This window comes from Marmota flaviventris, chromosome X, assembly GCF_047511675.1.
Source record: "Marmota flaviventris isolate mMarFla1 chromosome X, mMarFla1.hap1, whole genome shotgun sequence".
Classification (NCBI taxonomy): domain Eukaryota; kingdom Metazoa; phylum Chordata; class Mammalia; order Rodentia; family Sciuridae; genus Marmota; species Marmota flaviventris.
Window position 1 is genome coordinate 73,687,862 of NC_092518.1, and position 72,089 is coordinate 73,759,950.

General features: G+C 38.2%; 3 protein-coding genes across 3 annotated transcripts; 2 read left to right on the plus strand and 1 right to left on the minus strand.

Moving 5' to 3' along the window:
* Positions 1-1,920: 1,920 nt before the first annotated feature.
* On the minus strand, positions 1,921-5,016 carry Rpl36a (ribosomal protein L36a). Its single transcript, XM_027933791.2, has 5 exons — positions 4,938-5,016; positions 4,415-4,520; positions 4,141-4,208; positions 2,367-2,489; positions 1,921-1,998 (listed from the first exon to the last, which is right to left on the minus strand). The coding sequence occupies exons 1-5, from the start codon at positions 4,938-4,940 to the stop codon at positions 1,978-1,980; spliced, it is 321 nt and encodes a 106-aa protein (XP_027789592.2). The 5' UTR covers positions 4,941-5,016; the 3' UTR covers positions 1,921-1,977.
* Positions 5,017-9,116: 4,100 nt separating this feature from the next.
* Positions 9,117-41,474, plus strand: Btk (Bruton tyrosine kinase). The gene is made up of 19 exons (XM_027934527.3): positions 9,117-9,262; positions 16,876-17,046; positions 17,567-17,665; positions 19,902-19,970; positions 21,948-22,029; positions 28,851-28,979; positions 29,419-29,486; positions 31,264-31,451; positions 31,859-31,921; positions 32,488-32,542; positions 33,062-33,141; positions 33,312-33,439; positions 34,159-34,233; positions 34,760-34,931; positions 35,436-35,652; positions 37,128-37,192; positions 38,065-38,183; positions 38,722-38,879; positions 40,959-41,474. Exons 2-19 carry the CDS (start codon positions 16,906-16,908, stop codon positions 41,028-41,030), a joined length of 1,980 nt encoding a protein of 659 aa, XP_027790328.1. The 5' UTR covers positions 9,117-9,262; positions 16,876-16,905; the 3' UTR covers positions 41,031-41,474.
* Positions 41,475-42,089: 615 nt separating this feature from the next.
* Timm8a (translocase of inner mitochondrial membrane 8A) lies at positions 42,090-47,714 on the plus strand. The gene is made up of 2 exons (XM_027934533.2): positions 42,090-42,368; positions 43,995-47,714. The coding sequence occupies exons 1-2, from the start codon at positions 42,237-42,239 to the stop codon at positions 44,154-44,156; spliced, it is 294 nt and encodes a 97-aa protein (XP_027790334.1). The 5' UTR covers positions 42,090-42,236; the 3' UTR covers positions 44,157-47,714.
* The last annotated feature ends 24,375 nt before the right edge of the window (positions 47,715-72,089 follow it).

Here is a 72,089-nt window from a genome sequence, read left to right on the forward strand (position 1 = left end):
GTCATGCCTTCAGAACAAGAATTCAGAAATTTGCAATAGCAACTCATCACCTACTTTTTCAAAGAAAGAAGGTGGAATATGTTGGGAGCCACTCTGGAAACACACGCCCTTAAGTCCTGAGCAAGATATACTAAACAATTACTGCACACCACAATAACTTAGGCTTTACCGCTGCTTGGATAATGAGGCATGGCTGCAGGAGCAGGCGTTACATGGTGGGGTTGAGTTACACTCACCTGTTCCTTTGTAATCCTACCCCTTGCCCCTTTTTTGGATAGAAATTCTAAGAAACAGCATTCCCCAATAAAAGCCAACTGTAGAATGTGTGCTCCCTCTCTCATCAGCCTCTTGTGACTTTCTCTTGCCCCCATTGTTGGAGCCTGAGGCTGGGAGCTGGGGAAGCCGTCCTGAAGCTCATATAAAAAGGTATTCTGTGTCTGCATGGTATTTGGGGTCATCCCAAATTCACCGAAGTGACTTTGGTTCAGTTGCCCGCACTTAGTGGGGGCAGCACTCACCCATTGTGAACATTCATGCAATAGTACCAAAAGGACCACCCAAAACAAAAATGCATGCTGGAATAATTATGCCTGTCATGTGATTTCACCAATTATTTTCATAAAAATTGAGAACATTCAGTTGATAAAAGCTGGAATAACATTGTTAAACACAGGGTTGAGGTTGTGGCTTGGTGGTAGGGCACTTGCCTAGCACTGGGTTGGATCCTCAGCACCACATTAAAAAATAATGTAAAGTACTGAGTCTGTCTTCAACTAAAAAAAAAATATTTTAAAAAGTTGTTAAACACACTCATCAATGAATAGATATACTATCTATAAAATGATCTTCCCACTGATAAAACTGCCATATTTGTTTCACTGTAAAGTTCTGCTGCTGAAATACAAAGAACTAATTTTAATCAATAAGACTGAAACATAGGAGTAAAAGAATGTGTAACTTCAAACTATGTTGAAGTACTTGTTAAAATGGAGAGAATATACTTGGTTAAGGTTTCTTTTTTTTGTTTCAACCAGAGATTGAACCCAAGAATGTGGCTCTGAGCCACATCCCCAGCCCTTTCCATGTTTTAGGCAGAATCTTGCTAAGTTGCTTGGGGGCCTCACTAAATTGCTGAGGCTATGAATTTGCAATCCTTCTGCCTCAGCCTCCAGAGAGGCTGGGATTATAGGCATGCACCACCATGACCTACTACTTAAGGTTTCTTAAGGCTATTAATACACTGGAAAGTTTGTAATATTTTACACTTATCCCAACATGATAAAAATGTCTACTTTAAAATGTTAAAAGGGTAGCCTCACCAAGTGAGGTGGCACGCACTTGTAATCAACTACTCCGGAGGCAAAGCAGAATGATCCCAAGTTCAAGGCCAACCTGAGCAACTCAGAAACACCCCATTTCAAAATAAAGGGCTGGGGCTGAGTGACAGAGCACTTGCTTAGCACGTTAAGAAGCCCTTTGTGCAATCCACAATACAGTCCTCCCAAAAGTTTAAAAATAAGATGGCATGTCAAAATGATTAATTGGGGAGTCTGGAGACCTAATATACATTATACAACACATACTCTGCCTAGGGTTTTTTTTTCAGTGCTGGGGATTAACCAAGAGCCTTACATGTGCTGGGCAAACAGCACTGTACAACTGAGCTATATATCCAACCCCCCAAAATCCTTATGAAATGTGTAAGTACCAGAAGTATGAGATTATTTTTATCTCGGTAAACTTTTTCTACTTCGATTAAATGAGAACCAATAACTTTTGCTTAACAGCAACTGGGATCCCATGAACACACAAAGTGCCAAATTAAATAATCACACATTTGATATGAGCTCAACCAATCAGTCAAAATGTAGTACTCTAAACCATAATCACAAATTTCCCAGAACACCAAATGCAACCAAATTAAGTGAAGATAACCTCAACATTTTATTATCTTCATAACAAAACAAACGATGAAGCTTAGAACTGGATCACTTGGCCCTGTAATGAAACAGAAAAAAAAAAATGTTGAGTTTTGTATTTTGGAAAGAACCACCACTCCATCAATAATATCTTTTCTAAGAGATAATCATGCTATGTATGTTGAAGCAAGTTTCCTCATTCTTCCTTTCCTACTTACAGCAAAACCAACACCAAAAATCTTACACTGAAATCTGAAACTTTCTAAGTATGATACTTAACAAGTGTTAGATTTCAAATACTGGGTTTAAGGATGCTCAACCAGTTAAATCTATGTAAATATTCCCAAATCTAAAAAAAATTCTGGTCCTAAGCATTTCAGACAAGGGATACATAACCTGTACTGTCAGCTATGGATAAACATAATAGAGCTATAAATAAGATTATACCTTTCTCTTCTTATCTCCTCCCAGTTCAAAATGCTTGCATCTCTTAATAGCCAGCATTCTTTTAGATCTGCAGTTAGGCTCAACACACTCAAGCCTCAGCACAATCTTCTTTGTAGTTTTAGCCTGGAAAAAAAGCCAGATCATTCATAAATCATTGCAGAACATCACTTTCTGGCTAGGTATGGTGGCACACACCTATAATCATCACAACTTGGGAGGCTGAGACTATAGGATTTCGAGTTCCAGAATAGCCTCAGCAACTTAGCAAGACCCTGTCTCAAATTTTTTTAAAAAAGGAGGGATAGAAATTTGTTAAGGATGCCCAGTGGTGAAGCATCCCTTGGTTCAATCCCTTGAACCAAGGAATAAAAAAAAGAAAATTAGGGCTGGGGTTGTAGCTCAGTGGTAGAGAGCTTCCTAGTACCTGTGTGGCACTGGGTTTGATCCTTGGCACCACATAAAAATAAAACAAAATAAAGATACTGTGTCCCTCTACAACTAAAAAAAAAATTTAAAGAGTCCATGTTTATCTTAAAAAATAAAAAAAGAAAATTACTTTTTAAAAAAAAATGAATATGTTGGGTTCAACACTACTTAAAGCTTTGCAAATGATAGTTGCCATTTGTCTTTGGCTATAAGGAGAAAGTAATATAGTAATAGCAAAAATGGCAGGTTATCCAACTGTCATCAAGTTCTACTAATATCCATCACATCAAATATCCTACAGAGCTTATTAGACTCTCATTATGTCACCTTGAACTTCTGGCCTCTCAGCAGAATGCTGCATAGTTCATATATATTTCATATAATCAAAAAGGAGTAAACCAAGTTTTGTAACTATGTAATAACACAACTTTTCTAATTTATTAAATAGAGTAATATCAATTCTCTTAAGATTGTTTACATCTAAAATTCATGCACATTTGATTGAGTTATCTAACCAAGCTACACTCTCCACTAATAAAACTTTTAGCCTTCCCCTTTAGTCAGAGCTCTGCTGCTCATCTGCAGTTCACAAAAGATCAAGACCTAGACAGAACCTAAACAAGTTATATAAAAGTGAAAAGACATTCAAGTGTTCTTTTTACCAGCTTGTAGTCACACCATTTATTGAACTCAAGTTACTCTTTTAATATTTTCTGGAACCAGGCTGGATGAAAAGAAATGTGTTAAGAGATGCAGTGCCGGAGCAAATCCTATGTTCTAGGCACTGTGCTAATAAAGAAAACTCAGCCTGAGAATAATATATTATTCACAAGGCTAATGGAAGCCTAAATGACTATTGTAAAGTTTGAAGGCTTCGTGAAAGAGGTAGCAGACTGAGAAGCCAAATGACTTTTTTTTTTTTTTTTTTTTTTTGCAGTGCTGGGGAAATTGATGAACACTGGGCTTCACCATGCTAAGCAAAGGCTCTTCCACTGAGCTATAAACCCAGCCCCAAATAACAATTCTTACTGCACTGAAGAGGTGAGAATTCAGACCTGATGATGCAAAGAGGCAAAATGAATGGACTTACTGATGTACTAAAACTTCAGTTCTTAGGAAACAGGACATAATCCTTGTTTTTACCTCTTCCAAAAGAGGACAAAAAATGTAAACAATCAGTGCAGTCCTATGTCTGTCAGACATCCGGCTCCACTGCCTAGTACATGTCACTGCAGGCATTTGCAATAACTTTGCTGAGATTAATGCTATGTGTGTGAGGTAGAGATGACAAATGCAAGATCCTTACCACACATAATAAGGTCCATGTCAATTCATAATCACCACTAACCTTTTTCCTGAAAATTGGCTTGGTCTGCCCACCATAGCCACTCTGTTTCCTGTCATACCGCCGCTTTCCTGGAAAAAGAAGTTGTTTGTTATGGTACACTAAAGATCATAAACCACAACAGACACATGGAAAAAAGTCCTTTGGGTTTTATCTTGAGCTTCCCAGATTAGTGCCTATGTGAGGGCCAGGTGGCGGAAAGGACACCATACTGGGCTCTCCGCACACCCCTTCATAAATACAACATCAACCCCAAATTAGGCAGAAGCCATCTTACCCTGTGCATACAGAGAATCCTTGCCCTTCTTGTACTGTGTCACTTTATGGGGTTGGTGTTTGCCACATTTCTTACAGAACGTCCGGCGGGTCTTAGGAACATTCACCTAGTAAACACACCATTCACAAAACGTATCAGACCAAAATGGCCCAATTGCCTCACTGACTCAGCTGCAGCTGAGGAATCCCACGCCAACTTGATTCTAACTCCTTGCTAACACGCAACGATCCTGTGGCTGCAAAATGCGGTCCAGTCCCATGTGCTTCAAGCACAGCAACCTCCATTAGGCCCCAAACAGGGAAGAAAGCTTATTAACCTCACCCACGGCTAAGTCTACCTCATAGACCCCATCACTTCAATTTCAGCTCCCAGAGCCTGGTCTCTTCAGGATCTATCCCAGTAATGCTGGGTTTCATTGGGATATCGGGGCCACGCAGGGGCCTGGAGCCACCACAGGACAGTACCGTCTACTCGGCGGTAAGGATTAAGCTGGATGTTACCGGGTCCAAACCCAACGTCCTACCATGTTTGCGACAGCGTTATCGGCAAGGAAAGAAAGAAAGAGGGCCGGAAACGGAAGTATATAGGTGGTTCCGGCTCGCACTTTCTCGTAGGAGTCAGAGAGAGCGACGAAAGAGTATCAGGTTCATGGTGCAGCGACCTCTGGCGGCTGAGAGGACTGGATTCCTAGCCGAGGGTGGGAGCTTCAAGGAAGGGCTGGCTCTCTTCTCCTCAATTTCCTCCAGCCTCCTGACTTTGCAACTTTTCATTTTTGGCGGGCGTTGCTACGTAGTATCGTTAAGTGAAGGAAGCAGGGCTCTTTCCAGATTTTCTGGCCTCCCTTTCCCTGAGGGAAGCCGAGACTAGGGTAGAGTGGAGGGGCCCTTCATCTCTGCATTTTATTCCTGTTCCACCTCAGGTATGCTGGGAGCATGTTTCACAGTGAATGGTTCAAAGAAGGAATTGGAAAGAGCCAATTGCGCCAGTTAATTTATCACGTGGTCAGTAGGTCTATTCAACAAATGTTTATTGAATGCCTATTCTGTGTCAGGCACTGTCAAGGGAGGGACACAGTAATATACTCAGAAATATAAAATTATGGATTGAGTTCTTCAAAGAAAAGGAACAATGATCCATATTAAAGCAACACTTTTAGCTGATGGAGTTAGTTGGCTGCTGTAGGTTAGGATAAGTGAAATTGAAATTGTTCAGCTCCTGCAACAGTAGTTAGCAGGAGATGTACTCTAAAAGTTTCAAGGCAGTTCAGCAGAGGAAGGCTGAGGGTGTTGAGCTTCAAAATGGATTGTCTCCTACAATTCTCATAGTAATTCTAGGTTAACAAATTGAGGCCATGTAATGTTAAGTGATTTACCCAATGTCAACAGTATTTAATAGATCCAGGATACAAACCTGAGTAGTCTAACTCCAGAGCCTGGGTTCCTTTACAATTAGGCAATACCGCTATTGTGGCCTGCTAATTATAATACCTAACAATTATGGATCACTTATGTGCTAGATATTCTCCCAACCACCTTGCATACAACCTCTTGAAAACCACCACAGGAGTCTTGTGCCATTATTAATATTTATCAGGCGAGAAAACTGAGGTATAAGGAGCATTAAACTCACTTACCTGAAATCACACAGGTGGTTATTTTTTAAGCTGGAATGTGATCTTAGGTCATCTAACACTATAGCCTTGCACTTAACTGCTATACCACACAGGTGAAGCAGGGATGTCAGAAGGGTAGAGAACAGTAAGGACAAAGAGTTGGATTGGGATGCAGGAGGAGGTGGCAGTGGATTAGGGTATAAGGAACTATGAGAGCCTAAAGTATCCTGTTTGCTCCAGGAATACCAATGAGTCCTGAGCTGACTCTCTAATCACTCCTTTTTTTATGATCTCAGGACTAAGTTATTAAAAACATTACCATTACCTGCTACATTTTTTTTTTAAGTTTCTTTGCCAAACTGCCAGCTTGAAACCTCACAGCATCTTCTCTCCAGACTTTAAAGCAATGATACCGGTCTTTAGGGAATTTCTAAAGGTTTGTATGTCAATTACATGGAAATATGAAGATAGCAAACATGGGTCCTCTTCTTCTAATCAACCTTTGTTCTATCATTCCCTATGTGGCTTGACTTAAAGTTTTTTTTTTTTTTTTATTGCTGTTGTTTATTTTAAAATATTTAATTGAAAAATTACATATATTCAAGATATCCAGTGTGATTATTTGCTATTCATATAAATTGTGTAATAATTACCAGAGTCAAGTTAACACATCCATCATTGCCATTTTGTGCATGTGTAGGAGGAAGAACACTTAAATCTGTTATCTTATCAAATTTCAAGTAAACAGTATAGTATTAACTATCATCACATGCTATATATTAGAGCCCCAGAACTTATTCATCTATACATCAATCCTGATCTCTGTTTTGGAAATGATCTTGTTCATTAATTTTCCCATAAAGTGAGGCACTCTGAATTTAACACAAGACTGTAGGTGTGGCCTGGTCTTGCAGAATAGGTAGCATGTTCACTTTTCTCTTTCTTAATTCTACAAGGAAATCTAATGTTACCTTGGGTTTTTGGGCAACCATCTAACTGATGTGACATATCTCTTGATAAGTATCTGCAAAAACCCTGAACCATTTTTACAAATGTTACTGCTCCCCTAGTTTTACTTGGAGTCATTTTCTTGGAATGGGAGGATGGTAACTGGGAATTGAAACCGGCAGCACTGGGCTGGGGATGTGGCTCAAGCGATAGCATGCTCGCCTGGCATGTGTGCAGCCTGGGTTCGATCCTCAGCACCACATACAAAGATGTTGTGTCCGCCGAAAACTAAAAAATAAGTATTAAAATTCTCTCTCTCTTTAAAAAAAAGAAACCAGTGGCACTTTACCACTGAGCTATATCCACAGTTCTTTTTATTCATTTGTTTATTTTAATTTTGAGACATGGTCTTGGTGAAGCTGGCCTCCAACTTGAAGTCCTCCTTCCTCTTTCTCCTGAATTGCTGGGATAACAGGTGTGCACTACTGTGCCCAATTTACCTGAAGTCATTTGAATTTCAAAGTTTACACTCAGTTATGGGGCATCACCCTTAGGCCTGGTAAAATACCCTTTGTTGAATTTGACTTCTCACACCAGGTGGTCAAGGATCTTTTTGGACCTGAGTCTGTAATCCCAGGTAGTTCATACAAACTTGCACTACTCAGCACTATTCAGACTAGATAGGCTACTTTATCTGTCTTTCTCAAAGAAATATTGATCAGGATAGCACCAAGAACCAAACCTTAATATTACATTGGGAATCTGAGGTGACACTTAGCCATTCATTTGCACTATTTGAGTACAAGTAGTTTGATATGGACAAGTGTGCTAGGGGAGCAGTTATGGGCATTGGGTGAAGAGCCTAGGTTCACTTTGTCCTTTCCCTAGTCCTCCTCTCTGTCTGGATTTCCGTTTTGTGCATATCAACTCCCAGTTCCCATCCCAAGATGAACCTGGGCAAAAGATGAGGCATGTGATAATAAGCAGCATCTGGCTGAAGAAAAAGTGAGGCAAGGTAAAATGCAGTAAGTACCTGTGGCCAACACTTAGGCAGTGAATGGAGCAGCTATTTCAGGAGACTAATGAAAGAATATATATATAATTTGTCAATAAAGTAGGGAGATCTGTACAACACTCACTGCCCATCTGTCTTGTGCAGATATGAAATTAATCATCCTACCAAAGTTTATCTTTTTAAAATACTGTTGCCTTAAAAATTCTGATGGACTCATGGGAACTGTGATCCGTTTCTACATTAGGGTACAGCACTACAGGGCAAGAAAATATGGGAGTGCCACATAAGTTAAGGTGGGCAAGCAGATCAGTTACAAGGGGTTCTGCCATCACCAGGGTCTGCAGGCAACACTGTTTGCATTTCCTCAGAGAATCTTTAGGGAGAAGACTGTAGGTGGAAACATAGCCTGGGAGGCTTCTGTGGAAACATCCAGGCTTCAAGTAACACACACAAGTCTTGTTTCCTGTTTTATAGGATTAAAGATAAAAGTGTTATTTGTTAATCCTTGAGGCCAAATCTTAAATGGAGAAAATCAACATTCATGGAAAATGGGGAAGGGCATGAGTCTTTGTGTGGGTTTACATCTTGGCATTTTTATCTGTAGAAAAAAAAGTGCTTTCTTAGAAAATGACTCAGCAGGGGAAGTCTTGTCTGTACCTTTGTCAGGCTGCGTACTTTTGGGTCCCTGTCTGAGCACTCTCCTTCCTTTACTATAGAGTTTAATTGTGTGACCCTGAGTCTCCTGCCTCAAAGGAGGTAGACTCTAAAGACACCCCTCTTGGCATTCCCTTTGTTCTGCACCATCTTTGGCACACACACACCCCCAAGCCTCCTTTCTCTGTGCTATTTCCATAATCCTTTATCTCTAGGAGGGCAGCCTGATGATCTGTCTACTCATCCCAGCCCCTTGTAGAGTCTCAGTGGCCCTAATAATGTTGAGAAATGTTCTTTCAGAGCTGGACTCAAGATAGTAGTGTCAGAGGTCCCAACCAAATGAGGGGCGGGGACAATTGTGGGGGTGGAATAAGGACAGCAGCAGGGAACCAGATACCATGCTGCTGAGAAGAAGAAAAAAAAGACATTGGTTTAAGTCAGGAAACAAAAAAAGGGAACTGAGTGGCTGTGAAAGGGTGGGGTTTGCTCAGACTGTCCTTCCTCTCTGGACTGTAAGAATATGTCTCCAGAGCCAGTGTCTTCAGAGATCGAGTGCCACCTTCCAAGTCCTGGCATCTCAATGCATCTGGGAAGCTACCTCCATTAAGTCAGGACCAAGGTGGGTCTGGGGAATGGCAGGGGCTGTACAGCAGCAGCAGCAAGTACCTCTCTTGGGACCCCTTAAGACCAGAGAGAAAGCATGGCTGATGCCATATATTTGCTGGTAGAATAGGCTGGTGGAGGGTGGGAGTGTCATCAGCACAAGGCCCTAGCAGTCTGTTCCAGTGATGAGAGGGGCTATATGGGTCCTTTCCGGAGAGGGCTGTGGGGGGAACAGGAAGAGAAAAAAGTTATCTGAGGTGACCATCTGAACAGGTAGCGAATGTTGGAAAGGAACACCTCTGCAAAACATGCTGGAAAAGAGATATTACAGTTGGCAGTAAGGTTAAAAAAAAAAAAAACTTTGGTCAAATATCACTTGAAGACTTCAAATATATATTGGGTCAATGAGGCCCTTAGATGAAATTCTAAGAGGCAACCTATCTAGGAAAATGGTAAATGCTCACATGCACAATAGGCAGTGCAAGCTGGGGAAAGGCCCTGGCTAGACTAAGGTGCTAAGCTACAAGCCTTGGTCTGCATCAAGCCAAATATCGCCAGGATCAGATCTGGCTGGTTGAAAGGATTGTGTGGATGCTGTACCAACCTCATGGTAATAGTGGATAAGAGACTGGACCAGAATAAAGCAGCCTCCACCTCAGCCCAGGCAGTGTGGCCAACCCTGAAAATCATGGTGAAGATTTATCTTCCTACCATTGCCTACCATGTGCACAGCGTACTTTTCTCCTGTCTTCATTATTTATCCTCTCATTTCCTCTCCATTTCTCCTTTCCTTCTTCTTCTCTTCCTTTCTCTACCTGTATTCTCTCTTCTTTACATCCTCCTTTATTTTATTCATCACCATATCCCTGATGTAGAGTCAGCACTTAATAAATAATCGTTGAATTGAATTGAATTTTACTTGCCCCTTTCTCCTCTGGCTCTTTACCATCCCCCCCCCTTTTGCCTAGTACCCTTCCTACTGACTTATTGGAAGTAGTTAATGTATAAATAAATGTAAATACATTAAAACAGGGCCTGATAATAATAAGTACTCTATCTCAGCATTTGCTATTATTTTTATTATGCCTAGGGCCTGCCAATGTCTTCACAAATCATATCCAGAGCAAGTAGTTTAGCATTTAGAATAAAAGGTATTGCTGACCCTGATCAAGACATTCTTGGAGGGGTTGTCAGACCTCCAAATGGAATCACAATTTCCTGGCTACCCAGTTCTCAAAGACAAAAAATTCCGTGTGTGCATTTCCAGAGACAGGACAGCAGCAAAGTCCAAAGGCTGGGGTAGGGGAGTTTATACAGCTCAGGGGATGTCTTCTTTGCTGTTAGTTGTGTATTAGTTCTGCTCCTTCTCTCATTTTGTATGCCAAGCCTCTGAAGCAAAAGTGCTACATCCTCTCTGGAGTCTCAGTTATTTGATAAAAGTGTCACCCTCAAAATAAGCCATAAAATATAGATATTTGTGGAAACTTAAAGCATTACACCTAAACAATATTTCTTAGGGCCTGCCCTATCTACTCTATTCTGGCCCCTTTATATTCATGCTAAACTACTGCTTGTGTTAAAGTCTAAATTCCAGTTGTGTATGGCTATTGGGGTTTTTGTTTAGAATCCTTTGTAAATTCCTTATGGTAAGAACTAGTGTAACTTTCCATCCACTTCTAGGGTATTCGTGCAGTTTTAAATTATCACTATGATTTATTATTTCCATTCGAGCAAATTTCCTATATAGTTTCCTTTCAGTGGACTAGACCATACCAGGAAGTCGCTTAGATATAAGGGGAAGATATGGCTTTTGAAAACCAGTTTGGTTGTTCTCCAAAGAGTCATCAGATACCTGATACTTTTCCCTCAGTAATGCTGAGATCTGATTGCTAACTTCTGAGAATAAGGGAGAACTAGGTTTTTCAGTGAGGCAGTACACAATAAGAAGATAGAGACCTCGACTCCAAAGCTGCTTCGTTAGCATGAAGCCATCAAGGGAGAGGGGAAGGTAGAACTCCTCTGAGGACCCTGAAACAATTGGGCCACGTGTGACTTTCAGTTTCTATGGAGATTCATGTTCAGTGACTGTGGGGGATTTGAGAGCATTACAAACCTAGAAGCTTTAATCCCACACTTTCATCCCCACTCTTTGAAAGCCCTCACCATAAACCTCCGTGAAATGAAAATAAACTACAGTCTATTAACTGTATGGAAATTCTAGACTCAAGAGTAATTAAATTGTAGATAGGTGTAAGATTGGAATATACTAGAACTGGAGATGATTGACTTAATGAAAAAAACAAGTTAGTCTGCTATAAAATCAAAATTTAAAAAGTGATTGCAAATGGAGCAGAAAAGAGATAAGGATGGGGGGCTGGGAATATAGCTTAGCTGGTAGGGTGCTTCCTCACATACACAAGGCCCTGGGTTCAATCCCCAGCACCACATACAAAAAAAAAAAAAAAATGAATGTTTGCTGGGCACGGTGGTGTATGCCTTTAATTCCAGCAGCTCAGGAGGCTGAGGCAGGAGGATTGCAAGTTCAAAGCCAACCTCAGCAAAAGCAAGGCACTAAGCTACTCAGTGAGACCCTGTCTCTAAATAAAATACAAAATAGGGCTGGAGATGTGGCTCAGTGGTCAAGTTCCTCTGAGTTCAATCCCCAGTACCCCCCGCCTCCCAAAAAGAAACAGATCTTATTTAGAAACAGATATGTTGAATAGATGATGGATAGATAGATTTTTTTAAAAAAAACAAGCAAATCATAAATAGTATGTGCGATGATTTCAAATATAATAAGAAAATGCACAGAAAAAAATATAAAGAAATATGCCAAGAGATTATTGCATCTGGATAATAAGCTGATAATTGATTTTTTTTTCTTTTTAATACTCCTGTGCTTGAAACTTGTCTATAATGAATGTATTATTTTGATATGGAAGGACAAACAAATAAAATGTTTAAATCAGCTGGGTGTGGTGGTTTTCACCATAATCCCAGCAAGTTGGAAGGCTGAAGCATGAGGATCACAAGTTCGAGGTCAGCCTGGATAACTTAGCAAGAGCTTGTCTCAAAATAAAAATAAATAAAAAAGGCTAGGGATGTAACTCAGTGGTAGAGTGACCCAGTTCTATATCCAACATGCCACAATACACACACATACACACAAACTGGGGGATAAAAAGGCCAAAGAGGCACACAAGATGGAATACCCTAGCAGTGACCCTTAGTACAGAGGGACAAAACTGAAAGTATGGCATCAATCTGACACTGACTGTAAACTTGTGGATTGAGTGTCTGTCTCTTCTTCCAGGATCACTTGCCCAGTTGTTTCTAGTGCAGGGTAAAAGAGATGATGAATCACTGAGATTAAGAAATTTCCAAAACAACAGAATAAAAATGTAAAATGTCAACAACATAAAATGGTATGGAAAGAATCAGAACCCCCAGACCTGTTGGAAATGACTATTGCAGATCAGAACTTTCCTGGTTAGCATGCAGCCCCAAATCTAACATAATGTCAAGCAACAGGAGAATGGGAAAAATGGACTGTATTCACCAGAAATATTTTATGTGCATAAAAATTAATTTAAATGAGCTGGGTGCAATAACCCACACCTGTAATCCCAGCATTTCAGGAGGCTAACACAGGAAGATCACAAGGCCAGCCTCAGCAACTTAGTGAGATCCTGTCTTACAATAAAAAATAAAAGGGTTGGGGATGTAGCTTAGTGGTGGAGTGCCCTGGGTTCAATCCCAAGCAACCCTCCTCCTCCAAAAAAAAAAAAAAAAAAAAAGAATTAAAATGTGTGAATTAGAACTACATGATATAAATAAATCATAAAACTTTATATTGAGAAAAGAAGACAAGTGATGGAGAATACATACCATTTAGATATAAAATTTAAAACAGAAACCAATACTAAATATCTTTTGTGGATACGTACACATGTAGTAATAATATAAAAACATGCCTAGGTATGACAAACATAAATTCAATATATTGCAAACCTAGGTATGACAAACAATATTCAATATATTGCATGATATAGCAGGGGTATAGATGGTAAGTTTAGACAAGTCATGTAATCTCTCTGAGTCTCGGATTTCTTATCTGTTTGTTGTGAAGAATAAATGAAATAACACATGTGAAATGTCTGTCAGGGGCTAGGGAGTTGCAGATGCAGAGCTTGCCTGCTGTGTACAAGGCCCTTGGCTCAATCTCCAGCATTGCAAAAATATAAATAAATAAAAACAAAATAAAATGCCTGACAGGTAGATGGCGCTCAGAGAAATAGGAGTTCTGTTCCATCCCTCTACAGAGAGAAAGGGAATGACCAGAATCTTTCTGGCCAATTAAGTATACTTTAAAAGAAAAATAAAGAGAAAACATTGCTTCTTGGAAATTCTAATTAAGTAGTTATTTGAAGTACTATTGTACTAGATATTTCTAACTATCCTCTCATGGACTCTCCCAATCATAAGCAGGCTATGTAAGTTTTGGAATTTTACTCTAGTGTTGTCCTTAATAGTGTTTTCTCTTATAAGCAAGATAATAGCCAATGATGGTTTAGTTTACTGATTGTGTAACTGCCATTTATATTAATTCCTTGGTATAGGGCAGTTATATGATGGCTGAACTCATATTTTAATAAGCTTTGTCTTTCTGAATTCTGTTGCAAAAGGTGGCTATGTGAAAATCCTTGCATTTGTAGTTTTTTTTAAATCACAATACCTTTATTTTATTTATTTTTATGTGGGGCTGAGGATCAAACCCAGGGCTTCACACCTGCTAGGTGAGTGCTCTACCTCTGAGCCCCAGCCCGCATTTGTAGTTTAATACAAAGAACATTGCAAGGTGTTGTAGAGTATGTCTGTAATCCCAGCAGCTGGGGAGGCTGAGGCAGGAGGAGCACAATTTCAAAGCCAGCTTTAGAAACTTAGTAAGGCCATAAACAACTCAGTGAGATCCTGTCTCTAAATAAAATATAAAAAAGGGCTGGGGATGTGGTTCAATCCCTGGTACAAAACAAACAAAACATTATCACACTGATGGGGCTGGGGTTTTCGCTCGCCTAGCATAAGTGAGGCAGTGGGTTCGATCTCAGCACCACATAAAAAAATAAATAAACAAAATAAAGGTATTGTGTCCATCTACAACTAAAAATGAAATTCTAAAAAAAGCCATTATAACTCTGATACTGATACTCTATGCTTTAAAGAATTTTGTCTTTCTCCTCTGTCTCCTCTTTTTTTCTCTATATTAACAACCATGTGTGTGTGTGTGTGTGTGTGTGTGTGTATGAGACATTATGTCACCTCCATTTCCATCTCACCTCACACCCCTTGAATGAGGTTCAGGGTAAGCCCTACTATGCATAATTTATGGTCAAATTGACTGTACACTGCTAATATTTTAGAGGAAAAAAACTGGGACCTTCCACAATGAGTACCCATGGATGCTCTGCCTTCTAATGCAAAACCAACCATCCAGAAGACATAAAGATGGACGTTTATATTTTTACATTATTGGTTGATAGACTGGTGGTGCCTACAGAAGAACCACCACACTTTCAAGCTACATGACTCTGTACTAAATCACAAGGGATAGGAGAAAAGTATCCAAAGAAGGAGATACCAAACCATGGAAACCCCAGTAATACTCTGGTTCAGTGATCTAGATGTTGATGCCATTTCACTTCTTTCTCAGAGGGATGATAGCTAGTGAAAAGCTTACTTACTTCCTCATACTTAGACCAGCACTAAACCCTATCCCAACACAGACATTTGAGATGGAAGGCTTCCTCTTGTACAAACCGGATTTATTCTAAAAAAGAAAAAGATAAAAGGTAGCATCCAGAAGGACCTGTCTTAGAGGAAATAAGAGCAGAAGCTGAGACTAAAGCAGATGCTGAGTCTCAGCAGGAATGTATCCATTAAGATCCTGCAAAAAAATTAAGGGTAAAATGTTAGATGTCCTTTATTTGGCTATAAGAAGCACAACTGTGGTTTGTTGGGATGATTTTGATCCCATTTGCAGTTATGCTACTCAATATTTTTAGGGTTTTATTTTGTGTTCTGTAATTTAGGTCTTTGACTGTGAAGAGGTACTTAATTATAACTCACCATGAAATAAATGTGATGGTATTATAGGGAACTCAATGAATTAGCAATTCCCGAGAATAGAGTATTATTACTTGGTCACCACTGCTTCTGGGTAAATAAAGAAACTTGAGAGGAGGACTAGTGGTTTTTTTTTTCATCACTCACTTAGTGCTCCATTTTTATGACAGTATTTTTTTCACTGTACTTTTTAAATAAAGATTTGGAATTAATAATAAGATTGTCCATAACTTTAGGTGAAGAACGGATGTAAAGTTTTTTTTTTTTTTAAGAGAGAGAGAGAAGAGAGAGAGAGAGAGAGAATTTTTTAATATTTATTTTTCCCTACATCATATCACATATCTTTATTTTATTTTTATGTGGTGCTGAGGATCGAACCAAGTGCCCCGCGCATGCCAGGTGAGCGCATTACTGCTTGAGCCACATCCCCAGCACCCTGTACAGTGTTTTATGTGAATAAAAGAAGTAGGGGCTGGGGTTATGGCTCAGTGGCAGAGTGCTTGCCTAGCACATGTGAGGCACTGGGTTCTATTCTCAGCACAACATAAAAACAAATAAATAAAGTAAAGGTATTGTGTCAGTCTACAACTAAAAACAATTTTTTAAAAATCATTTTAAAAAACAATTGGTAGATTTGAGGGACTTCCTTTGCTTTTTTTATATTTCATGTACCTGAACTGAATCTTTCTGGAATATTGAACTTTTGGGAAGGTTAACCACATTATTGTTCATAAATGAACACTGCTCGCTTCCATGCCACTAGGACGGTTGCATTACTTTTGCATGATGCTGTCTAAAATAACTAAGGAAAAAGGGGGGAAAAACCAAAAGAGAAAACACAACTGTTCCTCCACCAAAAAAATCTGTGTTTTCAACTTGAGAATAAAGTATCTACCTTTTGTAACTCAATCAGTGGGTAACGTACAAAGTCTGTTGGGTGACAGCATGTATACACAACTACAGGTATACTCTCCATGTCCTTATTAGACTCCTTGGTTGACAGACCCTAGTGGAACAATATTTGAAAAATTATACTCACTATCTAGGAAACTTGGAACCAAAAGGCCACTATCTGCCTCCATGGAGTTCTGGAACTTGCATTATACCTTTTGGGAACATTAGGGTCAACAGCTACACAGAGACTTTTGCTGTTCACAAATTCTGTACACATCATAAAAAGGTGACTAGTGTAAAGCTGCCTCTTGACATTACCAAACACACAGATACATGTCATTTGACATCTAATGCATTCCATTGATTTATATAAGAACCCCATTTTTGTGAACTCACAATGTAAAATCAACCCCCCCAATTCAGTGTGCATCTATTATTCCTGAGGATTGACAGACCTTAGGGACTGTGTAAGGAGGGTATTAAGGTGGAAATAAGCCTCTTTGCTAGTAATGCATACTTTTGTTCCATTTGCAATACATAGCTAGGCTGAGGGGGAACCAGGAGGGATGAGAATTAATGCACTGGAATCTCAAGAACTTTCATTATCAACAGCACACAAGTGAGCCCCAGAAAGAAGAAGTGATGGCTGCAGTGATACTGGAGAGCATCTTTTTGAAGCGCTCACAGCAAAAAAAGAAAACATCGCCTTTAAACTTCAAGAAGCGTCTCTTTCTCTTGACTATGCACAAACTTTCCTACTATGAGTATGACTTTGAACGTGGGGTAAGTTTCTCAGCTGTGAAGCCTGAGTTTCAAGATTTAAAGATCTTAGATCTTCTTTGGGGAAGTTGTGCATCTTCCTTGGTAGAAGAAGGGAGGTAGAAATGACCCATGTATATTCAAGGTCAGCAAAATATTTCCTAGATTAGAACTAGCTACAGCCCTGCTGGGACAGAAATTCAAAGGTGCTAAGAAGCCACAGGGGAATTCTTACCATGGAATCTTGCAATCGGTGAATGCTCAACAAAGGATTCTCAAGAAGGAAATCCAAAATTTGAAAATTGCTTCATTGTTTCTTATGGCTGATACAGTCCTTAACACTACCATAATATTTGTCCTCTATCTGGTAGTCAAAAGTTAGATTAATAGATTTGGAAGGTTTTCTTTTTCCAAAATAACAGGTCCTAATATAGAGTGTGGGAGCCACCTCACCATGCTGAATGACTAGATAAGAAAATCTAGTCATCTGGTTGCTTAATCATTCTTAATCTTTCTCCATTTTCTTCCTCATTCTCTTTCTCAGAGAAGAGGCAGTAAGAAGGGTTCAATAGATGTTGAGAAGATCACCTGCGTCGAAACAGTGGTTCCTGAAAAAAATCCTCCCCCTGAAAGACAAATTCCGGTAAGAAGAGGCTAACTGATTTTGAGTTGATTTTTTTTAAAATGTTGTTTTCTTGGGGCTGGGGATGTAGCTCAGTTGGTAGAGTGCTTGCCTTGCATGCACAAGGCCCTGGGTTCAATCCCCAGCACAATAAATAAATAAATAAATACAATGTTGTTTTCTTTTTTTCCCTCCCTGATTGCAAGAGTAATGCAAATTTATTATAGAAACTCTGGAAATATTTTAAAAGCACAAAAATGAGAAAAAATGGTACAAAATCCCATTGTCCAGCTAAAACAACTATTAACATGTTCATATACATAGAATTGCAGATGCTTTTCTCTACTAAAAATGCATAAACATACATGAATATATGTAATATATTTAGAACATAGAATCATACTATACATCTTTCCTTATAATCTACCTTTTCAATTTAACAATAAATAAGAAGCTTTTCCCAAAGACAATAATAAAAGTACCAAACATTTATGCATGGATATTATCAAAGTGGTATATGCTGTTGAATAATTGGAAGAGTGTAATTACACTGTGTGTAATAATAGATTATTTAGCTGGGTGCTGTGGTGCACACCTATGATTCCAGTGACTTGGGTAGCTAAGGCAGGAAGATCACAAGTTCAAGGCCAGTCTCTGAAACTAAGAGAAACTCTCAGCAACTAAGCAAGACCCTGTCTGAAAAAAAAAAGAATTAAAAGGACTAGGAGTCAGGTGTGGTGGTGCAGTCACAGCAACTGGGGAAGCTGAGGCAGGAGGATAGCAATTTCAAAGCCAGTTTTGTTTTGGTGCTGGGGATCGAACCAAGGGCTTCTTGCATGCTGGAAAGTGTTCTACTAAAATTAGATATTTTTAATTACATGATTTTAATGACTGCATGATGTTAACTATCATGGATATATTATAATTTGCTTAACTAAACTTTTTTTTGATACTGGGGATTGAACACAGTGATGCTTTACCACTGAACTATACCCACTGTTCTTTTTTATTTTATTTTATAATAATAATTATTATTTGGTGCTAGGGATAGAACCCAGAGATTTTGCTACTGAGCTACATTCCTGGTCCTTTTATTTTTATTTTTATTTGGTACTGGGGATTGAACCCCAGGGTGCTTAACCACTGAGCCACATCTCTAGTCCTTTTTATTTTTTAATTTTGAGACAGGGTCTCACTAAATTGCTTAGGGCCTTGCTAAGTTGCTGAGGCTGGCTTTGAACTTGCCAATTTTTCTAACGATATATTTACTGTATTCCTAGTTCTTTCAACAAGATCTTGATATAAGAATATTAATCTTTTAGCTATATATTGAGAATATTTTCCAGTTTATCATTTATCTTTGATTTTTGTTTATGGTGTTTTTGCCATACAGGAATTAAAAGTCTGTGTCATCAAATAAGTTCATCTGTTTCTTAATAACTCCATCTTTATCGTTATTATTAGAAAGGATTTCCCTCTGACAAGATTATGTAAAGAGGCATTTATATTTATTATCTGTCACTCGTAATTTTCACTTTTTATATTAAGCTCTTAAACCCATCTGAAATTTACTTTGGTGTATGATGTGAAATAGCTAACTACCTAATTCCCCTCATGCATCTAATTTTAGTGGCTAGATATCCCAGCACCAATTATTGAGAAATTTTCCTTTCCCCAATGATTTTAACTGTCTCAGGCTTTCTTGACTGAGTATGCACTGGATCCTGTGGATATGGGTTCCAACTGGGTAATAGGAATTAATTACTAAGAATTGGCATTGTCTGTGTAGGAGATGCTTCTGAAGACACAGAAAAAGACTCCCAATTCCTAGCTGGGTGTGGTGATGCACAGTTGTAATCCCAGTGATTCAGGAGGCTGAGGCAGGAGGATTCCAAGTTCAAGGCCAGCATGGGTAACTTAGTGAAAACATCATCCAAAGTACATGTATGAAGACATGAATTGGTGTCAACATACTTTATATACAACCAGAGATATGAAAAATTGTGCTGTATACATGTAACAAGAATTGTAATGCATTCTTCTGTCATTTATTTTTTTAAAATAATCAATATATAAAAAAAGAAAACCTATCTCAAAAGAAAAAAATAAAAAGGGCTGGGGATGGAGCTCAGTGGTACAGTGCCCCTGGGTCTAATCCTCAATACTGCAAAACAAACACTCCCAATACTTAAAGAAACCCAAGAAAAAGTAATGTATAAACTAATAATCATAACCATACCTTTTTCTTTCATCATAGAGAAGGGGTGAAGAGTCCAGTGAAATGGAACAGATTTCAATCATTGAAAGATTTCCTTACCCTTTCCAGGTGAGTTATTTTCCCTCATCAACTCTGGGAAGGACTTTGCAATGTAGTTGGTAGGGATGGGGTGCAGGCCAGATGGAAATATACTAAATCCCAGTCTATTGAAATTGAAGTGAACAAGGAGGCTGTGCTACTAAACCAGGCCCATTTGCCCACTGCACAGTGTGCTAATCACTTAAACAAGGAGTTTTGCAAAAGAGCTTATTTTCAAATATGGAGGTGGGAGACCCAAGTCTCAAATCTGCTTCTACAACAGGTTTAGGGATATTTATGGAGTAGAGATACAGGATGGTTGGAAGTGAAGCAATCAGTAGTCTGCACATGTGCAATCCAACTCCATGGTTCTTCATGGGGTGCATGTTCAGAAAATGGCTGTGTAAGCATGATCTGAAGGTGGAGTTTTGGGTCTCCCGATGTGGAAAGGTCACCCACTGGACCCTTGCAAAGAGTTAGTGGTTTCCACAAACATGGCCTTCCAGTTCCTGAAAAATAACCTAGGCATCCTGTCATCATGACCCACATTTCAGAGGTGTTATCTACAGCAAAGCTAGTGGGAGACTAATAGCATATAGCTCAGCTGTGTGACCTCCAGAGTTAGTGATATTTTTTAAAGCCAAATAAAAGCAAGTAACTAAGGTTGAGCACTAGGGCTCAGAGTCAGAGAAGTAAAAATTACGAAGGGTTTGTTAGTGTAAATGATAATAGACCAGTTGTGTTTGTAGACTGGTAATTGTCAAAGATAGGATTTTATACTCCCATGGAGTCTTGAAGAGTAATGCATTATTGTTTTGATGATTACATTCTTGAGAATGGGTCTCAGATCTTTAAGAGATGTTTCTGACTTGTAAAAGATACATATTTACAATTGCAAGCCCTTCTTTTAGTAAATGTTCAGTAGATGGTTGTGGCCTACAAAGCAAGTGTTTGGTTTTAGCTAGACCAAGAAATTAGACCAACAAGGGTTGAGAATATTTGTTTTGCTATTTTCCTAATCTAATATTGTTTCTTTCCATATTTACACCTCAAAAAGAATACATAGCACCAATTCTATTATGTGTGCATTGAGAAAGATGCTCTACTTGTTGAGTGAGCATTTCACTTCCTTCTGGTTCTGCCTATCTGTCTAATGGTGGTTATGTGGGTTGAAAAGACAGAAAAGGGGAGGGAAGGAGTAGTATTAGGAAGTTCAGTATGGGGAAGGTTTATTAGACTTACAAATAAACCTAAATTCTATTCTAGTGTGAAATAGCTGAAGAACCAGCCACATAGATATCTGCCTGGTAGATGGAATATAAGCCATAAAGGAGAGCAAAATTTGATCTTCAACATGGCTTGCTTATGTCCTGAAAACTCAGGCCACATGTCATGAAAATAGCAGACTCTGCAACAGTGAAAGCCAGAAAAGGAAGTGGAAAGTCTCAGGGGAGGGGGCTGTCATGGATTTCTGAGCAAGGCAAGATTAACAAGCCAGAAAAAAATGCAAAAGGATCTTATTCATGTCCATGACTGTTAGAAAATCTGTAAAGGAAGGGTATTTTAGACATAATTTTTACTACCATTTGTCTTTCAAGAAGATGACATTGTTTGGATGTGCTAGTGGATAATGCTAAACAGCAGCTAATTTAAAATTAATTTATTTTGGCTTTAGAATCCATTATGTGCTGGCTATTAACTCTGAGAGTCAGAGCCAAATCTTTTATATTTCATGCATCTCCATAACACCTAGCATGATGTCTTGATCATGGTAGGCATTCAAAAATACTAATAGATGATAGTACTTAATTTATATTTTATTTTTTTAAGTAGGTTTGTGGTTCCAAATTTGAATTTGATTTATTTGGGCTAGTGTTAGTGAGGGGTGGCCATTAAGTGTGTGTGGGAAAACCATGAATTAAAATTTTGCTCCATCTTGTCCACGTGAATAACCCATACGTACCAACCAAGACTTAACTGCTGAAGTCTATGTGTCCATTGCTCCAGGTTGTATATGATGAAGGGCCTCTCTATGTCTTTTCCCCAACTGAAGAACTGAGAAAGCGTTGGATTCATCAGATCAAAAATGGTGAGCATTATTTGGAAATTAAACTAGTCTTCAAAAGAAAAAGGCACAAATGGGGAAGAGAGAGAGATTGGGAGAAAGAGAAAAAGAGAGGGAGGAAGGGAGAAAGAAGAGAGGGAAAGGAGAAAGAGAAGAAGGAAAAATGAGTGGAAGGAAAGAAGAAGACAGAGGGAAGATAAGGGAGGGAAGAAGGAGGGGGAGAGAGAGAGAGAAAGCCTATATTTTGCCTCAATAGTAGTGCTACAATTGAATTTAGTATTCCATCATGTGAGTGAAAGATAACATATTAGAATAAGAGTTCCACCCAGTTCCACCACTATCTTTCTATTGCAATTTTGTAATTGCAGGCATCTCTATTTCTCTATTTATAAAAAGTCCCATTCTTTACACCAGTTACAAGAGTAGTGTGTTGTTCAATGATTACACAATATCTAGAGTTCTAATTATGAAATACATAGCTCCAAAAATTAAATAATGTGATGCATGAGAGTACTTAAAGTCAGAGTAAAAGAACCTGGTTTCAAGATCCTTCTATCACTTATAAGCTGGGTGACTTTTGGCAAGTAGGCCAGTGAACTTCTTTGAGGTTTGGTTTCTTCTCCTGAACAGAAATAACAATAATGCTTCCTGTACCCACTTTCAGGGTTATCCTGAGGATCAAATGAAGCAATAATGTATGTGAAAGCATGTGAAAAACTATAAAGCACTGTATAAGAAAGCATTATATGTCTCTTCATTGTGGTTAAATATTTCCCAAGGAACTATTTTTTGTTTCTTGCTTTGTGAGGACTTGCACTTGAACATCGTTTTAGCATTTCACGTAGCCCACACAGTGTTTTAAGATAAACTTCACTGCAAATGTTTGCAGCACAGGATGCATGAACATATATTTGTGTGTATATATAGCCACATGTCAAGTGACTAAGAGATTAACTGGTTGAGTTGACATAAGGAAAGGCTGCCTAGAGAAACAGGAAGGAGGACAGCCTGATAATGGCATGGTTGGGTTATTGCATGACAGCCCTTTGTCTTAATAAACATTTAGATTCTGATAGCGGTTGGCTATACCAGCCTTGATCACTCTCTTGAGAGCAAGTATGATTGGTAGAAATTGTGATCACCAAATCTTTCAAACTGAAAAGGAAGAAAGGGATCACTTACTGAATTTTTGCTGTGTGTCAGACACTGAGCTAAATACTTTATATTCATTATCTCACTTAATTTTCACAACAACCTGGGGTAAAAAATAATAATAACTAACACTTAAGGGCACTTACTATGTACTAGGTTCTGTGTCAAGAGCTTAAAACATAATAGCACATTTAATCCTCATGATAATTTTATGAATTATGTATTATTCCCCTATTTCCAAATGAAGGAACTGAAGCTTAAACAGATTAAGCAAGTTAAGTAACTTGCTTACAAGCACATAGCTAATGAGTAGTGGATCCTGGATTCTTACTACATCCCTGGGCGTGTGCGTTCCGAAGTCTAAGTTCATTACATAGTTTTATGTTGCTTGCTTTCCAAGTCCAGAAATTCCACATGTAATTAGTTACAAAATATTCTTGAGTAAAGCTATGTTGAGTATTACAAATACCATAAGGTTCAGTTCTTGTCATATTTTGAGTTAAGGGACCTTCTTTATCCCTGGGGATACAAAGTAAGCAAACTCATCAGTAGTGTTTATTAAGATCCAGGCTCTTCTCTTAAGTTCTTTAATGTGTTACCTCACCTATTCTTCACATTAACCACATGAGGCCGTTATTTTCATCATCCCCATTTTACAGATAAGAAAACTGAGTTACAGAAAGTTTAAGTAACTTGCCCAAATACATTCAATTTGTGCTCTTTCTAAGCCAGCAACTGAGATAGGAGCTCTGCATACAAAAACAGATCTATAAATAGTTGTATTGATTAATTTTTCTTGGGCTCTAAATTGATAGATGACTGGGATTTAATTTGGAAATAAAAGGAAATGAGGAAGAGTAGCTGAGGGAGAAGCAAGGGAGAATAGTGTGGTGTGTCCAAGTTAGAACCTCTTTACACTTCAAATACTAATTTCAAAATTAGTCTTAGTTTAATGCAACAAATAATTTTGACTGTCAACTATATTCAAAGTATGAGTAATGACCAAGGATAAGAATATCCAGTTTGTAAGCTTTGTTTATTAACTCATATGTTAACATTGCCATGTTGATTATGCACTACTATTAAAGTTCATTAGCCAAGTAAATTTACAATAGGCTAAAACAAATATTAACACCATCATTTCAGTTGTGCCATTGGCGTGGGTAGATAAGTGTGGCTACGTGCAGTTTTGCCATCTCTTCCCTTCTGTTTCACTAAAGGCATTTTTTCCCAGTTGTTATACCTGCGTGCATGCCATGTCAAACTTGCCTGGAGTAATCTACCACAGGAGCCAAAATGTAGGCTCCCCTTCTTTTTAAAAAAAATTTATTTTAGTTATAGATGGACACAATATCTTTGTTTTTAGTTATTTATTTTTATGTGGTGCTAAGGATTGAACCTAGGGCCTCACATGTGTGAGGCAAGCGCTCTACCGCTGAGCTATAGCCCCAGCCATAGGCTTGCCTTCTAACAAATACCACGACTACAGGAGATTTAAATAGGCTTCCTAACAACATCAGGATAGCCCAAGTGTTAGCAATGCTAATAGTAAGTTTTCCTAGGAGCCATCAAATCCCACTCTAGTGATGCTATCTTTCTCTTGAGTAAAATGCACTGATTAGAAATCATTAATGTGAAAAAGCAACCTCGTCAGAATACATATTACCTCTGCAGGGGTATTGATCATGATGGGGCATGAGGGAGCCTTCTGAGGTGCTGGATCTGAATCAGGGTAAAACGGTTGCAGACAGTTAGGCATGCTTATAATCCTAGCTACTTGGGAGACTGAGGCAGGAGGATTGCAAGTTTAAGGTCAGCATAGGCAACTTAGCAAAACTCTGTTCAAAATTTTAAAAATGTATTTTTTTCAAAGCCTGAGGGTGTAGCTCAATAGCAGAGCTCCCCATTCCCACAAAAAAAAGAAAAACAAAAGAAACAAACAAAACAAATGATTATAGACAAATGTAGCTCTCACTATATACTTTAGACCTGTGTAATTTCTCATATGTAAGTTATAACTCAATTTTAAAAGTACAGCTTAAGTTACCTCCTATTCAGCTGTCACATTTTCTCAATGATACTTTCTTTGGAAAGGTTTATCCCTGAGGACTTAGTCATAGATTCTCTCCTTCTATTTCCTTGAATATCGTAGTGGGCATTTCTATGTTACAGTGCCACAGGTATTTGTCTACACTCATTATTTCCTTCCTTCCTTCCTTCCTTCCTTCCTTCCTTCCTCCCTCTCTCCCTCCCTCCCTCCCTCTAGGGATTGAATCTGGAACCTTGCTCATGTTAAGCATGTGCTCTACCACTGAGCCACACCCCAGTTTTACACTCATTCTTGAATCTTTGTTTGGTCAAGTTCAATAGAGCCTATCTTAATTGTAACTTCAACAATAAGCAAAGGCTGGCTTCACAAAAATGAACAGAAGAGTGGCATCAGCAAAACTCCCGTGACTAATATAAGGAGGAATGATTTATGCATGCCTGAAATAATTTTAGACATTATCCTGATAAACATGGATAGCAATGACCAGTACATGGAGAATGTATACCCACCATTAGTGCTTCACAGACAATACAACTGTGCATTGGTGAAACAAAAGTCTCCCCTAAACTCTCCCACTTGTGCACTCTTCTTTTGTAATCCTCCTCTAAGAAGCTGGAAATACCAGCTCTAGATTAACCAACAAAAGGGGTGGCATCTTCAAGGGACTTCAAAAGAGGCAACCATTATTGGGGAATGTAGGGAGGGTTCTAAATTGTGCTAGGGGTGGGGAAGGAAGGATGCTTTATTTCCCCTTATTAGCACTTTAGCATAGTTTAAGGATGAGGTAAGTCACTAAGCTATGCTTACTGGTGCTCAGCCCTGCAGAAAGTACAAAGGATGGGAGGGTCTTGAAACCCCTGGGTGAAGGGGACTCTCACAGCAGGAGAGGCAGAGGGTGGAGATGGTGAGAACAATCAATCCTGGAAGAGTGAAGTATCACTGACATTATTCAGAGTTGTCAGTGCCTGGTAGTAACTAAAGGCAAACAGACTTTTATTTATTTTTTTGGTACTGAGGATTGAATGCAAGCGTGCTTAACCACTGAGCCACATCCCCAACCCTTTTTTGTATTTTATTTAGAGACAGGGTCTCACCATTTTGCTAAATTGTTGAGGCTGGCTTTGAACTTGCAATCCTCCTGCCTCAGCCTCCAGAGCCACTGGGATTATATGCATACACCATCATGCCTGGCAAGGCAGTGGCACCCCCTTCTCCACAGGAAATCTTAATTAAGCTTCTCCAGAAATCTTCACCATAATTGATCTTGGGACTATCAGCAAAAGAGTCTCTACAAAAGGGTTCAATGTAGTTAAACTTCCTATTTCCTGTTGCTCTATCTTACTTGGCCACTGGCCAGGTGCTGAATGCCCTTTACTACTTTTTCACAAACATTTTTCCAATAGAGTAGTTTGTAGAAGTGTGTTTGCAAATGCAAAGTGTGATAACAAAACAAAACAAAAAAAAAACAAGGCCTCTGGCCTTGAGCCAGACCTTCACAGAGATGTTTACATTTCTAAGAGAAGAAGTTACTGATTGGGCTCCATGGTAACAGCTGGCAAGGGGAAGAAAGAAAGGGGAGAAGAAGCTCGCCCCTTTTCAGGCACCTTCTCAGGCACTGTCCTTGAAGGGTTAACTTGCCCAGAACAATGAAAGAAAAAGCTGCTTTTTTAAAACAAATTTTTAAATTTATTTTTTATTATTAGTTGTTCAAAACATTACAAAGCTCTTGACATATCATATTTCATACATTTGATTCAAGCAGATTATGAGTAGAATATAACAGACACTAGTATGGCAGTATGTAAAAAAGTGTATGTGTAACCGATGTGAATCTGCATTATGTATACAGGGTAAAAATGGGAGTTCATAATCTGCTTGAAAAAGCTGCTTTTGTGTGAACTTCTGCAGACTGTGAATTTCTGAGCCCCTCCCCTTACAAGCTGGGTATTAAGTTCTGAAACTGCCTGAACTCAGGTTCAGGGGGATTGATTGATTACAGCAAAAGCTTTGCCCTCTGAACCTAGCTATAGCCAAATAAACCTGCTTCCTGTTTCCTATTCGGTGTCCTGCTTTGTCTTTCCCCTGAAACAGGTTTTATTATTGTTTTAAACTTCTTTATAGGCAATGTAACCCCTTAGAGCCTAGATTCTATCTGAACAGCTCCTCCCTTATGCCCTTTTAATGGTGAAAAAGAGTACTGAAAAGTGTGTAGGGGGGTGAGGGTAGGCAGGGGAGAGTTGTTAGAAGTCTTTAAATCCATGTTGAGAAAAGCATCAAGATGTCACCATTTGAATTTAAAATTTTGACAAGTTTTGATGTGATTACACAATCGTATTTGTATGTTGGAAAAAAAAAAAGATGTCACTGTTTTTAGAAGGTAGCACTTTTTGTTCATCTACCCGTAAAAAGCACCTGGCCACTAGAACTTCTAGGCCTCCTCCAAAGCCTTAAATGAGTGAACTGTGACTAGCAAGCTTTTAAGGACTTTAGTTGTTTTCTACAGCAGAAGTTTTTGTTTTGTTTTCATTCCTGTCTTTTTTTTAAAGATTATTTGGGGGCTGGGGATGTGGCTCAAGCAGTAGCGCGCTCGCCTGGCATGCGACCCAGGTTCGATCCTCAGCACCACATACAAACAAAGATGTTGTGCCCGCCAAAAAACTAAAAAATAAATGTTAAAAAATTCTCTCTCTCTCTGTCTCTCACTCTCTCTTTAAAAAAAAAAAAAGATTATTTGGAATTCCTCTTAGTGGTAAATGCTAAAATTTGTGTGTCTTCAAATGTCCATATTCCTAGACTAGCCTTTGTCTTTACCCTAGTCTTGGTACTACTGTTATTTAGTTGTCTTTGCTTTCCTAAATTATCTGACATTATGATCCCTGGATGCCTTTTCTAGTTGACTTCCTGATAAGGTTCTGGAGATGCCACAGTATTTAAACAATAATGCTAATTCCTCCTATCTGCAAACCACTGTTCTCAAAGTACTTCGGCTTCTAGATATTTTTTGTCTCACAGTCATGTGAAGGAAATTGAGCTGCTGTGTTTATATCTGGCAATGAGCTCAACCTACTTCAATGACCCTAGTAAGATTGGAACCATGTATATCCTAGAGGCTGACTCACCTTCATTTACCTTTGAGCTCAGCTCTGTTGAATAAACACAAGAAGCCTAATACTGGAAGTTCTCTCTAAGGCAAATATCCCTAAAAGATCACCCAGGAACTGGGAAATTGGTGTGTTAAAAAGTGGAGGTGAGAGTTTGGTTTCCACACATCCTATTGTTTCCCTCATCTGAAAAACATACCATAGTCAACACCTGCCTTAGAGGAAGATTATAATGGCTGCTGGGAAAGCATAGATAATATTTTTGTTGTTGAGCTCTGGTGTCACCAGATATTCTTATCATGTTGGTGGGATACTCACCATGGCAGATCCCTGAAGATAACTGCATGAGAGCTGTTTGGGGGCCAGGGCACATGGGCAGGCAGGACAGTCATGTGAGCCAACTGGTATATGGTCTGCTTTCCTTCAGGCTGTCTGATGAGGGGTAGGTATTTGAAGCTCACCACTAAGCTCAAAGAGGAAAATGTGCAAGTTGTGAATTCTGCATATCAGATATGATCTCTCTTCCTTCTCTCCTGCTACAGTAATCCGATACAACAGTGATCTGGTACAGAAATACCACCCTTGCTTCTGGATCGATGGGCAGTATCTTTGCTGCTCTCAGACAGCCAAAAATGCCATGGGCTGCCAAATATTGGAGAACAGGAATGGAAGTAAGAGATCTGATCAGTAAAGTTTCTCCTTCTCTTCCCCATCTCTCCCATCCCAGTGCTGGGTATAGAACCAGGGCCTCACACACACTAGGCAAGCACTCTGTCCCCAGTGAGCAATATCCCCAGGTCAATTTCTTCCTCATTTGATAGAGATATGGATATGTAGATAACCACTACACTCCCAAGGGTTCATTGAACCCAAGAACACAGCATAAATTTGTATATTTTGGCCACTGCAAAAGAAAGTTTGGGTGAAGGGATTAGTGATGGCTAAAATCCAAATGGTAATCTTCTCTTTAAGACATGTGACCTGGAACCCATACACTTTTTCTAATTTGCCTAAAGGCTCTGTGTACAACAGCAAAATCTCTGGTGAAATCTGTCCCTTGGCGCTTTCCTAAAATGCATTTCATATCATCACTGGCTTCTTGTTTTACAGGCTTAAAACCTGGGAGTTCTCACCGAAAGACAAAAAAGCCTCTTCCCCCCACACCAGAGGAGGACCAGGTATAGAGGAAATTACATATTGCTACTGCTTAAATGGAAATTTATAGGCAAACACTGAAAATACACCAGTCTTAGAAGTCCCTAGAACTTGGTAGTGTGAACTGGCATTCTTTTTTTTTTTTTTTCCTTTTTGGTACTGGGGACTGAACTCACGGGCACTAGACCACTGAGCCACATCCCTAGCCCTATTTTGTATTTTACTTAGAGACAGGGTCTCTCACTGAGTTGCTTAGAACCTCGCTTTTGCTGAGGCTGGCTTTGAACTCGTGATATTTCTGTCTCAGCTTCCTGAGCCACTGGGATTACAGGCAAGCGCCACTATGCCCCACTTAACTGGTGTTCTTGCTGAGACAGGATTTATACTTCTACTTAAGACTTCCTCTCCAATTAAAAGATAGAGGGCCATAGGTAGTTCTAGGCAACCACTTAATCCAATCATCTATTTAAGCATTTTTAAGTACAATTTATTTTTATTTTTTAATGAAAATAATTTTCAAAAATACAATAAACTTTAAAGAATTTAGCACTGAACACCCCTATATCCAACTTCTAGATTCTACCACTAATATTTTAGTCAATTTTTTAATTCATTCTTTTTATAGATATGTGACAGTAAAGTGTATTTTGACATATTATACATAGAGTATAACTTATTCTAATTAGGATCCCATTCTTGCAGTTGTACAGGATGTGGAGTTTCACTGGTTTTGTATTCATATATGAACACAGGAAAGTCATGTCCAATTCATTCTTTCTTTCTTATTCCCTTCCCCCCTTCCCTTCAATCCCCTTTGTCTAATTAAATGAACTTCCATTCTCCCCCATCCTTGTTGAGGGTTAGCATCCATATATCAGACAGAATATTTGGCATTTGGTTTGGGGGGATGGGATTATTTCACTTAGCATGCTAGCCTCCAGTTCCATCCATTTACTTGAAAATGCCATAATTTCATTCTTCTTTGAGGCTAAGTAATATTCCATTGGGTAAGTATACCACATTTTCTTTATCCATTCATCTGTTGAAGGGCATCTAAGTTGGTTCCATAGTTTGGCTATTGTGAATTCGGCTGCTATAAACATTGGTGTGGCTGCATCACTGTAGTATGCTGATTTTAAATCCTTTGGGTATAAACCGAGAAGTGTGATAACTAGGTCAAATGGTACTTCCATCCCAAGTTTTCTGAGGAATCTCCATACTGCTTTCCAGAGTAGTTGCACCAATTTGCAGTCCCACCAGCAATGTATGAGTGAACCTTTTGCCCCACATTGTCACCAAAATTCATTGACTAATATTTTACTTTAAAACTTTATTTTTTTGTTCCTTCTTAAGATCTAGAAATCTCTTTGTCATATATTATAAGGAGGACAGTTATGCTCATTTTACAAAAAAGGAAACAGAGGTTCAGAGCCACTTAGTAGATCCATGTACTAGTTCAGTGCCAAGTAGGTTCCCTGATGTTGGCTGTACATGTTTTTTTCTGAGAAGCTTTAAAAATACTGATGCCTGAAACCAAGTCCCAGAAATTTTAATATAGTTGGTATGTGTAAAACTGCTTAGGCATTGGGATTATTAAAGACTCCTTAGGTGATCTTCATGTGTACCCAGGTTGAGAAGCCCTACATGGGTGCTTAAAAGTGGTTGTGGAATGAATGCAGAGTAAAGTTTTTATTATGCCTAATTTGGGTTAGAATGGTGTCTCTAGTAAACCAGAGAATTGGGAGAAAAGAGAATGCTTAATTAGCCAACTCCACCCCCTATTTTTTCCTACCTATAAAGATCTTGAAAAAGCCACTGCCCCCTGAGCCAACAGCAGCACCAGTCTCCCCGGGAGAGCTCAAAAAGGTTGTGGCCCTTTATGATTATATGCCAATGAATGCAAATGACCTACAGCTGAGGAAGGGTGATGAGTATTTTATCCTGGAGGAGAGCAACCTACCATGGTGGCGAGCACGAGATAAAAATGGGTGAGTTCATGCCATCCCTTCCTATGTCTGTGCCTGACTTGACCACTGCACATGCATGCAAAGTGCTGTAGCTTAATTCCCTTCAACATCCTCATCAGAGATTGTTCTTCTCACATCAAACTGAATATACTCCCAAGTACTTCCCAATGTACAGCTCCACATGTGGCCTCTGTGTCACCTCTTGGAGTCTCTGTTGTCATACATATAACCAATACCACATGTTCAAAAGCTCCACCCTTTACTGGCCTAACCATGCATCAGATACATGGTCCTTTTTGAGGGAGGGCCATGATCTCTCTCTCTCTCTGTTTCCATTTGAAATTGATCTGAGCTTGGGGGTACAGGCATATAAATCTGTCTAAAGATGGGAAAGTGCTGGATGATCTACCACACTGTCTCCTCTACAGGCAGGAAGGCTACATTCCTAGTAATTACATCACTGAAGCAGAAGACTCCATAGAAATGTATGAGTGAGTATGCTTACATGCCCACGACACAATCTTCCAGAGGTACAAAATAAAGTCTATGCTCCTTTTATACTTTCAACAAATATTTTTATTTCAAGGCACATATTAAAATTAGTTACAGCTGGGTCAAATGGTGCCACCCCAAGATTGTACTGAGTTTTACTGTGACCCCAGTGTTCTCAGCTTATGAATGCTGGAGAGGTTTCCACACTCCCAAATCCAGAAGAATCACACTCAAAGGAGACTTGACAACCTGATTAGAAACACTTGAAAGGATAAAAATGCCAAATTTGTGCTGACATCCTCATCATAGAAGTGGACTGTCCTTGAATGACATAGTCTCGGATCTTGTCCCTGAAAACCCTGCTTCCTTTCTTTGCCCTCTACTTTTCATTTCAGTGCCAATCTGGGCGTTGGAAAGGGATACAATGTACAATCTGCATGATAGGGTCTCCCTAAATAGGGTTTGAATGAATCAATTGCATCATACACATGGATGAATTTGGAGCTCTAATCTCTGAGTCACTAAACATGGCTCAGAGCCACTCAAAAACTCTCTCCCTTCACAGGTGGTATTCCAAACACATGACTCGGAGTCAAGCTGAGCAACTACTAAAGCAAGAGGTAAGTGTGGACCACAAGCTAATGACATTCTCTGTACATAATGAACAAGGATCCTGAATTAAGGGCCTATTCTGCCCATCACCTTCAGATAATACAGAGTCAAGGTGGCCTTCATCTGGGCTCCCAATTACACTTTTCAGTATTAAAAGCAAGGTGGCAAGACTGGGTGCAATGTTTCATGTCTGTAATTCCAGCAACTAAAGATGTTGAGGTAGGAGGATGGCAAGTTTGAGGCTAGTCTCAGCAAGTTAGTGAGACCCTCAGCAACTAAGCAAGGTCCTATCTAAAAATAAAAAGGATTGGGAATGTAGCTCAGTGGCAAAGTTTCCCTGGGTTCAATCATCAGTTACAAAATAACAATAAATAAATAAGCAAACAAGCAATCAAGGAGGTTGAAGCTCAAGCATGGAACTTGACAGTGAAATCACAGGTTGTTCTATTTTCTCTCAGGTTTGGGCAGGTGGGCTCAAGTGTGAGCACCACTCCCTCCTACAGTCAGCTTCATTTTTATTGTTTCAGGGGAAAGAAGGAGGTTTCATTGTCAGAGACTCCAGCAAAGCTGGAAAATATACTGTGTCTGTGTTTGCTAAATCTACAGGGTGAGTGCTATTCCAGGACCCTTGGGATTAAAGATCAGGGTGCCCTCCTAGCAGCTCCTTAATGGTGTGCTTATCCCATTTCTTCTGTCCCCTAAAGTCAAACTCATCTTACTTCACTTTTTGGGTCCTTCCAATCCTTGTGCCCAGTTACTGACTATCCACTTCTTCAGGGACCCTCAAGGGGTGATACGCCATTATGTTGTGTGTTCCACGCCACAGAGCCAGTATTACCTGGCTGAGAAACACCTTTTCAGCACCATTCCTGAGCTCATTAATTACCATCAGCATAATTCTGCCGGTGAGTACCAGTGCAACTGAGAAGGGTATTATAAACACTAGAAGCAATTCAGGACTAAGTGGTGAGAGAAAGAATATACCTCATGGGGCAGTGTGGATTAGGTGTAAAAATAAACCTCTGTGAGATGAGTAGGACTCTAGTCAAGAGGTGGTCACATTTTATATCCAATAGGGGAGGAATTATTTGGTTATTGATGCTTGGTGCTAGACAAGACACAGAAGAGGCTAATGAATAAATAGTCAGCAAGTATACATTAACAATTATTCAAGTTCCTACATGTACTCAGCAAGTTCCTATGTTCTAGAAGAGAACAAAGGAAAATTCATAGTTGAAGTCTTTGTCCTAAAAGAACATACAGATTAGATAATATCAGAATACAGTTTCTAAGTAGTGTAGAAATTATAAATATTGAGAAATTAGTAAGGTATGAATACATGGGAAAAGATTCATTGAGAAGGTAGGATGTGAATTAAGTCTGGCTGGAAGGTGGGAATACATTTAATAAGGGGTGTATTTCAATTAGTATTTTTTCTCCATTGTCCCTGAAAACTCTTTTGTGAGAGGAAAAACTTCCAGAAAAATGTGGGTTCATAGAGATCTTTTAGGATTCAAAATGTACTAGAAGGATGCACATTGGAAGTATGAGGCTTAAAGTGAGGATGTCCAACCCACCTTACCCCCATGGTGAATCAAAAGCATGACCCCTCTGTATCTTTCAGGACTCATATCTAGGCTGAAATATCCAGTGTCTCAGAAAAACAAGAATGCACCTTCCACTGCAGGCCTGGGCTACGGTAACTGCTTATTTATGTAGGGTAGTGGGGCTGGCTAGTTGCAAGACTACCTTTGCAGAGCTTGCCTTAGAGAGCGTCCTTTGAGGTCTGCTGTTCTGCACCAGCTGCCTCAAGGTCAAAAGAGCCAGTTATTTAATGATTTTCTCCCTCTAGTGGTTCATACGGGTACTGCAGAATATAGATCATTCATAAAAGGATTTGAAGTTTAGGGTCTTTTGTCATTTAATTGTGGTAAAATTTTTCAGCATCATTCCTGAGTTTGTTAATTACCATAATACAAATAATAATATAGGGCTTTGGGAATATTTTTAGTCTATTTTCCCTTATGATTAACTTCCACCTAAAATTCCCATACTCCTCTAATAACCCTCTGCCCCTGAGATTTACCTGAGTAAATGTGGATTAGTACTTCTAAGCATTTCCCATTTACTGTTTTTCCTATTTTTACCCTAGTAAGCCTTTATATATGTTGTATGAATTATATATACATGACCCCCATAGAATCACACCAAGACTTTGTTGTTAGGATCATGGGAAATCGATCCAAAGGACCTGACTTTCTTGAAGGAGCTTGGAACTGGACAATTTGGAGTAGTAAAGTATGGGAAATGGAGAGGTCAGTATGATGTGGCCATCAAGATGATCAAAGAAGGCTCCATGTCTGAAGATGAGTTCATTGAAGAAGCCAAAGTCATGATGTGAGTTACAACCTAAATTCAATTGCTGAAGTCTAAGAATTATTAGGAAAACCCACCATGGTACAAGGTGTCTTACAGTGATAGAGATTTGGGATCATGGCCTGAGGTCAACCCATGATTGCTGGGAATCATAACTGCTAAGGTAATCATTTCTCTGCCTTAGATACTGTTTGAGAATAGTGTTGATCATGAGTGTGTATCATCTCAGTAGCATTTCGGGATAGATGTAGAAAGTGAGACTTTCAAAGAAAAGATGATTCTAATTTAGCCTGAGTGATTTTTCAACCCTGGATTTATTTCCTGTTCAATTGCTAGGCTCCAAATCCCTGTGCACCCCATATATTATACACTTCTGGGGTTTGAGTTGGAAAGGAAATAAGTAAACTTGCTATTATGCTACCTTACCTAATTATCTATCCTAGGCCAAACCCTTCCGTCCCCAGCCCCATTATGACTAGTATGCAGAGCCAAAAGGGGAGGACTAGTTCCTTGCCTCTTCTATAGGAATCTTTCCCATGAGAAGCTGGTGCAGTTGTATGGCGTCTGCACCAAACAACGCCCCATCTTCATCATCACTGAGTACATGGCCAATGGCTGCCTCCTGAACTACCTGAGGGAGATGCGCCACCGCTTCCAGACTCAGCAGCTGCTGGAGATGTGCAAAGATGTCTGTGAAGCCATGGAATACCTGGAGTCAAAGCAGTTCCTTCACCGAGACCTGGTGAGACATCAGAAGGATTGGCCCAGGATCAAGGGGTTGGAAGTAGCCATGGAAGATATACTGTGCATTGTTAAGGAGGGTTGCTGGTGCCAGCATTTCAGTTATATCTAGAAAACACTACAAGTTAGGTATGCCTCTACCTAGTGGTTAGCTAGTCTAGAATCTCCAGCCTCAACTCCATGAGGCTGGCTATGGTGAGAGCTAGGCAGCCACTCACCCCAGCTTCTTGCCATGTAAGAGGAAGTGGTCATTGGCCAATGAGGAAGTCCTTCTTTGGCCATTCTAGACTTGTAGCAGAAGGGCAATCCTGTGCTTCCCAATTGGACTGCTCCTGGCATGGAATCACCATTTACTTAGAGGGGAGTTAAAAACTGGGGGCTCATGGCTGCATTTGCCCACATGGTGTTTTAAAATTGTCTTAGAATAGTTAGTAAAAACTTTAATATAAACATATCATATTAAAAAATTGGACTCCAAGTGCAATGGCACATGCCTATAATTCTGGAGACTTGGGAGGCTAAGGCAGGAGGATTGCAAACTCAAGGACAGCCTGGGCAAGTTAGTGAGACCCTGTCTCAAAAAAAAAAAAAATTAAAAGGGCTGGGAATGTATCTCAGTGGTAAAGTGCCCCTGGCTTCAATACTCAGTACTTCAAAAACAAAATAACAAAGAAATTGGGCTGGGGATGTGGCTCAAGCGGTAGCGTGCTCGCCTGGCATGTGCGCAGTGCTGGGTTCGATCCTCAGCACCACATACAAATAAAGATGTTGTGTCTGCCGAAAAAACTAAAGAAAAATAAATATTAAATTATCTCTCTCTCTCTCTCTCTTTTTAAAAAAAGAAAAAAAAAAACAGAAATAAAAAAATAAAACCAGGAATTTCCAGCTTCTTTTGGAAATCTAGGTCATTTTGAAATACTGGGCCCGCATTCTCACAGACAATTGGATAACATTCATTGATAACACTGAGTCAGTTGGAGCTGAGCAGCTGCCTCCTTTAGATCAGGCTATCTATTTCCTGCAATCTCCACTTACCCTACTTTACTCTTCCTGCCTGGTTCCTAGAGACATCAGAGTTGTGTCCCTATTTCTTTCAGCCAGGACAGAATTTAAATAATACTATTTCTATTGGCAGCAAGGCAGAAAGCAAAATTACCTCCTGATCTCCCTTAATTCTCTTAGCATTTCAACAAAGGAAGCAGTGTTGTGGAATTTCTCTTGTGAATTAAATCATGCTATATGTTCTCAGTACTTTATTTAGGACTGAATACTAGGTCACTTTCCATGCAGTAGAAATGCATCAGATTTTCACATTGGCAGCAACCGACTTTTATTAGATGGGAAGGTGTCTTTGGTGGAAGGGGATGAAGTATTTCTGGCTTCATTTCACTGATAGGCAGAAGCTTATCTTTAACCTGTGTCTTTAACTTGTGTGTCAGAGACAGGATCTCACTGGTATCTGTTGTTGTACTACAGGCAGCTCGAAACTGTTTGGTAAATGATCAAGGAGTTGTAAAAGTATCTGACTTTGGCCTGTCCAGGTAAGTATGCCTTTTTCATCTTTCCCTTTAAAAGTTAAAGTTGCATACTACAAACATGGCAAGGTGTTTTTTTTTCAGTTTGTTCTTTTTAGTTATATGTAACAGCAGAATATATTTTGGCAGATTATACATACATAGAGTATAACTTATTCTATTTAGGATCCCACTCTTGTGGTTGTACATGATGTGGAGTTACCCTGGTTGGTACAGTTTTAATTTCCTCTTCCTTTTCTGTTCTCATTGTGTGTTTTTCTACCATCTTTCTATTCCTTTTCTTCCTCTGAATTCTTTAGGTCACTTCTTTCATCCTTTTGCTTTATTATTACATTCTTCTCTCCTTTTCCCCTTTACCTCTCATCCCTTTTTTTAAAACTATATTTCCTCACTGGGGAATTATATTGGACAAATCATATTGTGGGCATGTACAAATATGTAACAACAAACTCCACCATTATGTAGAATTATAATGCACCAATAAAAATATGGAAACACTTAACTTGACCTGTTAATTCTGTTGACCTTCCTCCATCTCTCCTTCTTAATTAGTCTAATCTCCACTGGCAACAGTAGAAGGAAGGGAAGAAGAATAGAGAAATGAAAAGGAGATAGAGAAAAGAAAAGGAGTACCTATTAGATCTTCTTTTACCTCATTCTTCCTATAACCAGACTGTCAATGAGGAAAGCTGAATCAGTAATGAAAACAGGAATTTTGTTAAATGTAACATTTGTAAAAGACATTGGCTAACCCACAGAGACTTTTCAGAAAGCCTGTAAGTGTGTATTTGTGCAGCTCTTGTGATTGTACCAAGAAGACTTAAGCAAATATCAACTTCTCTAAATCCTAACAGTAACATGTCTTGAATCCCTTACAGATATGTCCTGGATGATGAGTACACCAGCTCAGTAGGCTCTAAATTTCCAGTCCGGTGGTCTCCACCAGAAGTCCTTATGTATAGCAAGTTCAGCAGCAAATCTGACATTTGGGCTTTTGGTAAGTAGATAAGATTGTACAGATTATACAGCTCAAAGGAAGAGGAATGCAATGGGTAAATTCAACTTTGCAAACTTCACAGAAAGACTGTTCTTGCTTTCATTAATCTAATCCTTAGAGAGGGCTTACTATGTGTCAGAAACCTCAGGGGTTTCTGAGGACACAAACAGTCAACTGGACATGATCCCTGCCTTCTTAGAACTTACAATATATTGAGGGAAACAAACAATTCATTCAGTATTCAACAGCTTCTGAATACTGATTATGTACTAGGCATTCTGCCAGACCCTATAACTACAAAGACAAATAAGATGCTGCCTCTCTTCTAGAGTAGCTAATGGTCCAGTAAAACTCCAACAGCCATCCAGTGTAGTCAGTACTATTGCAGAAGTTTGGACAAAATGTAAAAAGCACAGAGGGGGAACAAGCTGATTCTAGTCTTTGAGATTGATCTTGGAACCTATTCTAGGTAGACTAGTACACGTACTCTTCCCAAAAGACTGAAAACTGTTTTAATACTGTTTTTATTATCTTCTAGGGGTTTTAATGTGGGAAATTTACTCCCTTGGGAAAATGCCATATGAGAGATTTAATAACAGTGAGACCGCTGAACATATTGCCAAAGGCCTACGTCTCTATAGGCCTCATCTGGCTTCAGAGAGGGTATATACCATTATGTACAGTTGCTGGCATGAGGTAAGTATTTTACTGTGACCTTTTAAATTATTTCCTTGAACTGAGTTTCTCATTTAGCTGGCCAGTCTCCACTTTCCATGGCTGTATGGAAGCTGGGCACAGACTGATAACTGCACACATTTCCTGACCCTGTCCTGCACTCAAATCCTCTGTTGACCAGAGACTTCCCCAGGCCCACCCCAATTCTCACTACAGTATCATTAGCAGACCACAATGCCAACTCAGCTTTAGTGGGAGGGGCTGTTGTATGGTCATGTCATCTAGCCTACCACAGCCAGTCAAAGACACTCAGGTAAGTGTGTGGGCATTGCAAAAGAAAAGTCATTGAGGTTTGTGTTCATTTGCTAGGAGTCATTGGCGCTACCACTGAGCCACAACCCCAGCCCCCCAAAATGTTTTTATAACCCTAAGACTTAGAAGGGACCACAAATAGGTAGTTATTGTTTATTTGTATGTATGTGTGGGAGGACAGTTACTGGGCTTGAACCAAGAGGCACTCTACCCCTGGGGTATATTCCCCAGTCTTTTTAAAAATTTTGAGATAAAGTCTGGTTAAATTGCTAAGGCTGGCCTCAGTTCTCCTGCCTCAGCCTCCAGAGTCACTGAGATTATAGGCATGTGACACCTCTCTGTTTTTGCTTTTTAATATGTTATACTGTGGAGTTTGGGGGAAGGTGTGTTATTGTGGACATAAGAAGCCTGTCCTGCTATTACAAAAATGCTTTTCTGATCTCATCTTGGATTTTTTCTTAGGTGCTTTTTTCACTTTTCAGTACAAAACCTTAATTTGACAACATAAATCTTTAGTAGGAAGTAAGTGCTCAGCTCTTAGTTCTGCCCCACTAGAAATAGAAATATAGTATCCAGTAAACACTGATGTGAATATGGAGTCCTCTTGATGAGATGAAAATTAGGATCAGAACATTGGTTCCTTTCCTTTGGGACAAATGACAGAGATCATAAAGAAAGTATAGAGAAATGGAGAATCCCTTGGAGTAATTCCCCTTTTTTCCTGTATAATGAAGGATTGGGGTAATGGGCTATGATTCCTTCTAACTAGGACATCCTTACTCTGCTAGCTAAAAAATATTTCAGATGGCACTTTCTCAATAGCTTATTTAAAGTAGTGGTCAAAAACCAGGGTGCACAGTGCTGGGGTTGTAGCTCAGTGGTAGCATGCTCACCTAGCACGTGTGGGGTGCTGGGTTCGATCCACAGCACCACATAAAAATAAAATAAAGGTATTGTGTCCAAGTACAACTAAAACCAAAATATTTTAAAAAACAACAAACAAAACAGGGTGCACACCAGAATCCCTGGGGAACTTTTCAAAATGTAAGTTATTAAGGCTCTTACCCAGAAATTCTGATTAGGTAATATCTGAAATGAATTCAGGAATATTTTTAAACTTCCCTAGAAATTCTTATATTTTGCTCATTTTGAAAACCACTGATTCAAAGGACTACAAAACTGATGACCTTTTGGTTTTGTCAGATTGAGACTATTCTGGCATAAATGTTCCCTGAATCACTAAATACATCAGAGGCTTATGGACCATGGCTGTCAAAAAGAACCTTAGCTTGGAAGCCAGACTAACAAAAGATCCCAGGTGGTTCAGATTCTCTGCCCAGAGATATAGACTGTGGCTCTGAAATATTAAGCCCTTTGTTCATTTTGGCTTTGAAATGACAGAAACAGTGTTTGAAACCAAACTAAACATTACCACATTTTGTAGGATTTCTGTTCTGCCAGCAACTTAAATGTATTTGGTAGCCATTTTCATTTGAAGCTACAAAATAAAAAATGCATTGTAATTATGTAAAGAACTTCCCCTCAATTTTAATCAATGTTTTTCAGTTTAACTTGTAAATTGTTTTTATCACATTAAATAACCTGAGTTACTAAAGATGAAAAGTGCACAAGCACTTTTGGAGAGCCTGCTACTTCTTTTCCATTTTTTGGCAATCAACAGGGTATGTTGCTGGATATACAATATATACTTAATAAACATTTGCTGTTTACTATTGAATTTCCCTTAGACTCCAGTCACTGTAACACTTTACTTTTTTCTGTTTTTAGAAAGCAGATGAACGTCCCACTTTCAAAAATCTCCTGAGCAACATTCTAGATGTTATGGATGAAGAATCTTGAGCTGGCCCATAAGCTTCTTAGTTCTACTCCTCTGTTCCACAAGCCCCAAATTCATTTTCTCTGAAGAAATTCCAGGCTTGCAGGCTCTAGAGCCTTTATGCTACCACTGAATACACAAAGGCTCTTCTACATCTAGAAATATAACATCTCTTCTTCAATTTCCCTGGAATTGAGCTTCTTAGTAAAGGCCAAGGAGTTTCTGTGCCTGGAATTAACCCTCCCTCCCCACGAACCCCACGAAGAGAGGAAATTTCCCAAGACTATTAAGACAGACTGAATTTGGGAAGGAAGTTTGGGGAGGAGGAAGGCATGTAAATAACCTTGCAAGGGGTCCAACAGCTCTCTGGTAGGCATTAGAGCTTGGGGTGGGGCAGAATTTGGCAAAATGAAATGGTGTCATAAAAGTGGAGGGGTGTTTGGATAAAATAAAATTACTGGAAAGAGTGAAGGTCTTTCAATCGTGCAGCCTCCCTAAAGCTCTCTATCTCGGTATTGCAAAAATTGCTGTGTGGCATTAGTTTGGCATATTTCTACACTGAGAACTCGATAGGATCCTCCACATTCAACCTCTTTTGCTCTTGTTAAATCCTACCTCGGAACGTGAGATGAATTCACAAATTCACAATGCCTGGCACTCAGAAGGCATGAGGATATCATGTGAATGGATTTAAATTTGGGGACAAACACTGCCAGAGCCTCATTTCCCTATGTCAAGATAGGAAAACCCTCAAATAATTAGAGGTCAGAGATGTAGGATGGCAAACTTACCGGCCAACCGGTCGCAGCCCTGTGCAACGACACAGCAGGGAAAGCGCGGGCCGATTTGGAAGCTGGCAGGGGCGGAGCTGTTGGGCTGGCCCGCTACGGGCCACGTGGTCTGAAAGTAACTTCCTCCCCACCACCCCCCACTCCCTAGACTCTTTTCCCTTTGGAGTAACGTCCTGTCAGCGCCTCGGCGCTCTTGGGTCAGGCTAGGTGCCCCCCGGGAGTTGTGGCTGGGAGGGACCCAGCGGGCGGGGAGAGCGGAGCACGAGCGCTGGGCACCAGAGGCGACAGGGCGGGCTCCAGAGCCAGCCTCGCGCCGACGCAGTGCACTCACGGGGCGGTCCCCGAGGCGGCGGGTTGTGGTTCCGGTTCCGTCGCTGAGACACGTGAAGGTCGGTGAGTTGGTGTGGAGTCCGTCTCCGCACTCGTGGTCGCGCTGGGATGGATTCTTCCTCGTCCTCCTCCGCGGCGGGTTTGGGCGCAGTGGACCCACAGTTGCAGCATTTCATCGAGGTGGAAACTCAGAAGCAGCGCTTTCAGCAGCTGGTGCACCAGATGACTGAACTTTGTTGGGTGAGGATCCTGGGGCTGGGATATGGACACTGCACCCACTTTCCCTCTGCCCTTGTCCCATAGGACTCGCTACTTAGTCGGGGAGAGGGTAGACCCGGTAGCGCTACCCCGCAGAGCCGGAAGAGAGAAGAGTGACTCCACTTCTCAGTGGACAGGCACTCCCTGGACCTTGGCTTTGTTGGTGCAGTGGACTGGGGATCACAGACTTACTCTGGTATCCCACCCAATACTTTGATGCACTTGAGGTTCAGCTACCTAGTACTGATCACCAAAACCGGGCAGAGCCTCCAGTACAGGGATTTTATTTTGGGGAGCCTGAATCCTGGCGAGTCCATGAATCTGATATTCTTGTATTCCTTGGGATTTACCTTGATTACCCAGTTGTTCTAACCCTTCCTGGTGAAAAATGAGTGTCTCTAGCCCGCTGATTACAAAAGTGGCGTAATCTCTTCCAACATACACATTTATTTGCCTTCTTTTGGGGTTGTTGTGTAATACCAAGCCGTTTCGGGTCTGAAGGTTGAGGAATTTGGTCTGCCCTGTGAGGGGACTTTGGCAAAAGGGTGGAAGGCATTTGCAGCTTGAGATCAAAGTGTTCTGGTTGCCAAGGACAGCATACTGCCCTCCCTCGACATACAAACTCACAGAATTTAGAGGCCAAGGATAATATTTATTGAAATTGGAGGGTCTAAGGCTTGTGCATGTAGAAGAGAATCGTGAATAACATTCATTTGAATCCCTTTGAATTATATACAATCATCAGATTCTACAGTTCCTTTCCCATAAACTTAAGGTAGTGCTGGACTATGATCCTTATCAAATGCTTAACTTATTCTGGTCTGCCTTGGACCAGAGTACTTTTTTTTAAATATTTATTGTTTAGTTTTCGGCAGACACAACATCTTTGTATGTGGTGCTGAGGATGGAACCCGGGCCGCACGCATGCTAGGCGAGCGCGCTACCGCTTGAGCCACATCCCCAGCCCAAGGACCAGAGTACTTTGATTCTTTCTTTAAAAAATGATTCATTACATTTGGGCCAGGAGTGGGTGTGGTTAAGGACTCCTTTAAGAATCTGTAAGCTATGGACCTTTCAAAAAGATTTATAATTTTTCATTCCTTGTGACAGGATTCAAGAACCTCTGGCTTAAGTAGACAGGGTTATACATTCTCAGTTCCTGAATTTTCTTTTGACAGGTGTTAGGGTACCTTACTATGATGATTCATCCTTTAATCCTTTATTCTCCAATTAATTTAATAGCATTCAATGCAGATAGTATTAGTTACAAGCAAATTCAGCAAAATATTACTTCATTCATATTTTGTTAATTTTCTTGCCCTGTGATATCTCAGCTCCACCATTTTCTGGCCCTTTAATTTTGGGTAAAGGATTTCTGTACTGCAGTTTCTCTCTTTGTAAAAGGAAGTTTAATAATAGTGTCTATTCCATAGGGTTGTTGTGAGAATTTAATGTAAGTCTGTAGAATGTAAATTGCCAAATTAGAAATATTAACATATTAGATATTGTTTTTAGGTGAAGTTTTTCCTCTAAGCAGTGAAGTTACCCCTACCCCTCTTTTTTTTTCCTGAAAGTTCCCTTTGTGATTCTCTGTCTTATTCTGAGCAGGAGAAGTGCATGGACAAGCCTGGGCCAAAGTTGGACAGTCGGGCTGAGGCCTGTTTTGTGAACTGCGTTGAGCGATTCATTGATACAAGCCAATTCATCTTGAATCGACTGGAACAGACCCAGAAATCCAAGCCAGTCTTCTCAGAAAGTCTTTCTGACTGATCTCAGCATTACCTTTTTGGAAAAAGAAGGTAGTTCAAGAAAAGGAACAGCTGTTGAAGGGATGGTTGAAGAAATGGCTATGGGGAATTGACTGGCTCCCACATTTTGTCCCACTTGGACATCTTGTCATCTGATAATGAACAAAGACCAATTTTCTGGTGTGGGGTTTGAGGGTCATATATGTACTTCGTTATGTTTTTTAATGCTAATCTTGTGAAAATAATTGACAGATGGAAAATTATTATATGCATATTACTGTATGTGGGACTGTGCTTTTCTCAAGGTCCCCTTAACTGCTTCCTATGATTTTGATAGTGGAACTGCTTTCTATAATTTGATGGTGGGACCACACAGGTAAAATCTCTTATTTGTGTGACTTCATTTCACATTTTGGGGGAGATATTTCATAAAGGCAGTAGTGGGAGAATAATAATTTGGCACTTAACTCTGGGTCTTCTTATCTAATATTTGACTATTAGTGCTGGAAAAAAAAAACCCTATGGAGTGTTTATTCAGTTACACTTCAGCTTTCTAGGTTGTCTCCCTTCCCTATGATTATTTAAATATATCGAAAGTATGGTCTCAAGGTAGACCAGGCAATTGAGGATCTAAAGACCTTTAATTATAAAGGAATCTAACCAGTGAACATAATTCTCATTACTAGATAGCATAGAAAGAGGTTAAGTTACCCTGTATATCAGGGTAAAAAAAAATTGCCTAAAAAATTATAAAGATTTATGCTAGTCAAAAACTAACAGCAGTTTCAGGTAGAGGTGCATGCCTGATGTTAATCATTATAGGTTCAATTGACTGCATTCTTTTGATCACTGAAATAAAAGCTTCTACTCTGTGATTAAGAGGCTTTCTATTCTGGTTTTTATCTGTAACTCATAGAAATTTAGTGTGGGCTCATTCCAAGCCTGAAATGTAGTCAGTGTATATTCTAGAGGCCCCTGAACTTTTTGTCAGAAAAGAGAGCATTGAGAGGAAGGGATTCTGTGCTGTCAATTAGGTTCCTAAGTACAATAGAAGAGCTTATATTGACTGGATTCACCTTTTGTTTCACATCCTAGTAGGATGGAGTATAGACCTAAAGTGGAACTACTTGCTGGGAGCCTCTAAGGTAAATCCATGGGCAGATAAACATTTCCAGAAGCTTCAGGTCCCTGTTTAGCTTTTCCCATACAGATATTATAAGGAATTTTTTTTTTTTTACAAATCAAGATGGAAACACGATTCAACAAACTTTTAAGTGCTTCCTCCATGCCAGTCACTGCTTTCAGTGACAGGATTCAGCAGTGCACAAAACAGTCCATATCCTTGAAGAGCTATGGAAGACAGAATACATGCATGAATGTAAATGTAATGAGCACCATGGAGGAAAAAAAAAAAAAAACACTAAGGGTGTTAGAGAATGTTTGAAGGGCATCATTATTTTATGAAAAATGGTCAGAGGTCTCCTTGGAAAGGTGGCATTTCAGGAGAGTCCTTAAAGAACTAAGAGACCAAGCATTGTGGGTATCTGAGAGAACATTTCAGGCAGAGGTAACAGTAAGTCCACAGGCCCAAAGGTCAGAGCTGTATGGCATGAGGCCATTTACAAGAACAATCAAAAGGTCAATAGGACTAGAGTAAAGTAAGGAGAAAGGTAAAAAGTTTGGAGAAAAAATAACGAGATGGTTTGGGACTGGATGAGTAGTATGTATTGATCATGTAGGGCCTTGGAGGTCATTGTAAGTACTTTGGGCTTTACTAGGCAAGATAGCCATTTGAGAGATTTTAGCAGATGAGTGATATAGTATAATATAAATTTTTTAAGATGGTCTGGCTACTGTTTGGAGAGCATGGACATTGTGAAGTAGTAGTATTAATAAGAATAATGACATTTCGAAGTGCAGGAGAAATCAAGCATTTAGAATAGGTGTCTGACATATACTTTGTATCTGTATGCCATGTCGATTTTTTTCCCATGCAATTCTAATGTGTTCATATAAAACCTCAAGTGATATAGGGGGTTCTTTAGTCTTTTCCTTATTCTTCCTTATTAATATATTATTTATTTTATTATATCATTATTCTTTTTTATTCTTCATTTAGTATTAAAGTATTCTAATTACATGTATACACAACTTAAAATGTGTTTACATTATTATTGCTTGCTCAGCTAATATAATGCAAAAGAAGTTTTGTTTGATTCATGCAACATATGTGAGCACCAAGTTTGTGTTCATTACTAGGCACAAGACAACGAGGAAGAAAAGGTATAACATTTGCCCCCTGTCCTCAAGGACATCAATATATGAAAGCAACAACTTGGGCTTTTGTTTGTTTTGTGAATGTCAGAAACTCATTTTCAGAATCTTGATAGAAAGATGGTATTGTCAGCTCTGATATTCAAAGCTTTCATTTCACATATTCAAGGTAGAAAATTTAACACTTAATAATAAAACTAAAAGATTGGGTTAGCAGACCCTTCTTCTGAAACAAAATCTTACTTAGAATCCTAATATAGAAAATATAAAAGCCAAGCTGTTCTGGTAGGAGGGTATCTATCTGGAAGCCTGCTTGCTTTTGTCTCCTCATCTACCTGTGCCCCTAGTAGTGCCTAATGTACTGTATTCAAGCCTCTAGGGATGTATCAAACATACCGTGAAAACTGGAACTTGTCTATTTCTAAAATCCATGAACATTAAGGATAACAGATTCAAGGAAATCAGGCAAGAACTTCATATTTATTATTGATAACAAATCTCCCTAAGGAATTTGAATTCTATAAAATGTAACAACTCAGTAAACCCCATGTAAAATAGCTTTTACACGGAACAATGAAAAGCAATGTTCCTTTCATTTTAAAAATCAATTTTCTCTCATATTAATGCTGTAAAAAATCTTAGCCTAGGGAGTTTAATTCCAAAGATCACCCAATAGCATACTTGTCTTAAAACTTCATAGTCTCCTTCAGCCTTCTTTATTTATTTAATTTATTTCAGTGTTGAGAATCAAGCCCAGAGCCTCACACATGCTAGCCAAGTGCCCCACCACTGAACTACATCCCTAGCTTAGCATTATTTTTGTTGGCATATTCTGTAAAGAAAGGTATCTGGCATCCTGTATCTGAATTCAGAATCACAAGATACATTTAAGTTATGTAGAGAATCAGATGTAACTGCGTTACTATTACTGTCCTTGATGGAGTCTGCCTGCAAACAGGATATTCTGTCAAGGTATAGATAGGTAACAGCGGACATGCTTGAAAACGAGGTGTCTGCTGTCCTTGGGAGGACTTGCCTGCAAACGGGATGTTCTGCCAAGTGGGCTAGGAGGACGCTGAGAAAAATTTTATTATCTGTTCTTAACAAAGAGCAGAGCTCAACATACTCCGGGCCGAGAATAGATTAGCCATGAGAAGCGGGTCACTTCTGATTAGAAAGTAAAACTTCTGTATGCTATGTTTAATTAGCTGAAAGACCTGATTTATTGATGTTGGAAGGCTGACTTCTTTGTTCACAAGACTATAAAAAGATTGCTTGTACACAATAAAGGACTTTTTTTCCTGCTGCTGCTTTGCTTGCTCTGCTTCTTCTTTCTTTTCCCATGCTGACCTGCAAGTGAATTACTGCAACATTTGGCGTAGTCGGCAGGATCCAGCACCGAAAGGGTAAGCACCCCGGGTTAAGAAAACGAAAGGGGGACTTTCGGGATTAACAAAATATCGAAAGGTATCGCCCCAGGTTGAAAGAAACTTTAGGGGGACTTTCAGAACTAACAAATATCGAAAGGTATCGCCCCAGGTTGAAAGAGACTTTAGGGGGACTTTCAGAACTAACATGGGAAACTCCCAGTCCTTAAAGGAACAATATGTGGAGTTACTACAAGGATTATTATATTCCATAGGTGTGAAAATATCTCATAAGAGACTCAAGGAGTTATTTAAAATTGTAGAATGTCTTTGTCACTGGTTCCAGTATCAAACTAAAGTCCAGTTAAATTTAGGAGAATAAAAATTGGTTCAAAAAGAGCTCCGTAAGCAACATCAGGCTGGGAATATTATTTCTTTTAAGATTTGGACATTGTGTAGCGCTATTACTCAAGCATTACAATTATTAGAAAGCAATAATAAAAAGGGCTCTCTTTGTGAAAGACAAGTTAATACATCAGAATCTGATAATAAGGTTAACAAAACGGAGCCCAAAAAAGATATTTGTGATACTATAGATGACTCTCCTAAATCAGATCTGGGCGATGAGAAAGATTCAAAAAGTTCAGATAGTGACTCCAGTATGAAAATTATGGAGGCCTTTGTGGATAAAATAAAATTTAAAAAAAAAAAAAAAACAAAGGTCCTCTCTTAAACCTACTACTCCTTCTAATGCTTCTCTCTTTCCAATGACAGAGTATAGAGTTAATGTGGGTAGAAAACAACAATGTTTTTCATTTCCTCTTACTATGACACATGATGATGATGATCTTGCAGCTCCTCCTGGTTCTTTTGTTGATCCACCACATTTGTTTCCTATAACTAGACAACAAAACCTTCAAAATCCCCCAATGATTGATGTTCACTATACTACAGTGAAATACAAGTTTATAAAAGATTTAAAAGCTACAGTCTTTCAATATGGCCCTCAGTCTCCTTTTGTGTTAAATATGTTAAAAAATTTGGGAACTTCTAAATTACTTATTTCTTTGGATTGGGAGGCATTAGCCAAAACAGTTTTGGAGGGATCTCAGTGGTTACAATTGAAAAGTTGATGAAAAAATGAGGCACAAAAACAAGCTGGAGAGAGTGAAGCTCAAAATCCCCCGGGACCTATGGAGGATAAGTTAATGGGGAAAGGTAATTACCGTGCCTTTAGAGACAGGCTCATATACAGATCCAGATCTTCAACAAGTTTGACAGGTTTTCTTAAGAGCTTAGAGATGTGTGATACCCACTGGTCAGGCACAACTTTCCTTTACTAAAACTATACAAGGGGCTACTGAACCTTACACTGATTTTCTTGCGAGACCGCGTACTTTGGTAATGAGGGCAATGGGTCAAGATCAAATAGCAAAGGTATTATTAATAGCAAAGGTATTATTAGAAACATTAGCATTTAAAAATGCAAATCCTAAATGTAAGCATATTTGGGGGCCGTTAAAAGGGCAAAACGCCTCATTGAGTAAATATGTGAGAGCTTGTGCTGGAGTGGGAGGAATTGAACATCAAAGTTTCTGTTTTTGCTGCAGCCATGGCTGGAGCCCTTAAACCCAATAAATCAGGAACCTGTTTCAACTGTGGTAAAGCAGGTCATTTAAAAAAAAAATTGTAAAAAATAAAATAAAATCAATCAATAAATTTTATGATACTTTCTAATTACCAGCCAGTCATTTTTTCTAGGACTCTTGCTTTTTCCTAGATTCTGTATTTTTTGAGCTCATAATTTTGATCCTACACACCTAAGTTAATGCTTTTCTGATCAGTTCTATTTTTGATCAACTGTGAAATATTTAAACATTACAATGGAAATTTCACCTAAAATAGCTACAAGGCCTTTATTGTGTTATGTGTGCACATTTGTATTATGTGTTGTATGTCTGTTTGTGCGTATGTCCATATATCATGTACATGATATAAAGATGGATATATATGTAAAGAGTGCTCATAAAAAATTAAAAAAAAAATAGATTCAAATATTTTTAATTCACTGATTTAAATGGTTCAATTTAAATTGGGTAAACAGATAAAAATAAGATGTCTTTAACATGTTAATGACTGATATGCTCTGATTCTAGGACTTTTCTTCAACAACAACAACAAAAAATGGCTAAGACTGTTCATTATACTTGTCTAATGTTTTGATAAAATAAGTAAATTAATTAGACATAAGATTACTTGTTTATGAGTACTTTTGTTAAATATCGGGTTGATTTACAAGGTTAATATGCTAAATGTTAAATATACCATTAAATACTTTTAACTCCTTAAATTACATGAGATAACATTATTAATAATTTTTTAAGTTGATAAATAATAAAAATAAATAAATAAATAAATGGTTGCTTTGTCATCCCTAATATTTAGACACTATATTTTCATAGTATGGTAAACAAATGTGATTAATTGTGTACTACAAATAACAAAATATCTCTTATTAAAATGGAATAATTTGCTTAAATTCAAAAATTTACAAGGATTATTTCAAAGTGTGAATAAAGAAGAGGTTAAAAAAATTAGAAGGTTCTAGTTATGGATTTAGTAAGAAAAAATGTGTTCCTAGAAGTGAGTAAATAAAAGGGTTTAAACAAGTGATAAAGAAGGTCTATATACATTGGCTATATATGTAAGTTTTTTAAGCAAATAATCTTGAAGAAATTAAAGATTATACAACTATGGTTAAACAACAACTATTATTTTGCAATATTCTAATATGTTATTTCTTTTAGAGCTAAACTTAATTAATATAAAAACATCAATAGTAATTATGGTACTATTACTCTTCTTTGTATATTAAATTTGTTCATATTTTCCAGGTATATGTCATTAAGATAGAAACTTTAAAAAAAAATTATATCAAGCTGGTATTCTCCAAAAGGTTACATGGTAATTTTAGGCTTATAAAAATAACATATTAGAGATTTATTTATATCATTTAATTTCTATAACTGGGCCTATTATCAATAAGATATATAAAGTTTTGTGTTATTTTTTACACTGAGGTACAATTTAAATGTATTTTTTAGTTAATGAGAGCCTAATCTACATAAAGGTTAATATTATAAAAAACAAAAACATTTTTCTATTTTTCTACAAAAAGCTAAAAGCTTTCAGCCTTTCTTTACTACATGTTTTAGATGTGTTATCATATTGTGTTAGTTTTTACTCAAATAAACTTAAACAATTATTTATATAAAATTTATAATCTAATATTTAATAAAAACAAAAATAAACTTTAAAACAACAACACTTTACTTAAATTTATAAAGAGCCCTACTTACCTAAGATAAGACTCTATGTCCTATCTGACTACATGTAAAAATACAACAAAATAGTAGGCCAAATCTCTGTATATTTTACTCATATTAGAGCACATTCTACACTGCCAGGACCATTAACTAAAAAAAAAAAAATCAAAATATTGATCAACTATTATTCCCCTTACAAAAGGCTCATCTAGAACATGTTTTACATCATACAAACACTAAAGGACTTTATAAAAAACACAAAATAACTCAAAAACAAACGTGAAATTATAGCTAACTGTTCATCATGTGCTCCTTTTAATATTCCTTATTGTCCTCCTGGTGTTAATCCAAGGGGACTCCATTCTATTGCTCTTTAACAAATTGATGTTGTTATAATTCAGTCATTTGGACAACTAAGATATGTACATCATACTATTGACACTCATACTCATTTTCTATGGGCCACAGTTTATCTTAAAAAAAAAAATGCTGATGCAATCATTTCTCATTTATTATCTTGTTTTTGCTCTCATGGGAATTCCTTAAGAACTTAAAACTGACAATGCACCTACATATACCTCACAAAAATCACATTCATTTTTACAAAAATATGACATTACACATACATTTGGCATACCTTATAATAGTCAGGGTCAAGCTATTATAAAAAAGACACATCATACGTTAAAAAAATTTATACTAAAAATAAAAAGGGGGGATATGGCTATGGCTTATACACCTCAAAATATACTTCATAAAACTTTACTAACTTTAAATTTTTTAAATGTCTGGTCAGCTTCCGAGGTTCCTGCAGCTCAGCAACATTCTCTACATTTAAATCTCAACCATTATTTCTAAAATCGGAAATACCTATGTGGTACAGGAATGATAATAAAGAATGGATTTCTGGGTTGTTGCACCACATGGGAAGGGGGTTTGCTCTTATTTCTACAGGTAAGACACCTTTCTGGGTACCTTCAAAACTTATCAAATTGCAGAATGAGTGACCTATTTGTCAGACAATTTCAGGAGCTGGCAATGCAGAGAACTTTTACGATGGCAACGAGAACAGCAGACCCCCAACATGGGGACAGATAAAAAAGCTGACTCAAGAAGCTAAAAAAAAAAAAAAAAAAAACTTTTCAAAAGGCAAATCAGCCTTTAAATCCTATTAATCTTTTATTAACTATGCTTGCAGTTATTAATTGCCAGGTAAGTATAGTTTTTGCTCATTCTTCTGCTTTTTGGGCCTATGTTCCTAACCCTCTTTTGGTGCACAATGTTTCCTGTGGAGAACCTAAAGTTCGTGTGTGTACTAATAATACTAATTTTCCCCCCTCCTGTATGTGGGGGAATTAAAGATATTCCATTCCATAAAAATCTGTATAATATTTCAAATATTACTGTAGCTGTTGAAGGAGTCCCATTGTGTATAGGGGCTCGTTCTTTCTGTTTGCCTCTTATAACACATAATGACACTCATTCCTATAATACTTGGGGAGTTAATTATCGTAGTTATTCTACTGCTGTTTTTACTGTCATGATATCTTCCCGAGGATTTAATAACTCTGGTGTGTATGTTAATCAATCATCCCTATCATCTGAAGAATGCTTTGTCAGAACTCATCTTCCTTTATGTTCAGCTAAATATTTTGAAACCTTTTTAACTCATTTAGAGTGGGAAAAATGCCGTGATCATCACCCTAAAACAGTAGTCAAATATCAAAATATCACTATAGTTGATTGGAGTCCTGATCATTCTAAATTTATAGAAAGTTGGTCAAATCGTACTTTAAGATGGCATCGACATAATGAGACAATAAATGCTTAGGGTAATGAGACAATTAAAATGCAACATTATGCTTTGGTCCCTCCAATGTTACAGCATATAAGGTTTTCCAATATTCAAGGGGATATATGGAAATTATGGGCAGTATCTGGGAAACTCACTGTATGGACTAGAAATTTCACGTTAGATGTATCCCATTCCTCTCCTTTTGAAGTACATCTACATAATAATCTGACTTATTTTGCTTCTACATGTGTTAAATTCCCTTATTCTCTTATGATTGAAAACTGGGAATGGAATGTAACTTGGGGAACAATATCATGTATAGACTGTTATCTTACTCAATGTGTAAATAGAACTAATTGGGAATTAATAGAAATTAATAATTATTCTTTAGTTATTGTTAAAGCTCGCACAGAATTGTGGGTGCCTGTTAATTTGACTCATCCTTGCTCTGATTCATTGTCTGTTACTCATTTGTACAATGTTGTTTAAGTTTTGTTACATCGCTCTCTACGATTAATAGAAATAGTTATAGCTTCATTCCTTGCAGTTGCTTCTGTAACTGCCACTGCTACAGTAGCTGGAGTTGCTTCACATCAAGACATTCAAACTGCGAATTTCGTGAGAACATAGCATCAAGATGCTCATTTATTATGACAACAACAAAAGGACTTAAACTCTCAATTGGCTACAGACGTGATCAATTTACAACATACTGTTTCCTGGCTTGGCGTTCAAGTGACTATCTTGGCTACCAGAAGTGTTCTGAAGTGTGACTGAAATTCTTCTCATGTTTGTGTGACTCCCGTGCCATATAATACCAGTGATTTCTGGGAAACTGTTAAAAGATGGTTAAATGGACATCAAAATTTAACTTTTAAAATTATAAATTAAAAAAAAAAACTATTATGGATACCTTTAGTAGGACATTACCTGAACTAACAGGATCTGACATTTTACAAAAATTGTCTTCAAGTATTGCTAATTTAAATCCTTTAAGTCATTTCTCTACCTTGTTGTCAACTTCTTTAGGTAACACTGTAATAATTTCTGTTTTGTGTTTTGTTTTGTATATAGTCTTCCAATGCTAGAAAAAGCGAAGGAAACTGAAACATGAAACCTTTCTTTTCGCTTCTGCTATGGCTCATTTACAAAAACAAAAGGAGGGAGATGTAGAGAATCAGATGTAACTGCATTACTATTACTGTCCTTGATGGAGTCTGCCTGCAAACAGGATATTCTGTCAAGGTATAGATAGGTAACAGCGGACATGCTTGAAAACGAGGTGTCTGCTGTCCTTGGGAGGGCCTACTTGCAAACGAGAGGCTCCTTCAAGGTTTAGATAAGGTAACTGTGGACATGCTTGAAAACAAGGTGTCTGCTGTCCTTGGGAGGACTTGCCTGCAAACGGGATGTTCTGCCAAGTGGGCTAGGAGGACGCTGAGAAAAATTTTATTATCTGTTCTTAACAAAGAGCAGAGCTCAACATACTCCGGGCCGAGAATAGATTAGCCATGAGAAGCGGGTCACTTCTGATTAGAAAGTAAAACTTCTGTATGCTATGTTTAATTAGCTGAAAGACCTGATTTATTGATGTTGGAAGGCTGACTTCTTTGTTCACAAGACTATAAAAAGATTGCTTGTACACAATAAAGGACTTTTTTTTCTGCTGCTGCTTTGCTTGCTCTGCTTCTTCTTTCTTTTCCCATGCTGACCTGCAAGTGAATTACTGCAACAAGTTATTGTTCAGACTCAATGATCTCAAGTATTATGTTTTGGATATGGTTTGAATGTGCTCCCAAGAGTTCATTGTGTTGAAAACTTGGTCCCCACTGTGGTAATTATGGGAGGTGGTGGGACCTAGTGGAAAGTCCTTAGGTTATTGTGGTGGGAGCTGACCTTGGAAGGGATCAAGGTAGCTTTTGTGGAAACCCTGAGCTCTCACAAAGTGAGTTGTTTTAAGAGCATACCTGACCCATGAATTTTTCTTTGGCTTCCTATTTGGTGTTGTGATCTCTTTCTACCACCCATGGTACCACCAGTGTCATCTGCCATGAGGTCACAGAGTTAAGGGGGACCCTTGCCAGAGCCAGCACTGTACAGTTTGGGCTCTCAGCTTCCGAATCTGTGACCTAAATCTTTTTTCAGTATAAAGTTAGATTGCCTCAGGTATTTCATTATAACAACAACAACAACAACAAAACCCACAAACTAACACAAGTCAAAAGGCAACAGGTGTGTACTAAAAGGGATAATTTGAAAGGCATGGAGAAAAAAAGGCCAAGAACCATGATCAGGAAACCACAGATGGTAATAAAATTGAGGCTGCGTGCTGCTCTTGACCAGGATGGCAAGCAGGCCATGGTAACAGCAAGGAAGGGACAACTTGGGACTTGATACAGAGCTATTGGAAATAACCAAAGCAGTTTTCAAACAGTTAAATTTTTGTGTGTGTGGTGCTGGGGATCAAACCCAAGGCCTCATGTATGCTAGGCAAGTGCTCTACCATTGAGCCACATCCACAGCCCTATATAGTTTATTTGAATGTCTACATAGGTCATAAAACAAATCAAGAATATCCAGTTCAGTGCAGAGTTTGTGACTGGCTTCTGTAGAAACAGTTGGCATCAAGGTAGTGCTTGAACCTTTGACACCTAACAAAGAAAGTGAACCAAGAGAAGTGTAGATAAGAATATTCACTGGGAGGTTACTCTGACCATAGTAAAGTCTCACTATGAAGATAAGCAAGGTGGAATTGACCACTACACACAGAATCATATAGATAAATCCTGCAATAAAAGAATCAAATTGTTCTTTAATGCTTATATAAGAAAATCTACAGCAATTTGACAAACTATTATGTTCCTTAATATCATTGAGTGAGTAGCATTTTGAGCCATTGGCCATTTATTGTAAGAACTAATAAAAATTGTATATCTAAAGCTATATATATTGCAAACATCACTCCTATAAAGGCAAAACCTATACAATATGCTATACAGAAATACATAGAAGAGACAGGATATGGCAAAGCAGGATTCAGATATACTAATTAGGTACTCTGGGTGAACAAAAAAGACTATAAAATGAAAAAGAATATAAAATGAAATAACGTAAAGCACTTGGAATCTTGAGCATTATCAGCATTATAGTGACAAGGTATGTATATTATCTGGTAAGTAGTTCCATACACTGTTACATGTTTTTTATGGATCATCAAATTAAAAGTTCTTTGAGAGGAGCTATTGTTACCATGCCTGTTTCATAGGTGGAAAATCTGAGACTCGGGGAAATTAACTTATTCAAGACCATACTACAGCTAATAAGTTTTAGGGATGGAATTGGAACACAGACAGTTTGTCTCCAGACCTTGTGGTCTGAGCTATTATACCAAACTGCCTCCTAATGTACTTTAAAATAGAAATAAATGTTTCTCTAAAAGACTGAGCCAAAATGTTTAGAACATGTCAATATAGATATAGTGTGGTACATATTGAGCATCCCTAATTTGAAAATCCAATATCTGAAATGTTTCATAATCAAACTTTCTGAGCTTCATGTCAGCACTCCAAAAATCTTCAGATTTAGGAGTTTTGGATTTTCAGACTGGGAATACTTAAATAGTCCATGCAAGTATCCCAAAGTCTGAAAAACTTTGAAATCTGAAACACTTCTGGTTCCAAGTATTTGGGATAAGGGACACAAAACTTGTATATGGGAAAGACCACACATTTTAGAGTGAGGCAGAACTGGGTTCAAATCGTGATAACACTTCTGTGACCTTAAATAAGCTACATAACCTCTTTGATCAGTTTATCTGTAAAATTGAGATGGTGATATAAAATGAAATAACATGTAAAGCACTTGGAATGCTGTGGATGCTTTGATGGTAACTATTTATTATTATCTGGAACTGAGCATCTTTGATAACCCTAACAGGGACATTATCTTTAAAAAAAAACGACAACAACAAAAAAAACTTACCTCAAGTTGGTCAAGTGATGAAGTAGCAGAGCCGGTATATTATATTAAAAAAAAAAAAATGAGTTTTATCGTGATCAGTGGAAGTTCTTGGAGGATTTTTTTTTTTTTTTTTTTTTTTGGTGGTGGTGGTGCTGGGGATGGTACTCAGGGTCACAAGCATGCTAAGTAAGCAATCTACCATTGAGCTATAGCCTCAGCCCTGCTGGAGGATTTTAAACAGTGGAATAATATAATGATATATGCACTTCTGAATAACAAACAACTCCATGTTTTAAAACTTCCAAACAATAGAGACTCACTTTAAAAATGAAAATATTCCCCTTATTTTCACCTGTACATTTAGAAAGATCATTTTAGCAGCTATATAACAATTGGAATAGGACACAGAGAACAGTTAATAAGAATATTTCGGATCAAGGAGCTTGATATCCAATCAGAGACGCGCCGTCTGATAGAAGAAAAAGTTGGCTACGATCTACAGTCGGTGGGGTCGGGCTCCAAATTCCTCAATAGGACACCCATAGCACAAAAGTTAATAACTAGAATCAACAAATGGGACTTAATCAAACTAAAAAGTTTTTTCTCAGCAAAAGAAACAATAAGAGAGGTAAATAGGGAGCCTACACCCTGGGAACAAATCTTTACTCCTCACACTTCAGATAGAGCCCTAATATCCAGAGTATACAAAGAACTCAAAAAATTAGACAATAAGAGAACAAACAACCCAATCAACAAATGGGCCAAGGACCTGAACAGACACTTCTCAGAGGAGGACATACAGTCAATCAACAAGTACATGAAAAAATGCTCAACATCTCTAGCTGTCAGAGAAATGCAAATCAAAACCACCCTAAGATACCATCTCACTCCAGTAAGATTGGCAGCCATTAAGAAGTCAAACAACAACAAGTGCTGGCGAGGATGTGGGGAAAAGGGTACACTTGTACATTGCTGGTGGGACTGCAGATCGGTGCAGCCAATTTGGAAAGCAGTATGGAGATTTCTTGGAAAGCTGGGAATGGAGCCACCATTTGACCCAGCTATTCCCCTTCTTGGTCTATTCCCTAAAGACCTAAAAAGGGCATGCTACAGAGACACTGCTACATCGATGTTCATAGCAGCACAGTTCACAATAGCAAGACTGTGGAACCAACCTAGATGCCCTTCAATAGACGAATGGATAAAAAAAATGTGGCATTTATACACAATGGAATATTACTCTGCATTAAAAAATGACAAAATCATAGAATTTACAGGGAAATGGATGGCATTAGAGCAGATTATGCTAAGTGAAGCTAGCCAATCCCTAAAAACCAAATGCCAAATGTCTTCTTTGATATAAGGAGAGTAACTAAGAACAGAGTAGGGATGAAGAGCAGGAGAAGAAGATTAACATTTAACAGGGTTGAGAGGTGGGAGGGAAAGGGAGAGAGAAGGGAAATTGCATGGTAATGGAAGGAGACCCTCAGGGTTATACAGTGGAGGAGGTAGAGAGAGAGGAGGGGAGGGGAGGGGAGAGGTGGGGAGGGGGGAGGGTGGAGGATGGGAAAGGCAGCAGAGCACAACAGACACTAGTATGGCAATTTGTAAATCAATGGATGTGTAACTGATGTGATTCTGCAATCTGGGTATGGGGTGAAGGTGGGAGTTCATAACCCACTTGAATCAAAGTGTGGAATATGATATGTCAAGAAATTTGTAATGTTTTGAACAACCCACAATAAAAATTAAAAAAAAAATAAGAATATTTCACTAATTCAGGGAAAAGACTGAGAATTTAGGGTAGGGGTGAAAAGAAAAGGACATATTAGGAATATGGGAGAACTGAGAAATCAGGAGTAAGGTTGAAAGTGAGAAGAACATATGATAGGAAAGGAGGTGAGATATAGAAAAATGTGCCAATGAGAATATACCTTGGAGTTCAAAGGCAGCAAAAGTGACTGGAAAGAAGATAACAGAACTGAACATTTGAAAGGGCTATGGAAAGGAAGTTATACAGATGGCTATCCCCAGTTCCATAGCTCCAGTGTCTGGATAAACCTTGGAATTATTTCCCCCTCCAATTTAAGAAACATAAGCATACTCCTAGATTCAGAAATATGTATAAGATTATACACAAATACAATATCTTATAAACTGTTGACAGGAAATTTTTAAAAGCAAGCCAAGAAAGAAATAGGTAAAATATCATTTGACTTTCAACACTACTCTGATAAGGAAAAGAGGAAGTAGTAGAAAGTAAAAGAAGGAAACAGTGGTAAGTCAGGGACTCAGCAGTATTTGTTAAGCTATACTTAAGCCATGTAAATATTTTTTAAGGTTTAAACCATTTGCTACATAACATGTCTGACTTGATCTACTAACCCAGTGTTGTTCAAATTTAATACACTTACGACATTGTTAGAAATACCTTGTTGCTACAAAGTAAACATTATTAGTACTGGCTAGTTCTTTTCTGAACAGCTATCCTTCATTCTTATATAGGAGGATACACCACCAGGTCTAATGAGCTAATCCCCATTTTTTCAAATACTTTTTTTTTCTACCCTCAAGCACATATCTGGGATACTTAATGCTGCCAATATTTTGGGATTCTCCCCATCGAATTAACTATTATCCCTTATTTATACCATTCTTCACACTTATGACAAATGCAGAAGCACTTAGCATTTTAACTCCACATCTATTTCCCCATAATGAGAATAAATATAAGAAAAATTGCAAAGGTTATGAAATGTTAAAGGTTTCTAAAAATTCCAATTCACATTCCATTTCTTAATAATGTGGTTATTTCCAAGATCCCCCTATCTCTCTACTCTTGAGTGGGATCAAGCTTTGCCACTTGACAGAAAGCTTAGAAACCATAAAATAAAAGGAATTTTTTGTCCTACATAAATCCTGAACAAAAAATTCCATACACAAAGTTGAGAGAAAAAAATGGGAAAATATTTGAAACTTTCTCACATAAGACACATTTCCTTATATAAGGACTCCTACAAATTAATAATAAAAGGTCAATAGTTCAATAGAAATATGAGAAAATGATATTATATCCATCAGGATTCTTCAGTGAAACAGAACCAAGAGGAGATAGATGATAGATAAAAGGAGATGTATTATGAGAATTGGCTTGTACCATTATGGAGGCTGAGAAGTCCTATTATCTGGTGCCTGCAAATTAGAGAACCAGGAATGCCAGAGGTATAATTCAGCCCAATTTCAAAGGCCTGAGAACCAGAGGAACTGCTGGTATAAGTTCCTGAATCCAAAGACTGTAGCACATGGAGCTCTGATGTTCAATGACAGGAGAAGATGAATGTCCCAGCTCTAGAAGAGAGAATTTGCCTTTCCTTTGCCTTTTTGTTCTATCTGGGTCCTCAGTGGATTGAATGATGCCTGCTCACATTGTTGAAGGTGAAGCTGTTTTCTTAGTCTGATTCAATTTTTTAAAAAATTTTTATTGTAATTTATTATATATGACAACAGAATGCATTACATTTCATATTACACATATAGAGCCCAATTTTTCATATCTAGTTGTATACAAAGTATATTCAAACCTTTCATGACTTCATGCATGTACTTAGGGTAATGATGTCCATCTCATTCCACTATCTTTTCTACCCTGATGCCCACTCCCTTACCCTCCCACCTCTGTGCCCTATCTAGAGTTTGTCTAATCCTTCCATGCTCTCCCTTCCAACCCCACTATGAATCAGCCTCCTTATATCAGAGAAAACATTCAGCATTTGTTTTTTTTGGGGATTGACCAATTTAGCATTATATTCTCCAATCCATCCATTTACCTGCAAATGACATGATTTTATTCTCTTTTAAAGCTGAATAAAATTACATTGTGTATATATACCACATTGTCTTTATCCATTTTCATCTACTGAAGGGCATCTAGGTTGGTTCCACAGTTTAGCTATTATGAATTGTGCTGCAGTAAACATTGATGTGGCTGTGTCCCTGTAGTATTCTGTTTTTAAGTCCTTTGAGTATAGACCGAGGAGTGGTATACCTGGGTTAAGTGGTGGCTCCATTCCCAGTTTTCCAAGGAATCTCCATACTGCTTTCCATATTGGCAGCATCCAGTTTGCAGTCCCACCAGCAATATATGAGTGTGCCTTTCTCATCACATCCTCACCAACACTTATTGTTTGTATTCTTAATAGCTGCCATTCTGATTGGAGTGAGATGAAATCTTAGAGTAGTTTTGATTTGCATTTCTCTAATTGCTAGAGATGGCAAACATTTTTTTCATATATTTGTTGATTGATTGCATATCACCTTCTGAGAAGTGTCTGTTCAGTTCCTTGGCCTATTTATTGTTTAGGTTATTTGGTTTTTTGATGTTTAGCTTTTTGAGTTCTTTATATACCCTAGAGATTAGTGTTCTGTCTGATGTGCAAGTGGTAAAAATTTGCTTCCAAGCTGTGGGCTCTCTGTTTACCTCACTGATTGTTTCTTTTGCTGAGAAGAAGCTTTTTAGTTTGAATCCATCCCATTTATTGATTCTTGATTTTAATTCTTATGCTATAAGGGTCTTATTAAGGAAGTAGGGGCCTAATCTGATATGATGGAGATTTGGGCCTACTTTTTCTTCTATTAGGCACAGGATCTCTGGTTTAATTCTCAGGTCCTTGATCCACTTTGAGTTGAGTTTTGTGCACGGGGAGAGAGGTTTAATTTCATTTTGTTGCTTATGGATTTCAAGTTTTCCCAGCACCATTTGTTGAAGAGGCTATCTTTTCTCTAATGTATGTTTTTTGGCACCTTTGATAAGATAACTATAATTATGTGGGATTGTCTCTGTGTCCTCTATTCTGTACCATTGGTCTACCAGTCTATTTTGGTGACAATACTATGCTGTTTTTGTTACTATTGCTCGGTAGTATAGTTTAAGGCCTGGTATAGTGATGTCACCTGCTTCTCTCTTATTGCTAAGGATTGCTTTAGCTATTCTGGGTCTCTTATTTTTTTCAGATGAATTTTATGACTGCTTTTTCAATTTCTATGAGGAATGTCATTGGGATTTTGATTGGAATTGCATTTAGTTTGCATAATGTTTTTGGTAGTACGGTCATTTTGACAATATTAATTCTGCCTATACAAGAACAAGGTAGATCTTTCCATCTTCCGAGGTCTTCTTTAAATTCTTTCTTTAGTGTTCTGTAGTTTTTGTTGTAGAAATCTTTCACCTCTTTCATTGATTTCCAAGTATTTTTTTAGGCTATTGTAATTGGGGTAGTTTTCCTCTTTTCACTTTCAGAGGATTTGTCACTGATATACAGAAATGCCTTTGAGTTATGGGTGTTGATTTTGTATCCTGCTACTTTGCTTAATTCGTTTACTAGTTCTAGAAGTTTTCTGGTGGGTCTTCTAGGTATAATCATATCATTGGCAAATAGTGCTAATTTGAGTTCTTCTTTTCCTATACTTATTCCTTTAATTTCTTTCATCTGTCTATTTGCTCTAGCTAGTGTTTCAAGAACTATGTTGAACAGAAGTGGTGAGAGAGGGCATCCCTGTCTTGTTCCAGTTTTTAGAGGGAATGCTTCCAATTTTTCTACATTTAGAATGATGTTGGTCTGGGGTTTAGCATAGATAGCTTTTACAATGTTAAGATATGTTCCTGTTATCCCTAGTTTCTCTAGTGTTTTGAACATGAAGAAGTGCTGTATTTTGTTGAATGCTTTTGCTGCATCTGTTGAGACAATCATATGATTCTTTTCTTTCAGTTATTGATTTGATGAATTATATTTATTGATTTCTGTAAGTTGAACCAACCTTGCATCCCTGGGACGAACCCCACTTGATCATGGTACACTACCTTTTTGATATGTTTTTGTATTTGATTTTCCAGAATTTTATTGAGGATTTTTGCATCAATGTTCATTATAGATATTGGTCTGAAGTTTTCTTTCTTTGATGTGTCTTTGTCTGATTTTGGAATCAGGATGATATTGGTCTCATAGAATGAGTTGGAAATGTTTCCTCTTTTTCTAGTTTATGAAATAATTTGGGGAGTTTTGGAATTAGTTCTTCTTTGAAAGTCTTGTAGATCTCACCTGTGTATTCATCTGTTCCTGAGCTTTTGTTGGTTGGTAGGCTTCTGATGTTGTCTTCTATTTCATTGCTTGAAATTGATCTGTTTAATTTGTGTATATCATCCTGATTCAGTTTGGGCAAATCATATGACTCTAGAAATTTGTCAGTGCCTTTGATATTTTCTATTTTATAGGAGTACAGATTTTCAAAATAATTTCTAATTATCTTCTGTATTTCTGTAGTGTCTGTTGTGATATTTCCCCTTTTCATCACGGCTATTAGTAATTTAAGTTTTCTCTCTCCTTCTCTTCGTTAGCATGGCTAAAGTTTTGTCAATTTTGGTTTATTTTTTTCAAGGAACCCACTTTTTGTTTTGTCAGTTTTTTCTTTTCTGATTTTAATTATTTCCTGTCTTCTACTGCTTTTGATGTTGATTTGTTCTTCTTTTTGTAGGGCTTTGAGATGTAATGTTAAGTCATTTATTTGTTGACCTTTTCTTCTTTTAATATATGAGCTCAATGCAATGAACTTTCCTCTTAGTACTGCCTTCATAGTGTCCCAGAGATTTCAATATGTTTGTATCCGTGTTCTCTTTAGCCTCTTAAGAATTTTTTAATCTCCTCCTTGATGTCTTTTGCAACCCATTGTTCATTCAGTAGCATATTACTTAGTCTCCACATGTTGGTAGCTTCTATTTTTAATTTTCTCATTGATTTCTAATTTCATTCCATTATGACCTGATAGAATGCAGGATAGTATCTTTTCTTTTTTATATTTGCTAACAGTTGCTTTGTGGCATAATATATGGTCTATTTTAGAGAAAGATCCATGTGCTGCTGAGAAGAAAGTGTATTTGTTCATTGAAGGATGAAATGTTATATATATATATCTGTCTGTTAAATCTAAGTTATTGATTGTATTATTGAGTTCTGTAAAAAAAAATTTCTTTATTCAGCTTTTGTTTGGAAGATCTCTCCAGTGGTGAAAGAGGTGTGTTAAAGTCACCAGAATTATTGTGTTGTGGTCTCTTTGACTCTTGAACTTGAGTTTGTTTGATGAACATAGACACTCCATTGTTTGGGGAATATAAATTTATTATTGTCATGTCTTTTTGATGATTGTTTCCCTTAAGCATCATGAAATATCCTTCTTTATCCCTCTTGATTAACTTTGGTTTGAAGTCCATTTGATATGAGGATGGAAATCCCTGCCTGTTTCAGTAGTCCATGTGAGTGGTAAGCTTTTTCCCAACCTTTCACCTTCAGTCTGTGGATGTCTTTTCCTATGAGTCTCTTAGAGGCAGCATATTGTTGGGTCTTTTTTAAAAAATCCAATCTGCCAGTCTATGTCTTTTGATTGGTGAGTTTAGGTCATTAGCATCCAGGGTTATTTTTGAGACATGATTTGTATTTTCAGCCATTTTTATTTATTTTTGGTATTTAACTTGACTTGGTTTCTCCTTTGATTAGTTTTTCCTTTAGTGTAATACCTCCCTTTGCTGATTTTCATTGTTGTTTTTTTGTTTCCTCCTCATGGAATATTTTGCCAAGGATGTTCTGTAGTGCAGGCTTTCTTTTTTTTATTTATTTATTTTTTAGTTTTCGGCGGACACAACATCTTTGTTTGTATGTGGTGCTGAGGATCGAACCCAGGCCGCACGCATGCCAGGCGAGCGCACTACCGCTTGAGCCACATCCCCAGCCCCTGTAGTGCAGGCTTTCTAGTTGTAAATTCTTTCAACTTTTGTTTATCATGGAAGGTTTTTATTTCATCGTCAAATCTAAAGCTTAATTTTGCTGGATATAGGATTCTTGGTTGGCATCCATTTTCTTTCAGAGCTTGATATATGTTGTTCCTGGGTCTTCTAGCTTTCAGAGTCTGGGCTGGAAAATGTGCATGTAATCTAATTGATTTTCCCCTATATGTAATATGGTTCCTTTCTCTTGTTGCTTTTAAAATTCTCTCCCTATTCTGTATGCTAGGCATTTTCATTATTATGTGCCTTGGTGTGGATCTGTTGTGATTTTGTACATTTGTTATCCTATAAGCCTCTTGAATTTGGTTTTCCAATTCATTTTTCAAGATGGGAAAATTTTCTGATATTATTTCATTGAATAGTTTGCTCATTCCTTTAGTTTGGGACTCTAATCTTTCCTCTATTCCAACAACTCTTAAATTTGGTCTTTTCATGCTATCCCGTATTTCTTAAATGTTCTGCTCATAGTTTCTTACCATCTTCACTGTGTGATCTACATTCTCTTCAAGATTATATATTTTGTCTTCATTGTTTGAGGTCCTGTTTTCCAAGTGATCTGTTCTGCTTTCTATTGAACTTTTAATTTGGTTTATTGTTTCTTTCATTTCAAGGATTTCTGTTTGTTTGTTTGTTTTTCAGAACCTCTAGCTCCTTATTGAGGTAATCTTTTGCTTCCTGTATATGTTTATGTAGCTCTTTAACGAAATGATCTTTTGTTGCCTGTATCTGCTCTCTCATATCATCCTTTAATTCACAGAACATTTTAATCATGTATATCCTGAACTCCTTCTCTGTCATTTCTTCTGTTGTGCTGGCCATGAATTCTAATAATGTGGTATCTTGATTTGTTTGGGGCGCTTTCTTCCCCTTGTCTTTTCATATTGCTTTTGTTTCTTCCCTTATAGCACTGTGAATCTGAGGCATTACGGTTTTCACCCTGTAGGCTTACAGTGCTCCTGTAGGGATTCAATACCTCTCCTTTGAAGTGAAGGACAATGTTATCAGATCCCAATATAAACAGTACACACCCTATAAACAAATGTTTGCTATTAAGATGTTTACAGTTCGGTCACTATGTACAGAAATGGTGAATTCAATTATTATCCATAATGTACTCAGTGGATTTGTAAAAGGGTTTACAGTTTCTTATGGTGGATAAAGAACCGGGTGAGGAGTAGGATGATATGCTGAGGAGGTAGAAGGTGAGGATATAGACTTATTATATCTTACAAAGTGTGAAAGAAAAATTTAAAGAGGAAGATTAGTAGCAGGAGAAGAGAGAGGAAGTAATTTTGGTAAACAAGTAAGTGGGAAGACAGTAGAGTACATAAAGCTAATATATATATATATATATATATATATATATATATATATATATATTGGTGGGAAAAAAGAAAAAAAAAAGAATTTACAACACAACTGCAATATACTATTCAGTCATTCCAGTCCTCAAAATCCTAATTCATGCAAAGTACTTGGTTTCACATATGTTGGGGATGTGAGGGTGGGAGAATAGAGAGGGAGAGAAAAAAATATCTTATAGGAATAAGCAGGAATTGTTTTGGTTGGAGATCAGTATCTTTCTTGCTTTCCTTCCAATCCAATCATCTGTTGTTAGCTGGTATCTCCACCCTCAGGATGGTGAAGGTAACCAGGGTGGGAGAGTTGGTCCTGGTTGGAGGGCACCTGGAAGTGGGGTGTGGAACCTGCCGATGCCCGAAGGGAGACTGCACTCAAAGATCTCTTTGGGGGCCCACTCGTGTGATGTGAGCACCTGGTCTTTCTCCTTATCTCGCCTAAAGACTTCCCAGTTCCTGGTCTCTGTGTTAGTCTCTAAACTGTATCACATTCACCCTCTCCCTTACTATTTCCTAATGAGGGACCTTTCTCTGTGGGGCTCTTGAGTGTGGTCTTTGGGAATGCTGTGCACCTGCCTCACTGAGAGCTGTTTTGTTTTGGGCATCACTGTGCCTGGTTAGCAGCTGCTAGGGAGGAGGGGAGTTAGAAACTGGGTACTTGGCCAGTTGGAGTACCAAACTGGGAGTTTCTCCACTTAAGATGGTGATGAAGGTGGCCCAAGATGGAGGTGGTTGCTTTCAGTGATGGGGTGTTGGGTCAGGTGGGGGGATCCTGGCGATGGCATTGGACAATGAGTTCAGAGACTAGCTCTGTGGTGTGCAGTGTGTGGCTGTCAGCTGACTTCAGAGCCTGTGTGAAGTTCTCCAGTGCAGGCAGGCTATTGCACATAGGGGACTATCTCCACTGCTGCAGAGTCCCAAGATGGCAGCAACTAGGGGAGCCCCACACTGATAGATGGGAGTCCACACGGGAGTGGCGGCCAGAGTGCCTATGCGTGGGAAATTGCCAGGTGTCCTGCGTGTGAGCGGCGTCTGTGATTTCTGCTTCTGTGGGTGGCTGAAAGTTCTGCGTGGGTGCTGATGCTAATGGTCCTGCTCTGGTACCATTGGTAGTCTTGCGTGGGCGAATAGTTGGGAGACCTACTCTGACACTGAGGCCTGGACTTCTGGACGGGCACAGTGGCCATGATTCCTGTGTGGGAGCAGGAATATTGCTCAGAGAGAAGCAGTATTCTCACTGCTTGAGTCCCAGGCCATAGAATGTTGCCTCTCTCTGGCCCACAATCTTGAATCCTCCTAGGAGTCTATCCTGATTCAAATGTTAATCTCTTCTGGAAACATCCTCACAGACACAAGAAGAAATGTTTTACCAGCTATTTGGTATCCTTTAATCCAGTCAAGTTGACATAAAATTAACCATATCAGATACGAGAGTTCAAAAGCATGGAATACAAATGCTTCTTGAACATATGAAAAGATGTTCATATTCAAGAGAAATTTTAGAAAGCTAAACTAAGACTACACTATAAGGTTGTCAAAAATGTGATAACATACCTTTGTGTGTGCATATAAGGAAATGGGTACTCTCTTATATTACTGATGGGAGTGTAAATTAGTACTATCTCCTGGGACAGAAGTTTAGGAATGTCTGTGAAATTATAAATGTAAAAACCTTCCATTCCAGAAAACTGACTTCTGGAAATTCATCCTATGCATATACTCACACGTGTAAAATGAAATATACATGTGTTTGTAATCAAAAGGAATTGAAAAGAAACCAAAATGTCTCTGTTATTGCTTGGATAAAAGTTGTTCCTCCAAAGCTCCTGTGTTAATGATCAGAGGTGAAATAATTATGAGAGCTGTAACCTAATCCACGTATAATCCCTTTGATGGATTAGTATTTGAATGTTTTTAACTGGGTTCTAACTGTAGATAGGTGGGATAATGCTGGAGGAAGTGGGTCATTGGGGGAGGCATGCCTTGGGAATTGTACATTTTGTCCCTGGCTCCTTCCACGTTCTCTCTGCTTCCTGGTTGCCATGAACCTGAGTAACTTTCCTCCATCACACCATTCTGCTATGATATTCTGCTTTACCTCAGGCCCATAGCAATGGACTCAGAATGGACTGAACCTCTAAAACTATGAGTCCAAAATAAACTTTTCCTCCTCTGTGTTGTTCTTGTCAGATATTTTTGTCACAGCACTGAAAAACTAACAGTTCCTCAATATGGTATTAGATAAATAATCTTACAATGAAATACTATGCAACAGTAAAAAAAGAATGAGGATCCTCCTTATGTACTAATATAGAATGAGCTTCAAGACATATTATTAAATTAAAGCAAGGTTCAAGACACAATATGGGAGGGATTCAAGATGGCAGAATAGAGGAGGTCGCTTTCCTGGCTGCTTTATGGCGTGAAACCAAAAAAGCAGACAGTCAACTTCTCTGCAAGTTAGGAGAACCAAAGGGAGGGCAGCTTTACTGGAATTTAGAGCTGGACATTCAAAGCAGATCGGGGACTCAAGAGGTTGCATATAATAAGGAAGAAATCCACAGTGGCACAGCCATTGCTAGGTTCAGGCCAGAGTGGTCCCTCCATGAGCAAAGTAGAGGTATAAGGGAATTAAAGGAACCCATATTTTTAGGAGGCTCAAGGCATGTCTGGGTACAGAGCATTTAGAGATCAAGGACATTGCCCAACAAACCTGAAAGGCATGCTACACAATATCCTTGTGCAGGAAAGAAATCACCATTTTTCCAGGCAGTGTGCAGAGGACAAAGGAAGAAACTATTTTGCATCTGCAATGCGGATGGCCAGCAGCTGAGGGGGCCAATTCCTGGCAAACCCAAGTTTGGCCCATTAACACACACTGTATGACATGGAGTTAAGTGACCAGATGGAAATCAAATGTGGAGAGAGATTTACACAGGGGACAACTGGTCATGGAGACCCACCCAGCTCTACTACTCCCCCTCCAATCTGAGGGCTTGCAGGATGAGCTGGGAGAGACATCTCTGGCAACTCAGAAGGGTGGGGCCAGAGAAATTGGAGACTGAACCCAAGACCAGAAAACATGGGTTTCATAGGTGACATAGGGGACTAAGAATTGGCTTGCCTACCACACAAGTGGAACCCAGGGGAGATCCCTGGGGTGCAGTTTTCCAGCGTGAACCAGCAAGTACTGGGCCATGGAGATGTGCTGATTTAAAATCTCCAGATTAATTGGCATTCAGGAAAGAGCCTGGAGCCCACCTAAGCTTAAACCCTGCCTCCAGGAATTCCATTTATGGGATTTCCTCTTTCACTCCAGTAATCCCGAGGTGGAGCATCACACTCCAGAAGACACCACCAAAAACTGTTAAGAAAAGAAGCTGAGAATAATTTCAACTCCATCATAGTCTTTAAATTTTCATCAAGACTTTTTCTTTCTCTTTTTAATTCTTTTCTCTGTTCAATTGTGACCTTAATGGTACATGGGCAATTACGTATATTCATTATTGTTTTTTCTCATTTCTAGCACTTTTGAAGCCAGTTATTTTTCATGGATTAGTTTTTTTGAGGACTAGGATGTTTGATTAGTATATTTTAGTTGTGTTTTGTATTCTTTTATTTTTGTTTTTAATTTTTTCAAAAAATTTTACTTTATATATATTTTTCTCTTACCTGTTTCCTTTGATTCTTTCTCTCTTCAGCTAACATCAAATCTATTGTGCTCTCTTTCACTCTTCCTTTAATCTTTTACTTCTGTTTTCTTTCCTCCTCCCTCATAATCATCACATTTTATATCACATCTGTTCACTCACAATCCCCCATTTGAAAATGTAAACCCTCTGCAAACATGCTGTTTTTATTGTAGGAAAAAACTGATTGTATCGTTACTGTTTAGTGTGATAATTAACATTGTAGACATCATAGTGGGGACTATTTGATTTAATACTGTATACTATTTACATTGGTTGTTATTATTACTTGTCTCCCTAAACAGTGAGGTACTGGAAAACTTCAGGGGTACTGTAAGTCCACAGGGTGGAAACTACTGCCTTAGATCCATACTGTTAGATGGGTAAATAGAAAAAACAACATGAAAAAGCAATGAAACAAATTGCCCTCTAATAAGAGAATTCATTGACACCACAGTGGAAGAAATATCAGAGAAGGAGTTTAGAGTGTACATAGTTAAAATTATCTGTGAAGTAAAGGACAACATAAGGAATGAAATCAGAGAGAAAATACAAGAAGTGAAAGATCACTTCAACAAAGGGGCAGAGATTCTGAAAAAAAAAGCAGAAATTCTCAAAATGAAGGAAACAATAAACTAAATTAAAAATTTAGTTGAGCGGCTGCCATGTGGCTCAGTGGTAGAGAATTTACTTGGCATATGCGAGGCCATGGGTTCAATTCTTAGCATCAGATATAAATGAATAAAATGAAAGTCCATCAACAACTAAAAATTATTTTTAAAAATTCAATTGAAAGCAGAATATATCACTTGGAAGACAGAGTTTAAGCAACAAAGACAAAATATATAATCTTGAAAACAAAGTTAACCATGAGAAAAGATGTTAAGAGACCAGGAACAGAAATTCCAATAAATATGGGTTAATGTGAAAAGACCAAATTTAAGATTTATTTGGATAGATGAAGGCTCAGAGATACAAATGAAAGGAATGCACAATCTTTTCAATGAGATAACAACAGAAAATTTCCCAAACCTAAAGTATGAAATTGAAAATCAAATACAGGAGGCCTATAGGACCCCAAATATACAAAATGACAACAGACCCACATCAAGTCACATTATTATGAAAATGCCTAATATACAGAATAAGGATAGAATTTCAAAGGCTGCCAGAGAAAAAGAACAGGTCACGGGGCTGGGTATGTGGCTCAAGCAGTAACGCGCTCTCCTAGCATGCACGGGGCACTGGGTTCAATCCTCAGCACCACATAAAAATAAAGATGTTGTGTCCACCGAAAACTAAAAAAAAAATAAATATTAAAAAAATTCTCTCTCTCTCTCTCTCAAAAAAAAAAAAAAAACAGGTCACATTTAGAGGAAAGCCAATCTGTATCTCAGATGATCTCTCAACCCACACACTCAAAGCTAGGAGGTCTTTGAATAATATGTACCAAGCTCTGAAAGAAAATGGATGCCTGCCAAGAATACTAACCCAGTAAAATTAAGCTTCAGAATTGATGACAAAATAAAAACCTCCATGATGAGAAAAAAAAGTTAAAAGAATTCACAACTAGAAAGCCTGCACTACAAAATATACTTAATAAATATTTCATTAAGAAGAAATGAAAAATAAAAGTTAAAACCAGCAAAGATAGGAACTACACTAAAAGAAAACTGGCTCAATGGAGAAACATATTCAAATTTAAAATTAGAAATAAATCAGTGACAAGACATAAAAATAATTTCTCAATTAATAACATTGACTGTAAATAGCCTAAACCCATCATTCAAAAGACATAGACTGGCATATTGAATTTTTTTAAAAGAAGACCCAACAATATGCTGCCTTCAACAGACTCACCTCATAGGCAAAGACATCCACAGACTGAAGGTAAAAGGATGGGAAAAAACATATCATTCATATGGATTTTGTAAACAAGCAGGGTTTCTATCCTATCAGATAAAGTGGACTTCAAGCCAAAGTTAATCAAAGGGACAAAGAAGGACATTTCATACTGCTTAAGGGAATTACACATCAACAAGATCTAACAATTGTAAATATTTATGCCTCAAACAATGGAGCACCTACATACATCAAACAAACATTTCACAATTTCAAGAAGCAAATAGAGCACAGCACAATAATACTGGGTGACTTTAACAAACCTATCTCACCACTGGATAGATCTTCAAACAAAAACTTAATAAAGAAACTATAGAATTAAAAAATACAATTAATAATTTAGAATTAACAGACATAAATGGACTATTTCATCCATTGAATACACTTTCTTCTCAGCAGCACATGGATCCTTCACTAAAACAGACCATATCTCAGGCCACAAAGCAACATTAG

Bases quoted from the DNA above. Each gene is read 5' to 3' on its own strand.
- Rpl36a (XM_027933791.2), bottom strand. The intron at 4,209-4,414 runs GTAAGATGGCTT...TTCTTTTTCCAG, and splicing joins GGATTCTCTGTATGCACAGG to GAAAGCGGCGGTATGACAGG. The intron at 1,999-2,366 runs GTATAATCTTAT...GTTTCATTACAG, and splicing joins GAGGAGATAAGAAGAGAAAG to GGCCAAGTGATCCAGTTCTA.
- Btk (XM_027934527.3), top strand. From the start codon at position 16,906: ATGGCTGCAGTGATACTGGAGAGCATCTTTTTGAAGCGCTCACAGCAA. The intron at 31,922-32,487 runs GTGAGTATGCTT...CTCCCTTCACAG, and splicing joins GACTCCATAGAAATGTATGA to GTGGTATTCCAAACACATGA. The intron at 38,880-40,958 runs GTAAGTATTTTA...TTCTGTTTTTAG, and splicing joins TGTACAGTTGCTGGCATGAG to AAAGCAGATGAACGTCCCAC.
- Timm8a (XM_027934533.2), top strand. From the start codon at position 42,237: ATGGATTCTTCCTCGTCCTCCTCCGCGGCGGGTTTGGGCGCAGTGGAC. The intron at 42,369-43,994 runs GTGAGGATCCTG...TATTCTGAGCAG, and splicing joins AGATGACTGAACTTTGTTGG to GAGAAGTGCATGGACAAGCC.